Source organism: Primulina huaijiensis, chromosome 3, assembly GCF_012295235.1.
Source record: "Primulina huaijiensis isolate GDHJ02 chromosome 3, ASM1229523v2, whole genome shotgun sequence".
Taxonomy (NCBI): domain Eukaryota; kingdom Viridiplantae; phylum Streptophyta; class Magnoliopsida; order Lamiales; family Gesneriaceae; genus Primulina; species Primulina huaijiensis.
In genome coordinates this window covers 20,535,320-20,595,195 of record NC_133308.1, presented here as the reverse complement: position 1 = coordinate 20,595,195, position 59,876 = coordinate 20,535,320, and the positions used below count along the sequence as shown (strand labels likewise).

At 34.1% G+C, this 59,876-nt stretch overlaps 5 protein-coding genes and 2 pseudogenes across 5 annotated transcripts; 3 read left to right on the top strand and 4 right to left on the bottom strand.

Annotated features, from left to right (window-relative positions):
* The first annotated feature begins 2,492 nt into the window (after window positions 1–2,492).
* On the top strand, window positions 2,493–4,551 carry LOC140972548 (rRNA-processing protein utp23-like; annotated as a pseudogene).
* A 1,167-nt stretch (window positions 4,552–5,718) lies between these two features.
* Window positions 5,719–8,936, bottom strand: LOC140973646 (ras-related protein Rab7-like). Its single transcript, XM_073436620.1, has 7 exons — window positions 8,691–8,936; window positions 8,385–8,411; window positions 8,149–8,248; window positions 7,564–7,710; window positions 6,909–6,989; window positions 6,310–6,455; window positions 5,719–6,089 (listed from the first exon to the last, which is right to left on the bottom strand). The coding sequence occupies exons 1-7, from the start codon at window positions 8,741–8,743 to the stop codon at window positions 6,023–6,025; spliced, it is 621 nt and encodes a 206-aa protein (XP_073292721.1). The 5' UTR covers window positions 8,744–8,936; the 3' UTR covers window positions 5,719–6,022.
* Window positions 8,937–11,449: 2,513 nt separating this feature from the next.
* On the bottom strand, window positions 11,450–12,438 carry LOC140972547 (probable CCR4-associated factor 1 homolog 6; annotated as a pseudogene).
* On the bottom strand, window positions 12,392–16,718 carry LOC140973645 (cyclase-associated protein 1-like). Its single transcript, XM_073436619.1, has 10 exons — window positions 16,288–16,718; window positions 15,349–15,517; window positions 15,187–15,251; window positions 14,179–14,488; window positions 13,936–14,086; window positions 13,747–13,856; window positions 13,577–13,632; window positions 13,421–13,477; window positions 12,967–13,110; window positions 12,392–12,757 (listed from the first exon to the last, which is right to left on the bottom strand). The coding sequence occupies exons 1-10, from the start codon at window positions 16,561–16,563 to the stop codon at window positions 12,671–12,673; spliced, it is 1,425 nt and encodes a 474-aa protein (XP_073292720.1). The 5' UTR covers window positions 16,564–16,718; the 3' UTR covers window positions 12,392–12,670.
* A 4,177-nt stretch (window positions 16,719–20,895) lies between these two features.
* LOC140973642 (BTB/POZ domain-containing protein At1g63850-like) lies at window positions 20,896–23,072 on the top strand. Its single transcript, XM_073436617.1, has 2 exons — window positions 20,896–22,156; window positions 22,419–23,072. Exons 1-2 carry the CDS (start codon window positions 20,966–20,968, stop codon window positions 22,710–22,712), a joined length of 1,485 nt encoding a protein of 494 aa, XP_073292718.1. The 5' UTR covers window positions 20,896–20,965; the 3' UTR covers window positions 22,713–23,072.
* Window positions 23,073–23,508: 436 nt separating this feature from the next.
* LOC140973644 (uncharacterized protein At1g01500-like) lies at window positions 23,509–28,212 on the bottom strand. Its single transcript, XM_073436618.1, has 3 exons — window positions 28,143–28,212; window positions 26,122–26,970; window positions 23,509–24,088 (listed from the first exon to the last, which is right to left on the bottom strand). The coding sequence occupies exons 2-3, from the start codon at window positions 26,890–26,892 to the stop codon at window positions 23,861–23,863; spliced, it is 999 nt and encodes a 332-aa protein (XP_073292719.1). The 5' UTR covers window positions 26,893–26,970; window positions 28,143–28,212; the 3' UTR covers window positions 23,509–23,860.
* A 20,929-nt stretch (window positions 28,213–49,141) lies between these two features.
* On the top strand, window positions 49,142–53,023 carry LOC140973641 (AP-3 complex subunit sigma-like). The gene is made up of 7 exons (XM_073436616.1): window positions 49,142–49,324; window positions 49,453–49,495; window positions 49,568–49,629; window positions 49,720–49,816; window positions 50,654–50,724; window positions 52,533–52,624; window positions 52,723–53,023. Exons 1-7 carry the CDS (start codon window positions 49,256–49,258, stop codon window positions 52,784–52,786), a joined length of 498 nt encoding a protein of 165 aa, XP_073292717.1. The 5' UTR covers window positions 49,142–49,255; the 3' UTR covers window positions 52,787–53,023.
* Window positions 53,024–59,876: the final 6,853 nt, after the last annotated feature.

The following is a 59,876-nucleotide window of genomic DNA, read 5'->3' as shown; positions in this document are numbered from 1 at the left end:
TATGTATATATATAACACACACATATAAATGTATGTATATTTCGCAACAAGAATCGTGCATTAATTAATGGGAGTCAATCAATCAAATCCACAATACCAAAACAATAGTCATGCGTATGTAATAAATATATTGGTAGCACTAAGCTTTTTCATTGCTCAAATTGTCAATTGTAAAAAGCGATGGCTCACAGTCTTATAAAGTGGGGAGTTGACTATCAAAATAATTATATCCTTATTGAAAATATAGAGAAATGTGAATCAAATCTTAATTTAGGTTTTTGCCCAATATCTATATAATTAATACTAAAGTCAGAGGCTGCAAGAAGAAAAAAGTACACCAAATTTTAGGGTTCCATCAGGTTTGAAGATGGGAATGAGAGCATTTTCAGCCTTCTTCCTCCTCTCGATTCTATCGGTATAATGTTACGCTTATATATTTAATTTTATGCTTACCAGTAAGAAGATATCTATGGATATATCGGAGTGTCGAAATATTAATCCTTTCAATAGTTTTGGTATGTTTTCTTTTCTCGAATAATAGCTCGCCAAGCTGATATCTAAAATTTGATTGATTTTTTTTTTTTGAGTTTTTACTTTTTGGTTTCTAATTTATGATCAGGGCCGGCCGGGGTGGTCGATCTTGTGCGTAAAAAATTTGGTTTGAATCATAAGGGTTTCTTCTGGATGATTTCTTGAAATTTTTAGGATTTCATACACGTCCATCCTTTGAATAATAATGAAACTTAGGGAGTGTTTGAGAGAGCTTGTAGCTAGGAAGCACTTCTTGGCTTCTAGCTGGTTAGAAGTGCTTTTGGGTGTTTGTGAATATCAGTTTCTGATTCATCTTCAATTATTTTGAACCAAAAGCTGAAAGCAAGTTTGCGATATTTTTTTCTTGTTTATTTTTTTTAATAGTTTAAAGTTATAATTTGATATTTGTATCCTTTTAAAATTTATCATATCTTACAATTACTCTCAATTTTTATAAATAATTTTGAAGATTTTTTAATATGTTAAATTTTATTTATATATGAGTTTTTAATAGTTTCGAATGAAATTCATAAAATTTCAATCATATTTTATTACAAACATTACTTTTTAAAAAATATATCATGCATTTTTAAATAATTTTCATTTCTATATTTTGTTTACATATTTTGTGCAATATGTATACAAATTTTTTCATTTGTTTTTTTATTTTTATTAATTTTATATAAATTTCCACGCATTCATATTATAAAAGTAATTTTCAAAATGTAATAATAATTATATAAATATATTGTCGATTGTGTGAGTATCAAATTTAGCTAATTAAAAAGATAAATGTTGTATAGGTTAAGATATTGTTGTCATTTTAATAAAAAATTAAGTTTGGAATCAATTTTTCTCGAAACACTCAAACTTTAATTTTTATCAGCTTTAAACTTTTCTTTGCAAATACTTCCTACTTTTTTTTCTCACCCTTCAAAATAATATCTCGAAAAATCACTTTAAAATATGCAAACTCTCTCTTAATTTGGTTTAGTCACTTTCTTTCATCTTCTAGTTTTCTGGGGTGGTCATAAAATACACAACCACATTTTGTGGAATCAAATTTCTTGATTCCACAGTAGATAAATTGAACTTATTGTAAAAAATTTATTTAAGATATGATTAATTCTTCTGTTTTTTCTTTTAAATAAAAATCATCCATTGATGCTTCATATCTCAGTTTGCTATTATTGCTGATGCAAGAAAAGTTGGAGGAAACTATTGGAAAAGTAAGATGAATGATGAGCCTATGCCTAAGGCAATCCAAGACCTCTTCAATAAGAACCCTTCCTCAGAAATGAAGATGGACCGGTTTGCTCGAGATTTCAATGCCAAGCGAACTTTAATAATATATCACAGTCAGAGTGTTGATCCTGAAGAACCATAGCCTATCTACTCCTTTGAATGGTTGAAATAATTAATAATATCATTTGTTTTAATGTTTTTGTTTAAATATGTTCGACTCTGAGTTTAAGATGATTCATAATGAACTGTCGGAATGCATTTAAATTCGTGGAACTTAATTTGATGTTTAGAATTTGTACAATCAATGGATTCTTGTAAGTGTTTTGTGTAATATATGTCGATGAAATCGTGTTTCAAGTATATGTAAGTTGTGATACGAAAATATAGTCGAAACAAGAGTTTGAACTTTTTGTGTTTTTTTTTTTTAGAACACAAAAGATTCCATTAATTAATTTTCAGACTAGTATAATCCAAAAAAAATTAATTTAGTATATTACGTACAAAGTGTGGTTTTAAAATAAATTATCCAATTAGACGGAATATATTAAATTAATATTCTTCACGATTATAAAATACTAAAGTTTTAGATGTCTCATCCATAATTTCACATCGATCAAATTTGTAAAAGAGGACAAAAAATAATACTTTGATTATTATAATCCAAATAAAGGTATAATCATTATTATTAACTTATTGGAAAAACAACATTTTGGAAAATGAAATACAAACATAACTGGGTACGTAGTATACATAATAATTCGTTGATTGTTAACTGGGTTTGGAAACATTTGGCAACAGATGTGTTATTGTAGAATTGAGAAGCCTCGGTGATTCGTATCCCGATTTTGTTAATGCTGCTCGAAACCTGATGACTGCATGCGAGGTTATTCCTTTTAATTTTTAGGAATGGGTTTTGTGTGAAGTGTTACGCACTTGTAAGTATTGGTACTTTTTATGTCAGAAGGACTGTTTTTCCATTGAAATCGTGACAGCACACAATAAATTAATTATGTATTGTTGGGCATATTCACTTCATCATTATATTGAATTTTTGCATCATTCTAGACTCGGAAAATGGTTTGTGGTTGGGATATATATTTTGGTTTTGGTGGTGGAACTATGCTGCTATATGCTTTAGCTGCATTGAATGTCTCTATAATTGAGTGTCTCGAAAATTTGAGGATCAATGTGTACAAGATTGAACATTCTTCTCTGATCATGCTGTGATTTTTCATACCCGATTTCTAGATGTGACCATGAGAAGAGAATAAGTGCTGCAGCGTGCATAACAGAGATTATCGGTGAAACCAACCCCGAGCACATGATTTTTGTTGCAACACAGGATGCTGAGTTGAGGAAGAAGTTCCAAGAGGTGTGGACAACATGTTAGGTAGCATTAAATGTGGGTTGAATGAGAGAGCTTTGAATTGTCAGATTTGATATTTGACGTGGTTTTATACGCGTCTTCACATCGACGGAGAGCTATATAAATAAAGCTCACTCCTCTCATTCTGAAATCATTCATTCTTCGAGTTTTCTCTTATCTTATAACATTTGAGTGCTTAGTTTTATAATATTTGTGAGGTTCTCTTTGGAAACACAGTGAGTGGTACACCCTAAAATCTTATAGTTGAATTATTTTCATCTTACATGTGGTTTTTACACTAATAATTTTTAGGGTTTTTCACGTAAATCTCGGTGTCTAATTTATTCTTTATTTTCATTTTTATCATATCAAATTGTCGCAAGTGGGACCAACAAGAGGCTACTGCTTTTTTATGTGCAAATCAATTTTTCATGCTGTTCTACATTGTGGCATGAAAAAACCACATTTTGTTAGACATTCAGTTTTTTAAGGCTGCCATTTGCAGATAAAAGGAGTGCCACTCTTATATGCTCTCCGAAATGCTCTGTTGCTTGAGCGTCCGTCAGCAGTTCAGCATGAGTTTGCCAATACTACTGAAGAAGGGCGGTCAAGCATATGACTGAGTTGGAATACAAGATATTAAAGGTAAAGAAGAAAAGAGCATACAGAGAAGAAGCATGCGACACTTTGGATGTCAATGACAATAATGAAGATCATCAGGATCTCAGAAGAATTGATAAACCAAGTAGGATATTGATGAATGGTAAAGTTCAGTTCAAGCGAAAGAGAGCGAAGGTAAGTATCTATGTCCTGTCATCTTTTTTTTTTCTTTCGTAATATTTAAATATAAGATGGAGAAATCGTTTCTTTTCAATGTAATGGTAGCCCACAATCCAAATAATTTGCTGTTACACGGGAAACCACGTGGTTCCCCCTTATTTCATACTTTTGCAGAAATTTCGTTGCAGAATATGTGACATGATCTTGTATGAAAGCTATTGTTGCTTCTGTCCACTGTCATATAGCAAAATTATGCAACACATTCTTGTTGAATCGGGATTTTTAAATCTGTCCACTGTCATATAGCAAAATTATGCAACACATTCTTGTTGAATCGGGATTTTTAAATGATACCAAGTTATGCTTATATTGAGCGCAGGGTCCAAACCCACTGTCATGCAAGAAGAAAAAGACAAAGGTGAATGAAAATTATGTGGCTGGAAAAGGGTGTGGATTCTTGTGGTATTTCGAATAATTGTAATCTGCCCATGCTTATCATATGCCTTTATGGAAAGTTTGTTCTGGCATGATTATTGATACATTCATATATAATCAGTATTGTAAATGGCGGGAGAGCGGAGGCGGAGGCGGAGGCGGTGGCGGTGGAGGCGACGGTTGAATTTTTTTAAACAATAACATTTTCATTCCAAGCCTATTGGATTGTTTTGAAGCCCTACAATTTATTATGGAAGACTAATGACTAGTTTCTTAGTGGGCTAAGGCCCGAAAAACCCTAGAATCAAATGGTTTATTCTTGTCCTCTCTTTAAAGTTGATATCATATATCGTTTTTCTTTAAAACTCGAAACCCTAGCTCAAATGGCTTCTTCTTATCTTCTCTCTACATGCCTCGGCCGCTTCTTCTTGTCTTTTGTTTAAAGTTGATATCGTATCTCGTATATCACATGTTAATCACTCCAAGTAAACACATCCTAAATGGAATAAATCAAATAAATATATATATTTAAAATTGAGAGTAAAATAGGTTGATAAATATGCAAACAGAAGCAGAAAACGTAAGAGATCAGAGAAAAATCAATTTGTTAGTGAATCATCTGGTGGTATTTGACGTGGTTCGAGTTCTTAAGGCAGCAGAGCCTTGTTGGATGGTGGAGTTCCATTTTTTACTTGGATGTGGTGAGGTTGTTACTGATAACATCAGATTCTCACAGATAAAAGTCTCGGGGTTCTTTTGTAGCTTTGGTAACCATAGAAGGCGTGATTTGTTAATTTAACAGATTCATTTATGATATAAAAACAACTAATAGGAATCCCAGTGAAATGAAGACAGGTTGGTACTAATGTTTATCAAGTAGAAATGTTCTAGTTGAAACATGGGATGTTGTGTTATTGTCATGGAAAAGCTTATGGCATTCATGTTTTGCTCGTCTTATCAGTAAAATGTAAATGTTTGCGGATGGGAAATCAGTTGACATAAAATTAAAGTTATATATGCATTTTAAAAATGTTTTAACATATCAAAGGTAAAAATGGTACCATGTTTTTTTATCCACGGGGTGACGTTATACTATCTATCCCTCCTGGAAAAGTTGTTTCAGAAGGTAAATCCACCATAATGTGAGGGAAGATTCGACCAGGGAGATGGAATATTACCTACCTCAAAGATCCATTGCGTGTCCAAAGTCTTTGACTCTTAGTGGTCTATGTTATTTCGGAACAACTCTTTCTCGTTCTTAAAAAGAAACAGTTCGTTCGAGGAGGTTCAGTTGGCTATGCGAGAATGTAACTCTCGAGTAAAAAAATGATTTATCCAAAAGACACTCAAAACTGAACATGAGAGAATGGAAATAAACAGCTATCATTAGAATCTGGTCGATTTGTAATGCAATTCACAAAAGTGGACGAACAACTAGACAAAAAAAGTGTCGAGAAACAATAATTTTACACAAATCCTTGCAGAGAGCACTATCCAATTCTTGCCAAATTGAAAACCGAACATAAATATATATATATTCGACAAGCTAAACACATGAGATCAATTCCCTCCACAACAAAACACTGTCACACCGGAAAGACACAAGAATCACCAATTCATCTTTGAACCTGTTTCTGGAAACTTTTTTCAGAAACATAAATCCATTCAACACTCGCATCCGCTCGACCTTTGCTGACCGCTGCTTCCAACATCAATTGTGTCGGGCAAATATCTTCAGCAGCACAAACAATTTTTCAAAAAAATTAATACAATAAAAAAGAAAGCTAATGTATGTGTGTCAAACTAATGATCATTCTGTGCACCACGTGATTCAAGTACTTTTCTGTAACAGATGACCACATGCTAGAACATTGATACACATATCTCCTCAGCGAATGTCATAATTAAACGGATAATTTAACCAGAATTCACAAAAAATCTAATGTACTTACATTTCTTCTTCTTCTCCAGTCTTCAGAGCATTCTTTGCAATAACCTGGAAAGCTTCTTCAATATTGGTGCCTTCCTTGGCAGAAGTCTCAAAGTAGGGAATATTCCCTTTCGAGGCACACCAAGCCCGAGCTTTTTTCTCAGACACCTGCGGAGATTCAAATAAGACAGCACAAACCTTTTCAATCCAAAATAAACATTATAGCTTCAACAACAAAATAGTGATAAGCATCAGTACAGTACAAATATATTAGTTTATCAGCCACCGCCACACCTCCAATAAACCATGAGATCAACCACTCATCTCCAATCCTACCCATTAGCCAACAAATGAAAAATCCCAGCCATCCACATCAAAACAAAAGAATAAAAGGAAAAAGATAGATACACATATGTAAACATGAATGAGAAAAAACTCCCGTAAAACATTACAGTTAATTTAAGGATCAAGAAAACTTCTAAACTAGTGTCTAATCCTGTATAGACCCCTCTCAAAGAGTGCCCCTGCGTCATATATGTAAAAAAAGGCTAGGGGGCAGAAAGTGGAAAGAAAAAGACAAGCATCAAAGCACGGGAAGAGAGAGAGAGGAGAGAGGAGTACCACTCTACTATTTCCTCCATCCACATCGATCTTGTTACCGATCACAACAAATGGAAAATTTTCTGGGTCTGATGGACTTGCCTGCAGACAACTTTCCCAGTTTTGTTAGTATTTTCAATCTCTTACGTTAAGTGAACAAGAATAGAGATAGAATCACAATAAAAATATTTCTTTAGCAAATGTATCCTAGCTACTAATAAACAAATGAATTGCCTAATCGATTTTTTTAAAAAAAAACACACACGCTTAAAAGCCCTAGAAAAATACAAACAACGACATTGCTATAACAGTAAATACCCAAACCAGAAGAAAGACAATTCTAATATCAAATCTGAAAAATAAAATGTATTATGCTGCCGCCTGCAAATTCATATTTTACATCTGCAAGGGTTGAGCCCATGGAGGACTTGAGCTCTTTCAATTCATGGTAAATGGGGACTTGGAAAATTTAAATTATCTTATACAAATAAGGAGATATACTCGATAAATTATATCAAAACTCTAACTGAAGCGAGACAAATATAGAATTTATTCCTTGCAGAAATAAATAGGTAAATTGAAAAGCATAGCAAGATGATTGTCATGCTTAATTCAGTTTGATAGGAGAATATAATAACTAAAGACGGGTAATAAGCAATCTGAATTAGATAGATACCTGAATTAGGAATTCTTCTCTCCAGTTGTTAAGATTATCAAATGATTTCATCACATTGACATCATAGACAAGCACACAGCAATCAGCACCACGGTAGAAAGCAACCCCAAGACTTTGAAACCTCTCCTGGCCTGCTGTATCCCATATCTACTAGAACAAAAAACAATCTTAATCTTAAGGCATAAAAAGTCTACATATTGTCCAAAGTCATGAGACACAACTAAGAATAACAAGAGCATGACAAGACACAAAATATCACATGAATTTCATTTTTCTTCGCATTTCCAAAGGCTGAGTATCATTGTTGCACTGAGATAAGATTAAAGTTCCACATCAAAAAATTTAAAGTTTAAAAATAGGAATATGTCAGCATTCTACTTTCTCATAATACAATGGACCGGACATAACATTTGAAATCCTAAATCAAGTATAGAGGAAGAAGCGTGTCTTTGGATAAGACTCATCTGACCGAGGGAAAGTATGAGATAACTGTGTTTTTTCAAGTAAAGATGAGTTCTTCTGGTCAATGAACCTCCTATTTTCTCTCATACAACCGGTGACAAAACAAATATATCCCAGACCTACCTGCAAAGTGAAGAGTCTATCCTCAAATTGCACTTCCTTAGTCAGGAAATCAGCCCCAATTGTCGCCTTGTATTGGTTGCTGAACTTCTTGTTTACATATCTTTAAATAACAGATCAAGGAAACATTAAACAAATAATTGAACAAGAATTCTTTCTCACAGTAAAAAATATGTCCAGAAAAAATTCTAAGAAACGCCTGAGCAATTGTCTTAATAAATATGAACTATCGAGGATACTGATTCATCAATGAGGTCTTTCCCACCCTGCATATCACAGAAAGAAAATAATTACCATAATCGTCAATCAGAACACACGTATACAAATAGGGTGATAGAAATCTAACAACCTACACTCAAAGCAATCTAAATTGATCGCCGGAGGGAAGAAACTGAAAACCCAAAGCTTGTAAGAAAAAATAAATCCAATATCCACCACAATCAAATGAAAAACATCGAAAATGAACCCCTCAAAACGAAAAATCGAAAATTTCTCGCAGAATCAAACCGAAAAACAAATCAGACGCAATAGCAAAAATGCCTCACCCGCTGTCGCCGAGGATGATGACCTTGAGGAGCGCTCTTCTGCGAGACGGCATCTTTTGGACGTCCAGTTGGATAGAGAAGACCCGATCTGAGGTTCTGAATCGCAAAAGCGAACGGGCTTTTTCCTCCGATCTGTGATTGTCTTAGAGAGAGATTCGATTTAAGGATTTGATTGGATGATTGTTTTCGTGTCCCCCAAACTCCCTCTCTCTAGAAAACACCACAGTTGGCAACGGACTTTTCTAGCTGGCTCTTTCCGGCTTTTATTAATCACAACTATATATGTATATACATACACACTACAATACAACTCGAACCCGAACCGAAACCGAAACCGAAACCGTCTCTAAAAAACTGAAATCCGAACTATTTTTTGATTCATATATCTCACAAATTTGTGAATAGAAACCCAAATCATCTTCCAAATACTGAGATCGAAAGTAATTTTTCGGTTCTTAATTGGATTCAAGGGTATATTTGTAATTTAACAAGTAAAATGTAAGCTTTTTTAAAAAACAAATAAATAATAATAACCAGATTAAGGTCCTCTTTGAAAGACCAAGCAAGATGGTGCTTTGTTTGTTTTTTAGAAATAAAAACAGATAAACGTAATAAAATAGGATAAATAATAAATGAAAATATTCCAAAAAATATAAATTTATTTAGTATTAAAAGACAATTTTTGGCGGTATCATATGAATTCAAATTTATATTTTATTTAAATAAAATTTGTATTTGGATTTGGTTATTAATGTATTGACAAAATGAATTTATTAAAGTAAATTTGTTCATTATAAAAATTTAAACCAAGAACATATGATTCTCTTAAGCTAAGACCATGAATGCGGCTCAGAAAGATAGATATTTTTCTAAGAAGTAGGTGAATTTTTATCTGTGAGACGGGTTAATCCTACCGATATTCACAATAAAAAATAATACTCTTAGCATAAAAAGTAATATTTTTTCATTGATAACTCAAATAAGATATCCGTCTTACAAAATACGACCCGTGAGACCGCCTCACACAAATTTTTGCTTTTTCTAAGAGGGATTTACTTCTATATGGAATAAACTCTTTTGAGTAGGTCTCTTGTGAGATGGTCTCACGAATCTTTAAATGTGATATGGGTCAACCCTACCGATATTCACAATAAAAAGTAATACTCTTAGCATAAAAAGTAATATTTTTCATGGGTGCATAAAAAGTAATATTTTTTCATGGATGACCCAAATAAGAGACTCGTCTCACAAAATACGTCCCATGAAACCGTCTCACACAAGTTTTTGCAAACTCTTTTTGGTTGAATTTAATTTTATAACACATATTTATTGAGTTATTTGTATTCATCTCCCCTATATTATATACATTAGATATTTAACTCCTTCATCAACTTTATAAATTGTAACATGTTAATGAAGATGAGTGTCATATATATAAAATGTTGAGGAGATGAGTACAAATTACACTATATTTATTAAATGTAGAAATTTTGATACTACAATCATCTCAAACTCATATTTTTTAGTTTGGGGGTTATTATGATTATATTTCAAACTATATATCTCGTCATAAACTTATATCTTAGTATCAGTTAGAATATAAGTTGTAAGGGCTCGTCCTTTTAATTAATATTTAACTACCAAACAACAAAGATTAATTAGTGTAAACAGCGAAAACGAGTTTAAAATGTTCATTTGAGCTTGCAGAAATTTTGGCATGATCTCCCCGTAATTAGGACATTACAAAAATTTCTGAAAACACAACAACAATATACGCTCGAAAATAACATCAAGATCAAAATCAAACAAACCAATATCCTACAGCCACGCTGGCCAGGACTAGACACAATATAACACAAACAATCCAAAACAACATAAAAACTACAAAATACAGCTACACAGGACATCTCTGTAGCAAAAGTATCAAACTAGTATATATATCTCAACAAATCGTCAAATAGGTTTGAGCGTACCCGAGAGCTGTCATGTCAACACTAGCTCCAAGAAAAGAAAAAAGCTGGATGATCTTATACACTCTGTTTAGGAAATTTTAAAAAAGGGCTAAAATATTTAAAAGAGGTTATCCTATGAATTTGGATTCTATGGTTGAATCTATAAATAGACGTATTGTAAGCAGAGGGACTCCCCCGTGCTTTTAGGTGCTATGCCCCTGTGCTCGCGCGCAATGTATCAATAAGCATGATATCAAGTTCCATTTCGTCTAACGTATTATCAGGTATCGCTTCGAGTTACATGCTTATAGGAAAAACAAGCTACTCGGGACATTAAAAAAACATGCATAGAGGATGATTATAGTGTGTTTGAAGTTTGGTTGTAGGCACACTTGTGCTGCAAGAATGTGTTTTTCTTTCCATATAAAACACAACCTTGTGCGTAATAGTGAATATCATTTCGATAATATACATACCATCTGGTTTTCGTTGGTCCGTGTGAAGGGTAAAATAAAAGTCATTTTGCTCTGGTTTGTAGGAGTCGTTCAAGTAGAGAAAAGGAGCATAGCTGCATAGCGCAATAGAAGATCGATGCTTAGGTCGATTCTTCGACGATCAGATTTCTGAGGGAGTTTGATCGATTAAAAGTAGGACTTCTTTTATTTTGGTTCAGCAATCTCCAGGGTAGATGGAGTACAGTCCTATAAAATCCATGTCAAATAAACTATTTTACTGTGTATATCAACAATTTGGGTTTCGTGTATTTTGGTGAATGCTCAATAGTATATATAATTACATGCAACGTATTTTACTTAAATCGGCAACCATGCTGTAAATTCATGCAGGCTAGTTTCTATACATCTTCAAATGACATACTTATAGTAAGTTTACCACATCGATCTAAAAAAAATCAAATTTTTGTTTGCACAGTTTAACCCCTATTCTCAATGTTTATTCCCTCAATTATCAACACCTAACATACAAAACCCCAGCATATTTCTCCACTGAGACACCGTGTAATTTTCCTTCAATTTCTTGAATGCACTAACTGTAAAGTATCCCAGCCGACCTGGTGGATCATCCTGCCCCTCTCTCCACCTCCAACAACTTGGCCAGTTTGTTTAATCCACCGTGCAAATTACAAAACTTCATCAAATGTTTGATATCGTACAGCACTGGAAAATATGTAGCTATCAAATCGAAGAATCCTGCATGTGTATTAGGCAACTTCCCGCAATTCAAGAGCTTGAGTAAGTACCCGAAATCGTATCCACTGTGGAATGTAACCCAGTACACGCTTTGCCATTCTAAACAAACCCTGATGACATCAAGAGCTCCCCGAATCGCCTGGTACTGATACCCTTCTGGTGATCTCATGCAAAATGAACGACACTCGCAAGAAAATTTATCATGCTCCAGGTCGAATTCTTGAAAATTGAACGGCCAGGCGCAGAACTTCAGTGTCGTGGTGGGGTATATTCCCTTGGTCTTCGGAAAAAGTGAGACCCAATTGGATCAGCTTCAAAAGATCAACATTGAGTTTAAATTTTTGGTATTGGTAACCACGGGAGTCACTGATATCTGCCATGGGTTGGAGAACAATGCCTGGTAACTCTGTATCCCACGATTTCGTTTCTTATCAAAAAATGACTATAGAATATGATCCTTGCTCAGGGGCATGATTCAAAATTCGTTTAAATCCATTGAAGCACAAGGAGTTCGAGTGACATCCACAAGTAAACCAACAAATGGGCATAAAAACGTTGACATTTCATTCAAAAACCAAAGCCATACATTTTTGCCAAATTAAACAGTGAGTCCGGACCAGTTTCCGTACAAATGGACAACAGCGCAAAAATCCAAATACAACCGTACAATGAATGGAGAAAGGACAGAAGAGGTACAATCACAATAAATAAAAAAATATGATTAAAAAAAGCAATCTCAAGCCTTTCATCAAAAAGAAAAGTGTCAAAGATAGGGAAGGAAAAAGCACCAATTAAATTCCATAATATTCCGGTCAGCCAATTAGTTTCCGGAGTGGGACACAGGGGTGGTCACAAATTGGCCATCCTTGTATACGTGAATGTATTGTTGTGGTAAAGCATGCTCTCCCTGCAATAAAAGGCATCAACCTAATCCAATCGCTTGTCTGAAATTCTTAGTTTTTTTACTGTTCCAAAATTTTATAAAAAACGCGAAAGAATTTGAAGCTACTATCGGAAATTGCCGATGAAAATAAATTTTGCCAAATAAACTGCACGTGTTAAAAGGGTAGTGAGGGTTGGGGCCATAAGCATCCACATGTAGGAAAGGATACATACCCAATCACCATCTGATCCAGATGCGGGTACCAGAACGTTGATTTCACTCGACTTTGCAGTAGTTATAGAAGCCTCCAAAGAATCTTTACTCAAATATAATTGGCATCCTGATGTATTATCGACTGAAATTGTTGGAGCCGAGCCCTGAAAAGGGAAATTTACAAGGAACAGAAGGAATCTTAAAACACAATGCTGCTCTGATTAATTTTCTTAACAGTTAAAGTACGGGCATGCTAGAATTTTAATGAAGATAGCACCAGTCAGATTATTTTTAAAGGTAAAAACTTACGTTACAACAAAAGATTTCATAAAATCTGACTTTCTAATTTAAACGGGAGGCAGCTGCTACGAACGGTAGCCACGAGTCACCCACTAGGTTGAGGCATATTTTAGGGGAACAGAAGGAAAAGAAAACCCTTACACCCCTGACCCAAAATCAGAAAAGGATCATTACCTGACATTCCACCTCCACACCGTTGCAATTAACAATCTCACAAGCTGCAACAACATCCTAGTTCCCCAAGTATCAAAAAGGACATGAGTAAGTTAACCTACAGCTTGATGGCTTCTAATATACAGACGGCCAGTTAGAACAAGTTCTTAAACTGACCTTGAATACCACCCCCATCTTAGTGCACTTGTCCACTGTAATGTTGTTCACTTTACCTGTACATAGTTATACTCATATAAAGTTTTTCACAACTCCAGACGAGAGAAGCCAACACAAAATGATGGCTTATAGTTGGATTCTGATTTAGTTTACTACCAAAGAGGACATACCTTGTATCTGAAGAACGGAATTCTTGCACCCAAAGACATACACAGACTGCTTTGCGTCACAATCATCAATTACTAAATTGTTTCGTCCAATTTGATTCTCAACCACCCATCTGTACGCCATATTTACCTTGATTGACAAATGAATCAAACCTATCATTATGCTTATGAGAACAAACATTTTTTACTTACTTGCGACCCATTTGAAGCTCTAGTTTCGGAGGTCCTGACTTTGAAAATGAAGGTGAGCCAGCAGCACGGCCTTCTTTTTCAGCAACACTAACGACACCAGTTTTATCTGCACGATTCTTGGTTTTCATATCAGCAGTGACCTTCCTCAAACCTTTAAGAAAATATCAAAAAGCCAGAGATGAGAAGAACATAATAAATCCATGGAAAGTAAAAACACAAGGAAGTTATAAGAGAGTGAATTACCAGAAGTAACTGACTTTCCAGAATTAATTTCCTGGAAAACTGCAGACATGCCTTCTTTGGGAGCTGACGGTGAAGGTCGGGTCGTCTCCGAACTGAATAGTGAAGTAGGGGGAGGAAGGGGAGGAGGAGGTGCACCAGGAGCCGGAGCTTTTGTTGGGGCAGATCCGGCAGTCTTTCCTGTCGCACTCCAAACAGGGCCCAATGGGCAGTGAGACTTGACATAATCCCTTAACCCAGGTACGTAAAGCTCCTTTAAAGCCTTTGCCCACTCGACGTGATTGGCATCTTTGTTTCTGTACTCCAAAAGTATCTGTGAATTCATTGGGTACACATCAAAAGGTTAAAACTTGAAGAATCAATAACACATATATGACGGCAACAACTAGAATTTTTTTAGGCAATAATTCAGATAATCGGATGATGATGAAATTTTAAGGTCTCGACAACACAAGTATTCAGGACCCAATGCAAGCCATTTATACTCATATCGACTGGCTTTCTTCAGTAACTTAAGTATCAACATATGAATATAACTCTTCAAGTTCTGGTCATACTAAAGATATATAACGTACCACGAAATATCAACATGCTTTAAAAAATTTGAAAAAGCATAATGGCAATTAGATGGTTGATATTTGCACTCCAATATTTCACTCCCATTTTTGCAGTCCGAGATTGATACCGAGTTCCACTCCCTTATCCGTTTATGCAAGAAAATTGACTACTTGTGGAGTACAGAATCACCTTTTGAAGTGCAAAAATCAGCCCCTATTCAATAACTACATTGTTCTAGCTCACATACAATTTTCTCAATCCTTCAATAATGTGGCAAAAGTACATTCAATCATCACCACATAATCATTCAGCTCCAATAGGGATGAAGACTTCAAGGAGGAGGGGCACCAAAGTTTGCAACATTTCTTGCCATTTTTCTGCTTTCTTTTGTTTCTTTCACTGGTGGTGTGTGAATCCTTTTGGAGTTATACCGCAAATAGTCAAAAGTATTACCTTGTTACAGTAAAACTCGGCTGTTTGCCAACTCTCTTCAACATGTGCAATAGGCATGCTCATTCCTATGATGAAAAAAGTACATTAACTAGAATCGAAAAAAAAGGATGATTTGAGATAAACAAACGATCAATGGTAAATCTATTTCTAAATTCCTCTTACCGCAGTCTTTTCCAGTGTATGCAATCCATGCCAGAGCTGCCAGGCTGTCAGCACCAGTTTTTAAGTGTTGGAAAAATTCAGATCTCCTTCCCTCTGTCAACGCGTAAGCTTTTCCCATCACCTCATTCAACGGCTTTATGAATTCCACCAATCCTGCTGTGTCAGGTTTCTGGAAGTTCCATGATCAGGCTTTAGACTCACAGTAAAAAATAGAAAGAGGGTACAGAATTAAGAATAGTCAAAAGAAGATATTAAATATCCATTCACAAGTGCAAGATACAGCATCTCGCAGCTAAATATCAAAAAGTCTCTACCACGTATGTCCTATATGTTACTGCCATGAATCTACAATTTCAGTATTTCACTGAGCTAGTGAGAAAACAAGTCAAGGGACCAACAATCCTACGATTAAGTCAGAACTATTTACCACATAAACATTAGGCGATGTTAATGCAGGTTACAGAAAACCATAACAAACGTGCTGCTGCAACTATTTACCACATAAACATAAGGCAATTTTAATGCAGGTTACAGAAAACCAAAACAAAACTGCTGCTGCAACAACTAACATGGAATTGAATCATATAGATTCAAGTTTCATCAAAAGGAGAAATAAACGCATGTATTGCTTATACATACTAGTCTGGTAGTATCACATAACAAAAGACCCCAGCAGAACAATCATTATGGAACAAAATTGGCCAATGAACGCCTTACATTTTATCCATCATCACTTAAATCTTTCACCATTATCCAAACAAAAAAAATACGCCATTCTGTCCGTAGTCGTATCACTTTACAACACAACGAAGAATCAGTAGTGCCGATGATAACGCAGATCGTTTCACTTTGTTCAACATTTCATCGCATCACATACTCCGATAAGAAACAAACTAAATCCAAGATAAATCAAAATCCAGACGATTAAAATTCACTAACCTGCGTAAACTTGACTTTAACCAGAAGTTCCTTCTGCGCAGAAAATGCCTCCGCGATAACCTTCGAAACATCCAAAACCTGTCCCCCAATCTTCTCCGCAGCGCTCATAACCCTACCCACATATTGCGACTCCAGATCGCGATACGCCACGATCGACGCATCCGTCTCCGCATACCCAACCTCCTCCGTCACACCGCCCGATCTAAATCCGGTGGCGGACAGCGCCTCCAACCGCGAAACCGCGGATTCCAACCTTTTTATCAGATTTTCATCCATATTTGCCCGAATCGCAGTCTCTAAACAAATTTTATAGTCACAAGTCGAGAGATAATCGATCTGGAATCAGTGGTCGCGACGAACTGTTCGCACATTTTTGGAGAAATTTCCTTTTCGCAGAAAGGCGGAAGATACTACTGGGATTTGATGCGTGCCGAACACTGTTATTCCTTTGTTAAAAAGAAAAACCTGTAAGGTTACACGTGTCGGATGAATAGACCAATCTGTGAGTGGGACACGTGTCATGTGTTTTATAATTTTATTTCCCATTTAGATTAGTTATTATGTGCTTTTGTTTAAAACTACCTCAGTTACAAGCATAAAAACTGCCCTTTGTTTTTCAACCGCTCGAATAAAGGACTATATTTTTTCCATTCATTTCAAATATCATAAAAATTTCTGTGAAACGATTTCACAGATTAATTTTATGAGATGAATGTTCTATTTGAATTACTAATAGAAAAAATATTACTTTTTATTGTAAATATGATCAAAATTGACTCGTCTCACGAATAAAAATATGTGGACTATATCACAAAATTTATACTTTTTAAATATATGATTCCGCATATTTGTATTTTTTTATCTATTTGTTACAAATCTACCTAGTACGGTTAGAACGGGATGAGCAAACCTGCAACCCATCATTATGCGAGGCTGATCGGTTCACCATCTTAGGCTTTGCCGAGTCGAGAAATTATCAACTCGTCTCACATATTTTATGTTGCAGGCAGATTAGTCTGACGGTCTGGTTGGTTTTGACATTTGTCAATATCAAACTAGACGGTAAAAAAATTGTCGGCTCAATCCACATATTTTATGTGATGGGTGCACTTAACTTGTTTTGAGAGTTCTAAATTTTTTATGCTCCCATCAATTTTTTAAATCCGATTAAAACATTAATTTAATAATGATAAAATTGAAATTATTTTTCTAATTTATGTTTAAACNGTATAAGAATACAGAGAACACTAAAATTCGAAATATTAATTAATAATCATTATAAAAAAAATTAGTTTTTTTTATCATTAACTAAAATGAATATTTGAGTGGGATAATTTTGTATAGTTTATAACAATTTTTTTTATTGTTGCATTTTTTACATTCTTTTTACTATAAATACATCGAATGATCCAATCAAGAGAAAAAGATCACTTGGTGTGATTTCAATGCTAACACTTTTTCGAGTGAATCTGACACACATAGTTTGTCCAATACGATTTATCTGATTAGTAAACCACTGTGTCAAACATAATTTTTTCTAGTGAAAACCAAAATATAGGAAGTACAGGTTTCATCGTCGTAAAAAAAAGATGAAAATATATCATTTATATCGAAAATATATTATTTGAATATTTAAAATAAATTTCAGACTCATGTAAATCAACTCCATTCTTTTACTGTTAAAAAAGGCATTTTAACGCAAAACGAGCTATAAATATTGTTAGCGTAAGTCAATTAATATATGAGTTAACATAATTATATTGTTATGTATTTCTCCTAAACACTTTTAAGTAAGGGTGTCAATTCGGATGGGTTGGGTCGGTTTGAGCAATAGTACTATTAAAAAATTGACCAATCCGAACCCAACTCGAACCCGATAACTCTCAACCTGAACTCGAATCAACCCGATTAACCCGATTTTGAATTTTTTAAAAAATTTTTTAAAGAAAATTAAATAAAATAATAATAATAATATTTTAATTTAAACACATAATAACAAAATCTCCCTCATATATATGATTTAAATTTGATTGTAGAAAAATAAAGTATATTTATTAAATCAAATAAACATTATTTTAAAAATTAAAAAATGTTCAAAATAAATATTAAATTATGAAAATATATGATCTAAATATACAATAAATATTTTTTCAGACATACAATATATAAAAATGTAGGCAATATTTATTAATTATATTTTTTTAAAAAAATTAAATTTCAGGTGACCCGGACCCAACCCAACCCGATCATTTTTTTCAGGTCAGTTATCGGGTCCAACCCGATCTGACTAGACCTCGAAAACCCCAAACCCAAACCTGATTTGTCGAGTTAGTGGGTCGTATCTGATTTTGACACCCCTACTTTTAAGGATCTATAATATGAAGATAACAAGAATAAAAAAATATGTTAACAAATTTGAAGTTAAGACGAAAGATAATTCTTTGTCGTAAAGACGAATTTATCATGTATACGATGCTCATAGGATATGACAATCATCTCACGAGATACAACGACTTTCAACTTATAGTAGTAGTTTTATAAGTTACAAGTTCAACAACAATAAATAGAGCAAACTCTCTATGAGAATAAAGAAAAGTATTCAATGAAAATATTAATGTCAAGTGCAATTTGATATTTTATTCTTTAGTATTATTATTGTTGATCTGCATATTGTCTTGTTATTGATTCACATGGGAAGGTTATTGAGTAAAAAACTCGAGGACACCTTCAAAAGACACCATTTGAAAGCATTGTTCTATGAAAAATTGCATCATTATCCGAAATAACACAACTGACGCCGGATTGCTTGGAAATTCCAGACAGCACCCGGGTGCTAGGTCACCCCTTTTTGGGCATCCCAACGCCTCCTCTGCTGCTTTGGAATTTCTTTGGCAGCTTTTGGAGCTCGATATTTCCTTAGGTGCTTTCATTTCGAGTTTTTCTTTTTTCTTTTTTGTATAATTTCAATTCATTAATCCTAAAAATTCTAGCAATCCTCCTTCATGTCCACTTGAACTTCTTAGCGGTTTTCCTTGACAATAACATCTACACAATAATTTCCCTAATAATTCTTTTGGTTTTCGGCTTGTGTCTGTTTTGGTCATAGCACACATCTCGGTTTCATCAATTCTTGATTGAGTCAGTCCTCCGTCTTCAAAATTACATAAGTTACCTCTTGTAAATAGTATTATACCATACTCCACCTTTTTCCAAGTAAATGAATTGTCATCACTACATTGATAGAAAACAACACTCTTGGTCCTAAGAATGGGAAGAGAATGATTCCTTAGTGCTAACTCAAATTCATAATTTAATTGTCTTACTGAGCCAATATATTTGGATCTCCAATAAAAAAATGTTAGGCGTATGCTATGAGAATTTTATTTTGTAAATTTTAAGTCAATTCTTTTTGACAAGCTATACATTTTATCTTTATTCAAAGTTTTGAAAAACAGATTCGTTATGTTATCCGACAATTTCACTCCATCAAAAATGATAACACAACTAAAAATCAAGTTTAACATGATATTATGTCTTCGACGTACACGTCTAGACATTCCATCATTCATTCAATTTTATGTCGCGTAACCTTCAATTTCACTCCATAACCTTTTTCCACCCATCTGTCGGAAAATCTCAACCTAGACATTACGGTCGTAAGATACGTCCATTCAACTCTATCTAAGCCTTATCATATCCAACTTGAAAGTCATCAGACTTTCTCTGTCTCGAGATCTCTCAAGCAAAGCATGAAGACACTCAAAAGCTACAATGATATTATCAGTTATTAAACGTCCCTACACAAATGCACTTTGTTCAATTGAAATGATACTTCGAAGCTGTTTATCATTGCCTTTGAGATAATTTTAGTGATCACATCGCAAAGACTCACTGATCCGAACTCAGAAACCGATCTAGGTTGACTTGATTTTGGTATTAGCACAACGTTAGTTTAATAATAAAAATTATTATTATTTTCAGATATCACTAAATTATATACGACTCTCCACCAATTTATTTTAATTGGAGGGAGTCTGACTTTTTTTAATTTGGTAAAAGAGAATGAATTAAAGGACATGATGATCTTTACGCATGCTTGTTAAAATAAAATAAAAAAATAGCTTCACATTTTGACCAAATCCAGTTCGAGCCATGTGTTTTACACAACACAACATCTCACCACTACATTATGACATGTTTGATTGAATATTTACGTAAATAATTATATACATATTGCATTTGGGTCGAATTTGGGTCGAGTTTTTCTTATTTAGATCGAAGTTTTCATATTTGGTTAAAAATTTCACATTTGGTCGAGCATGAGTCGAATTTGTCATATTTTGGGTCGTATTTTCATATTTTGGTACAGTTTTTCACATGTGGATCGAGTTTGGGTTGAATTTTTCATATTTGAGTTGTTTTACATATTTGGGTCAATGAGTTTTACATATACGGGGTGGAGTTCGAGGTAAAGTTTTATTTCTGAGTTAAGTTAGAGGTGCAGTTTTTATCTTGATTAATTTGGGTTTTTATATTTATGAACAAAATAATAAAATTACGATGAGTACTTTTTTGTCAATTACCTCATTTTCCCTTATTTTCAGTGTAATAAAAAAAGTTTTCGTTCATCAAGTAACCATCCTCATCCAAATCCTTCCCCATTTCATTATCTTTTTTGATGTCCAGTGGTGGATGCGGCAACTGCGACGGAGCTACCTCCGACGCACCGAAGAAGAGGCAGCGCGTAGATACCAATCACTGCCTCTCCTCCGCCATCGAATCGTCTCCATATTCTCTCCACCCCGTCGCTTCCGCCTGCGGTGGCGGATTCAACGACGCAGCGACTGCTGACGTCATCCTCCGCCTTCACCCAGATCGTGGAACTCCGCTTTTTGTATCGTCAGACGCCTCCTCCGATACCAAAAAACTCCCCGCCACCACCGTCGATCGGCCCGAGATTCAGTTACACCTTCATTCTCTCGTTCTTCGCCGCTCGAAGTATTTCGCTGCATTCCTGTCGGAACGGTGGCAGCACCAGGATGATTTCTCTTCGAACAATTCAGGAAATTCGCGAAAGCAGTATCGATTCAGTCTCTCCGTTCCGGAAACTGCTGATTCCATCGACAATTACCTGAAAGTTCTCCAGCTGCTTTACTCCGATGATTTGTTGTCCTCGATTGGTAGCGTATCCACAGTGCTCAGTATACTTCCGATTGCGCTTGAATTACTCTTCGAGGATTGCATTAAGGCATGTGTTAAATTCCTGGAGGCAGTGCCGTGGAATGAAGATGAAGAAGGAAAAATATTGGATTTGATTCCTTTACTGAGTGACCAAGAATCCAAAGAGCTTCTTGCTAGGGTTTCTCCGGCGAAGAGTGATTCATCAGAGGAAATGCTTCACGGGTTAGTACGTACTGCAATCTACAATAGCCCTAGCATGGCCTCCGGGAAAGCGTTTGTTGTGAAGCTGCTGAAGGATTTTTCCTCTAAGGAGTTAGCAAGAAGGGTTTTGTATAAGGAGTTTGAGAAGAATTTGAGAATAGTGAAGCAGGCCATGGAGGAGTACTCGAGTCCCGACTTTAGAGCAAATCGTCTTGCACCGGAGGCGATTCAGAAGGTGAATTTGTACACTGCAATGAATTATGGGAAACACTTGTTGTGGTTGGTGGAGAGGATGCTTGAGCTGAAAGTTGCGGACTCGGCTGTGAAGGCTTGGAGCGAGCTGGCTTCCTTTACTGCTGACTTGCACAAGGCGTTTCATGAAGGTCCTTGGAGAAATATGCTTCCGGGACTTCCTTCTGTCGTGCTTCGGTGCACTAGCAAGCTTGCTAATGCTGTCGCAACGGGCAGTGTTTTGGCCACCAGACAGGTTTTCTCCCAAATATACTTGCCTTTATCCTTCAGATGTCGACCAATGTTTTACAAGACATCCTGAATCAATACTGATATTGTCTATTCTGTTTCTGGGAACTATTTATTGATTTGGGGAGGAGTCGCAATGCAATTATACACTGTGTTGTACTGTTTTTCCTAGTTTGGTTTCATGTTTTTATGTGCTAGAAAATCCTTCACATGCTGTTACTCAAATTTTTATAGAACCTGTCAATTTACACCTCAAGTGTGCACAACAGGTGAGAATGAATCTTGTAAGAGATTGGCTCCCGGTGTTGATAATATGCAAAGACAAAGACAGAGAAAGTGTGTCATCACCTATGGGGCCGAATCACAAAACACTCTACCTCGAGCTGGAAGAAACGTTCTTGAGAATTATATCAACTCTTCCTATGTCAGATTCTCAAGACTTGCTACAGCAGTGTCTTCGCTTTTCAACTCGTGTCGGTGATGACTGCCCTCATTTGGTTGCGGCTTTTACTACTTGGTTTCGTCGTGCAAACAGACCCCAACAGTTTGAATCATGTGAGTGACCGTGCAATGTGTATATAAAAGCTTGTGAACTCCTGCTTGAATGGTGCATAAATCTTCTGCAAAGCAAGCAGTTTGTATATTTTCTGCAGTAATGACCACCTACTTATCAACTCGAAGGCAACCATTTCATGATTATTGACTGGTTGCGGACTTGCGTGTCGTTTCTGTTCTAGAAATTTGAGTTGTAGAGTTAAGATACTTTTTTTGTTTAAATTGTGAATGTATAGTTTTATGTGCTTTTCGAACCTATGTGAGTACTGTAACACCTGTTCCATATCGGATTCCAGTGCTGTGTTTAAGTTTATGGTTCAGAGACTCTTTGCCATCTATGTGAATGCTGTGACACCCGTTCCATATCCGATTCTAGAGCTATAATTTGGATGTATGTTCCAGAGACTTTTTGCCACCTATATGAATACTACAAGACCCCATTTTTCTATTAGTAGAATGGGAGGAATAGCTTCATAAGATGGTGCGATGAATTATTGTAGCTACGTAAGATGATTGTCTACCATGCATAGACTGGCTCAACAAACTACTGCGATGCTAGCATAGACTGACTACCTCCTAGTATGGAGGGGCCAGATCTGACCATATTGATTTTGCCCATATGATCAGATTTGGCTGATGACGTTCGGCAGCATCGAGAAAACTGGCTTTACGTGGATCCATGTGAGAATACTTGGGCGACAAATATAATGTTCTCGGCAAGTCTGACCTGATTCTGTTTACTGTAATGGAACATGTATCGATTATTACAAGAACAAGCAACCAAAAGAGATGCAACGAGAAAGCTAAACCTTGTAAAGTGTCTAGATTGGTAATGTATCCAAAAGTTCCAAAATCTCATTCCACAGAACATTAACGTGGCATCAGAGGAAATATAGTTTCATCAGACTACACAAGCTTCATTAGAAAGAACGACTCAATGACAAAAACAAAAAGCTAGACAGGTTGGACTTGGGACGTCAAGTCTTCATGATATTTGGCTAACTCTCCATTGTTACAGAATTAGAGATCTTATTGTCAGCTTTCTACACCTACATTGGGTTAGCAGGATCGGTGATCCTCTTTTTGCTTTTGCTCAGCGTGAGGGCACAAGATCCTACAGTAGACCAAATCGAACTGTTTGGGACAAAGAAACAAATCACATTAGGCGCCTTGCAAAGTTTCTGGCTGTTCCTTGGTAAGTTCGAGCGAGCAATCCAACTCCTATCCCGACGCCAAGGCAAACACTGAGGCCAATGCCTACACCAACTCTTACTCCAGCATTGAACCATGATAATTCTCCATCTTCACCTTCGAAATTCTCCATTCCTGAACATGGACCGCAGTTACCTTCCTCTTCCAGTTTGTACTCGAGGCCATTCTGAGACTGCAAAATGCACGGTGCAGGAAAATAGTAAGTGGGAACTCTAGTTTTGTTATCTTTTAGTGTTTGAACAAATCATACGAGGAAAAACATTTAGAAAACAAGAATTTGAAAATTGAGAAATTGCTACTAGTTCTTTAAAACCGAACTAGTCGGTAAACTAGGTCTAGTTTTCACGATTTGTTTTGTATCTTCAAGTTTAAGTAGATGATATGAAGCAAAATTTAAGGAGGTGATAACCATGTTGAAACCAAGAACCACATCCAGGGGCGGAGCCAGGATTCAAAATTACCTGGGGCTGGCTCCGTCCCATAAAGTATTTAATAAAATAAATAATTAACTAAAAATTTAAAATAAAAAATATGTAAACATTGACTTCATGAAAACATAGAACAAGAGTATTTAATATTTAATACCTTCAAAAATATGGAGTTAAAACAATACTGAAGTTGTTCTCTTCAATTTTTCTTAATTTAACTTATTATGGTTAACTAAATCAAATCAACATTATCGGCGCTAAATAATTGTTACGTTAATCCAATAAACCTCGAACAATTATAATTATTCCAAAACAATTCCCGAAGTTAACATTTAGCAATCCTAAGGCATAATACATTTAAATATAACATTTTTACAGCAAGTTAGAAAATCTCATTTACATAATTCTGAATTTTTCAAAAATTTCTACAAAATTTCATAAATTTGCATTTATATTTTCTATAGCATCTAAATATCCAAATAATAAATAATCAACACTAAAAATCGAAAACCCCCAATATAAAATCTGAAAATTCGAAATAATGACCAAATAAATTCCGAAAAATTATCAATACCTCAAATCGGCTCAAATATAGTACATAGAATCATCAATTTAACATATATCAATTATTAGAATTCAAAAGAACCAAAATACCCAAATTTCGAAACACTAAAATCTGAAATTACCTTTAAAATTCAAAATCTAACTTTAAACAACAAGAGCGATATCTAGTAAGTCTAACATTAAGATTTTATCACGATTTCCGGTAAAAACGACGACCGATGGACAACGGCCGATTTCAAGACCAAAAAAATTTCGAAAATTTGATATTAAAAGAAAGTTTATGTCGCGGGTTTTCTGAATATACAATCGATTTTGAAAATCGACGACCGACGTTGAAGCTACGATCATTTCAAGTAATGAAAATTGTGATGGCTTCAGGGAGAAGAACGGAAATACCATAGGAGTGCAGATAGTGAATAAGAGAGAGAAAATGGATTGGGGCTAATCAACAAAAATTTTAAAATAAAACATACCTATTATTTTTTTAAAAAAATTTAGGTGGGGCTAGAGCCCAACCTAGCCCCCAACCTAGCTCCGCCCTTGACCACATCAATTCATCATGCAGCTATGGCCTCGAAAGGGGTATTTATAGATGGACACATGCATTGAGAAAGCAACCACGTGTAAAGCCAACTTCTCGATGGCCATGTATGTCATGTTATGCAAAAGCGAACACAAGCAGAGGTTGCATCGACTCAAATAATGTAAAGTACTAAAGACACCTTAAACGCGAGCAGGAATCAAAGTTCCAAACAAGGGAGGATCCTCAAGTTCTCTCGATTAAAAAACTGTAATATTTTATACGTAATTTCTCTAAAGATCCATTTCGAATTAATTGCTACTGCAAGGTGATACTTATGTTTCATATATGTGTTATCATCTGCACTAGGGGACCCTGTTGAAGTTGAAAATTGCATACCATATGACAAAGATATAAAGGCCTATAATATGATTCTTCTGCATTGAAACATGTGCCATCATCGATTTCACTATCCTGAAAATTTCAGGACATGTTTTTAAATATGTCCCAAGATTTGTGTTGTACCAAGAAGATTTTCTGCAAGAATTGTTCGTTTTTGTTCAGCAACCATGCAAAGGCCAAGACTTGCTAAACAAGAAAATCCCACATTCTAACAAGCAAATAAATCAAAAGGGTAACCAAATTCCATTGAAGCAAATAATTTTATGAATCCACTAATCCGATGACAGGTACCTGGATTCCGAAGGCAGCTGAGGAATCATCTTTCTTACTTAAAATTGCCTCATATTCTGGTATAGAATCCAGCATCCCTCTCCTCCTTTGCTTCTTCCCGTGACCAATCTGCAAAGTTTTAGTCAATATAATAGGACTACTTGAGTAGCAACCAGCCACATAAACCTCGATAGCCGGCGAAATTGAATCCAAACCCGCATGATGATTTTGATTCCCCTTAAAAAATCCATCCCCGACATGTACATCTGATTCACAATTCATACTCCAACCCTGCCAATGGTATTTCGACTCACAGATGAATCCATTGCTAGGACAGATCTCCAACGTCCCAGATAGAACCAGCACATCTTTACAAAAAACCTCAAATTTCACACTCCCTGCCATCCTGATACTATCGGTACTCACAAATGTAACCTCCTCGGACCGTTTATCTAATCTGTCCCTTTTCAAAAGGGATGACACACCATCAGCATATATGCTTGTCCTAATACCATTGATCTCTAAAAGAGTATCCCGATTCAATGGAACGTAGTTCACTGTAAGATATTCAGGAATTGAATCATCTTGAATCGCACATTTGCTGAATCTAACATAAAAAACTCTCAAATCAAGCCATGCTAGAGATGCCTTGTTTTTGATGCCTTGCTGGTGAGACGAGTGCCTAATGACAGTGTTACCATTTTCGACAACCCCGTTTTCGTGGTGTTCCTCATCAGAATCCTCCATTTCTCTCAAAGAAAACAACACTTCCACTCCTTCATGGAAATTCATTTAGCTCACTCGATGTAATGGATTGAGAGAAGTACTTACGGAAGTGGGAATTAAGATTTTTGTATCTGGAAATAAGACCTGAAAAAATGCCAGTAGAGCAATATGAAAGAGAGATAAAACAAGCGTTCCACGCATTTCAAGAAACTTAAGGAAAGACTGAATAAGCCACTTTCCAAGAAACTACGAAGAAAGACAGTTGAAAGAACAGAATTGTGGACAGGAAAGAGGTGGGAAATGAGCAAATTCCTACTACAAGAAACCAACGGAGGAGTTTAAATGGACAAAAACTTCGCAAATTTGCACGAAAGAAACAGACATGAGAAGTGAGAACCACAAGGAAAACCCTTTAAGAAAAGAGGTGATAAACGCTACTCGAAATGAAAATACGTGAAAGGATTGGAGGTTGAGTACGGAAAAAATGGCTCCCTGATGCAAGGATTTTGCTTTTATTGTTGCATCAAACAGAAAGTAAGAAAAAATCTATGACGCATAGAACAAACCAAGAATCCAGCTACTAACTTGCCTGATAAAAAGAGCCCGAAAATGAGGGTATAAAGTAGGTGTTAGTGAGAGATATATATGAAACAGTGGCAATTCTTAATAAAAGAAAACTCCAAAAAAGCACAGTGGAAAACCAACAAAATTGATTACTTAAAAGCCGAGGTGTAATTTCTCCAAATCTTTTATACTAAGTTCCTTAGAAATGTATTGAAGGAACTAGAGTAAAATGGCTTGAGCTGCATGATCAATGGAGACATTAATGACAAATGTAGAACCAAAAAAAAAAACACTTGATTTTACCACCTCCCGATACGCCACAAAATGTGATTACATAACAGAAAACATGATTGCCCGCGAAACAAACCCAAAAAAAATTAGCCAGCACTAATAAATACAGAACCAAGAATCCCAGATGCTTTATGTGCGAAGAAAAAGTTTCCCATCTTGAAAAAAATGCCAAAAATCATAATTTAAAACGACGAAAGAATGAAATAAAAGCCCATTACTGGGCCATAATTAAATGTTATAAGAAATCAGAAAACACAGACTCCAAGAAAATTGCCATCACCATATGACACCAACCTTCTCATTCAGTAACACGCTAGCAAACAAACCCACTCCCCAGCCCCCAGCAAACCCCCCCAAGGCGTGAAGTGTGTGCTTCATGCATTCTTGCTGTTGGATTCAGAATCGAATCGAATAGAACCACATTTATGCGTTCAATAGCACTAAATTTGTAGGCAGCTCACCGTCTCAAGAAATTTCTCTCGAATTGAGTTGAGACAAATGGTGGGTTCTTGAATTGCTTTAAGCACATGCATGGCGCCGCCTGGTATAAAAACCTCGGAATTTAGGCTCTGAAAATGTAAATTTAATTATAAAACATGTAAATTTATTAATTCAACAAATTTTTTTTTTGAAATTCCTAAACTAAGGGGTGTGGGACACGAACTTGAGTTGTTTGTCGAGAAAATCTGGATGAGATAAATGGAGTCAAGGATCGGTCTCGTTAGTTTAACAAATTTAAATTTATATCATAATGATGATGACGATGATAATAATAAATAATAATATATATTATGATTATTATTTTATATATTTTTATTTTTTAATAATATTTATCGAGAAAGTATTGTTTTATATTTTTATTAAAAATATTTTATTATTAAACATATTTTTATTCCATTAGTTAAAAGCATTTTTTTAAAAAAAATATTTTTCTTAGAAAATATAGTGTTTTGTTATTAAAGCTGTTTTAAAATATCGCTCAGAAAAATATTTTTTTGACACTGGAATTTGTGTTTTTTGGTTTTTATTATTAATTTTTAAAAAATTAAAATAAAAGTATTTTTTGACATTTATCCAAACGTCAAAATTGTGTCTGATTTTTTTAACAAAAACATTGAAAAAGTTGTGTGAAGACCTGAAAATTGTTATCTACATGCAAGAAAATTAAAGGACATTACACCAGTAATTATCACACATGAGTAGGTCTCTTGTGAGACGGTCTCTCGAATCTTTATCTGTGAGACAGATCAACCCTACCGATATTGTAAGGTCTAGAAATTTAATTCACGTAACCTAAATGCATGCAGTTTAGGATTTTTATTTTCAATTATGGGTTTAATTATTTTTATGAATTTTATGCATAATTCACGTATGATAGGATTTATTTCAGGAAATTTTCAGAAGTTCATGCATCAGAGTTTCTAGATGCATTTTTCGCTCGAACGAGAAACATAGACCGGAGAATTTTCAAGAAAATTATTTTAATTTCATTAATTTTATATAAGGTGTTTTTAAGGGTATTTTTTAAAAGTGAGATTTTATCGAGTATTTTTACCCTCATGATTTTATTTTTTGACGGTACGCAAATTTTATCGAATCGTGAGACCTTTTGAAAGTTCGGCTATTATTTTCAAGAACTTTCCAACACGAAATATTTTTTCGAGAGTATGTTGGGATTTAATGGGCCTACTTTTAAGCTTATTGAGTTTAAATACTTTTTTTAAACTTTTGATTAACATTTAAGCCCATTTATTTAATCTAAACCTTATATTTAGTACCTAAGTATTTCCCTAAGCTCCCACTAAACCTAATTACCTTTCAGCAGCCGCCCACCCCCTCCGTTCACAATCCCTCTTGTGAATTGCTGCTGCAAGTTGTCGGTGACTCCATTTTCCACTTCAAGCAAAAAACTTTCCCCTTCGGCCGTGGTTTCTCGATCGTTTTTCCTAGATTAATCATCAAGGCACGTTTGTATGCTCCTTCTCTCATCATGCACGCCAATAATAGGCTGTAATATATGTATTTGTATGCAAAAGTTTCGATCTGTGTGATGCATGCATATTCGAAAACATTTGACATGAAAACTTTGCTTGTTTGGCATCCAACTCACGTTTTCTGGTTGTGGTTAAGGGGCTGCTGTTCTGGAATGGTAAGGCACTGAGCGTGATGTCAAGATGTGGTTTTGAGGACTAGGAAATGGGGCTGGGGCTGTAGGCTGTTGGATCGAGAGTTTATTTCCTTGGGAGTGACTCGGTTCTTGGAGTAGCGGCGTGCAAGGACCTTCCAGCAACACGGGGACCTAGCCGAGCCTTAGACCAGGTCCTGATGGGTCTGAGACAGGGCTTGGAAGGATTCATGGCGTGCTGGAACTGTCCCAAGCGCTGGTGTTCGAGAGGGAGGAAGTGATGCTCGTTTTGTGCGTCTCGGGAGTTTGGCTTTCGGGGTGGGGCTGCGGCTTGCATGGATGGGCAGCCGTGGGTTCATGGGTTCCAGGGAAGTCCAAGGTTGGTCTAGGGGAGGCGAGCCATGTCTGGTGCCGTCGGGTATGCTAGGTGTCACGCCCCGAGACCGGGGTTAGTCGACACCGGCGTTGTTTTACAACCACACAATTGAAAACAACAAGCCTCGTAGTACAGTATAAACCAAAAACCAGTCTATTTCATCATTAACTCAAAATAATCTTGTCTTACAGCGATAAATTCCAAAACGAAATAAAATGTGCGGAAGCATTGTACAACTTGAATCAAAACTTAGGAAGAACTTAAGCGAGAAATCTTCATATCTCGAAACTTCATCACCAACCCCGAAGCATGTCTTATTCATCGCCGTCTACTTGATATTTGTTCTTATCTGGAGAGAGATGTAAGGGGTGAGTGTTTTGGGAAACACTCAGCAAGTGGGGGCCGATCGATTACCACAAGTACATATAAATATAATTTAAAACCCATATTGCAAACTGATTCTCAAAACATAGTATATCCTATCAGATCAGAATCAGAATCGAAATGCGAAACAGAGATTATCAGACATTCAGAACAGAACGAATCAGAACAAACGAAAACACTGTTATTCATCTCGTTATCCATGGTCAAATTGTCCCCAATATGTTAGTCCTCTAAGGGGTGAGGCCAAAAAACAGTTTTATACCCACTGATGGGGGTCGGAACACAGTTTTATACCCACTGATGGGGGCCACAACACAGTTTTATACCCACTGATGGGGGCCATATAATTTACAATCGTCGTTCCATATCCCACTCGAATCATAACAGTGCACAACAGAATCAGATGTATCAAACAACACTTATCGGGATTTTTGAATGAACTCAGCAGAATCAAATAACATCGGAAATAGATTGAATATATCGTACATCGATCGAGATTTTATGAAATACATAATAGCATTTTTGAAAGTGGTTTGACATACATACAAGCATGTCATGAAATACTTATACAAAGTTTAAGTTACAAAGAAATACATAGAAAAAGTCCACTTACTTGATTTCGTTTGGATTAAAACGCTAGAAGGATGTGCTAAAAGAACTCCGTTCGAACAAGGTCGCGGCAAAGCTTCAAACTCGGCTGTCGCAATGCTTCGAATTTGGCCTGCTTTCCAGCAGCTATATTTCGAAGTTCTGTAGCTACGGGGAGGGATTTTGCAGTAAGAGAGGTGAGATTACTACCACTTCGGTCATCTTTATATAGGGTTGGAAAATCAGCTACAATGGTAAGCTCTTATCACTTCAAGAATGTCGCTGATTGCTTAATCAAATAGATGATTGCACTTTTCTCTCCCGAATGAACCTGGACTCTTCTTGATTCAAGATACACACCCGAGATTCATGCTATAATAGTGAGTGATTTTGGCTCCCTTAAGTGCAAATGGAGAGTGATTTTGGCTGCATGAATCTCTTCCAAGATTGGTGCACTTCCATATTGAACAGTCTTCACATTTGATACCACTTAAATGTCATTACTCACGGTCATTAACCTCATATTTAAAATGCCTATTAATGATCATTAACTTCCTCTTAATCATCATTATTTTTCTTTTAATATAGGTAGTTTAATGGCAGATTTGTTGTGGTTTAATTTAATCTTTAACAATGGTGATAAAAGGTCAATAATGAGGGAAAAATGATTATTCAAATTTCCAATATTATGATTGCAGGAAACGCGAAAAATGTTGGGCCAAAAAGAATGAACTGAAATTTCCTATGACATATATAGGTCTTCCCGTTGCAAGATTTCGGGTCTTCACATCCCTCCCTCCTTAATAGAAGCTTCGTACTCGAAACTTGAGTTAACTTGATGTAGATATGAAATGATTGATAATTTCGGAATTTAAATCCGTGTTGAATGATCCATGGTTTGAATTCAATGGATTCAAGTAAAAATTTAAACTTGAATCCTATAATACGAATACGATAGATTTCAAACACAAGTAGATGTAAAAAGAAATATTATGGACGAGAGTGTCCTTATTCCAAAAGACTTATGAGAGCTTAACCTAATCAGCAACGTTTCCGTCTCCTAACTCCTCGTTAGCGTCTTCTCCTTGCGCATATAGTGGTTGTTGCATATGCCCGAGTGCAATTTGTTGGTTGGCGATTTCTGCACTCAAGTTTTGGTTGTTGAGTTCAAGTTGTTGCACATAGTTTTCCATTTCATGATGATAGGCATTGAACTCCTGTTCAAGTTGGTCACAAAACAATTTCTTAGCGTGATAGTGGTTGCACCAAGCTTCGGAGGTGGCAAACATTTGTTGACCATACTTTTGTGACTCTTGCAACTCTGCTTTGTAATCTTTGAGTTGTTTTTCCGCAAATTTCTTGTCGAAAGTGAGTTGTCCCACTTCTACTTGAAGGCGATCCCTTGCTTTCTTCAACTCCTCTTTGTCATGAAGTAAACTCGTAATGGTACCTCTAAGTTGCTCGATTTCGTGCTCGAGGTTGCTAAAGGTCTTGGATTGGGTCATCATTTTCGATCACAAAGTTGAGCAAATTTATTTTATTTTTTTACGAGATGGCTCGAAAATATGAGATGATTGTGAGTCTTGGTGTGAATTTCTTCATCTATGAGAATGTATTTATATAGGTATTTTAAAGAAGATATATGGTAATCTTTTTATAGTCATTAACTCAATTTTAATTGTTATAATTAGAACTTAATTGAGTGCTAAATTTTGGGTCAATGAATGTTTTTACATTTCTAAAATAAGAAGCATTTAATTTCATGACAATCATGGGATGAAATTTTCGAAATTTTAGCTAAGGAGAATTCAAAATTTCAAAAAGAAATAGATAGGTGGATGTGATGGCTAAATTCTAGTGTTTAAGGTAGCTTTCAAAATTTTATAGATTGATGACGACGTTGCAAAAATCGAAGGTAGGTAATGATGATGCTTGATTAAAAGAGGCATCATTGAATGAAGAATTTTCAAACAATATATGAAAATTCTAAAATATATTTAGGATTGTATAGAAACGAGTAGATGAATAAATAAAATTCTAGAAAAGAGACACGATATATAATACACCCAAGATATTATAAATTTAGTTCTTAATAAATAATTGCAGCTTAAAAGTGAGGACATAAAAATTGAGATATGAATTGTTCTTTTGTTCAAGAAGAATTTATATAAATTAAATTAGAGATTTATGACACAAAGATTAAACGGTCCAATCAATTGTATTAATATTTATGTAGTTATTAATTTTATCAAACACGAATTTAATAATAGTTTATGACCATTTTTTTTTCATTAAAATATAATTGGGAATGATGTTCAAATCAAGAACATATATTTTCAAGTCAAGAACATAGATTTATATGTGTACATATAATTGCTTAAAATCCTAAATATAATTTGTTAACTCTATCAAAAATTTAGTCACGGGTATCACCTTCTCACTTAACTATCAATATAAATTAAACCCGAAAAATCAGGACTTAAAACTTTCTATCGATGATTTAACATAGATATTATTCTCAAAATTAATCTAACTTAAATCCAAAAATTAAAATCTCAAATTTTCTATTGACCGTTTAATATAAATACTAGTCTCAAAATCGATTTCATATAAATCCCTTTTTTTTTTTGCCCATGTGATGTAAACACTAGTGGTCAATCATTATTATTTTTTATTTAGACAATTGAACTAATATAAAATTCTTAAAAGTCAAACTACGACCCAATACTGTTAAACTAACTTAAATTAAAAAAATTCTCCTAGAAAGTTGAAATTCGAATCGAGCGATTCAAATAAACAATAATTTCCAATTTTTTTTTTTAAAAACTAAATCCTACTTCCCCATCAAAGACTATAAGATTTATTTATTTTTAACATGCCTATGCATATGGATAAAATTTCGGTGCAGAATCAATGAAACATTAAAAAATTTCAGAATATTTTCATATGGATTAAAAATAATTCATGAGGATCAAGGAACAATTGGTAGAATTGGATTTCGAGTTTCCTAAGCGGAGTTATAAGTTTTACGAAAATTTCCAAAAATGGCAAAAAAATGAGCGTGGTTACAAAGGAAGTACGAAGCCATTTCCTGGAAAACAATGAAAAACTTACAAAATGATAAGGTCGTGAATAGACATCAAACAGTAAATATCAGAGTAATCTCAATCGAGATTTGATTTAGAAAGGGTTTTTCTGAATATTTTCACAAATATGGAAAATTCGAGAATTGACGTATGGTTTGAAGATTATACGTCGAGAGTTGTTCAGAATAATTAATGGAATCGAATTCCTGAGTTTCCTATGGAAAATCAAAATTTTCAAATCTAAGATTGGGGTGGATATGAATGACTAAGTTTGTTCAAAAATTTAACTTCGTCAAATTTTGTCTATCGAAATCCCCAGCCGGATTATGAACCTGGCGGCTCTGATACCACTTAAATGTCACGCCCCGAGACCGGGGTTAGTCGACACCGGCGTTGTTTTACAACCACACAATTGAAAACAACAAGCCTCGTAGTACAGTATAAACCACAAACCAGTATATTTCATCATTAACTCAAAATAATCTTGTCTTACAGCGATAAATTCCAAAACGAAATAAAATGTGCGGAAGCATTGTACAACTTGAATAAAAACTTAGGAAGAACTTAAGCGAGAAATCTTCATATCTCGAAACTTCATCACCAACCCCGAAGCATGTCTTATTCATCGCCGTCTACTTGATATTTGTTCTTATCTGGAGAGAGATGTAAGGGGTGAGTGTTTTGGAAAACACTCAGCAAGTGGGGGCCGATCGATTACCACAAGTGCATATAAATATAATTTAAAACCCATATTGCAAACTGATTCTCAAAACGTAGTATATCCTATCAGATCAGAATCAGAATCGAAATGCGAAACAGAGATTATCAGACATTCAGAACAGAACGAATCAGAACAAAAGAAAACACTGTTATTCATCTCGTTATTCATGGTCAAATTGTCCCCAATATGTTAGTCCTCTAAGGGGTGAGGCCAAAACACAGTTTTATACCCACTGATGGGGGCCGGAACACAGTTTTATACCCACTGATGGGGGCCACAACACAGTTTTATACCCACTGATGGGCGCCATATACTTTACAATCGTCGTTCCATATCCCACTCGAATCATAACAGTGCACCACAGAATCAGATGTATCAAACAACACTTATCGGGATTTTTGAATTAACTCAGCAGAATCAAAGAACATCGGAAATAGAAGGAATATATCGTACATCGATCGAGATTTTATGAAATACATAATAGCATTTTTGAAAGTGTCAACATACAAGAATGTCATGAAATACTTATACAAAGTTTAAGTTACAAAGAAATACATAGAAAAAGTCCACTTACTTGATTTCGTTTGGATTAAAACGCTAGAAGGATGTGCTAAAAGAACTCCGTTCGAACAAGGTCGCGGCAAAGCTTCAAACTCGGCTGTCGCAATGCTTCGAATTTGGCCTGCTTTCCAGCAGCTATATTTCGAATTTCTGTAGCTACGGGGAGGGATTTTGCAGTAAGAGAGGTGAGATTACTACCACTTCGGTCCTCTTTATATAGGGTTGGAAAATCAGCTACAATGGTAAGCTCTTATCACTCCAAGAATGTCGCTGATTGCTTAATCAAATAGATGATTGCACTTTTCTCTCCCGAATGAACCTGGACTCTTCTTGATTCAAGATACACACCCGAGATTCATGCTATAATAGTGAGTGATTTTGGCTCCCTTAAGTGCAAATGGAGAGTGATTTTGGCTGCATGAATCTCTTCCAAGATTGGTGCACTTCCATATTGAACAGTCTTCACATTTGATACCACTTAAATGTCATTACTCATGGTCATTATCCTCATATTTAAAATGCCTATTAATGATCATTAACTTCCTCTTAATTATCATTATTTTTCTTTTAATATAGGTAGTTTAATGGCTGATTTGTTGTGGTTTAATTTAATCTTTAACAATGGTGATAAAAGGTCAATAATGAGGGAAAAATGATTATTCAAATTTCCAAGATTATGATTGCAGGAAACGCGAAAAATGTTGGGCCAAAAAGAATGAACTGAATTTTCCTATGACATATATAGGTCTTCCCGTTGCAAGATTTCGGGTCTTCACACTAGGAGCGTGAGTTAGGAGAAGAAGAGGGTGATAGGGGGCCATATAGAGTAAGGCCGAAACTTTTGGCATTTTCTGAAATTATCAGCCGTTAAAATTTGGGTCTGTTGATCATGTTTAAGAGCCTTATAGTGTTTTTTAGAGATGATAAAAAGTTGGGAAAGTTTTGGATAAGTTTCGATTCGATTCGGGTAAAAACCGGGATCCCGATCCAAGTTTTAATACGAATCGGTTAAGTCGTGAATTTGCTCGAGTTTACGTCTAAGAATGCTTTTAAAAATGTTTTGGGACATTTTAAGGAGTTTGGTAAGCTTCGAGTCAATTTTAAAAGTCCATGGGTGAAACGATAATTTTCAGGTTTCCAGGGCAAAATGGTTATTTTGCACCTGGGGTGAGATTTTGGTCAAGAAATCGCCCTGAACACAAATTCATGGTATTTTAAATGTTTATGCATCATGTTTACGATTTTTACTCAATTATGATAAATACGTTGCATGCTTGGTTTAAAGAAAAAATTACGTATATGCATACTTTTATTTAAGTGATGAATATGTTGACACGTTTTGAAGGAAGTGATTTAGTTGTGACTAACACGATGACACGATGACATGTAAGGCCGGGACTCCGTGGGCGGGTAAGTCGCTGTTGATCCTCGCCGCCGGGTACCGCGATTACACGTAGATGGATCCATCGACTGACATGATGATACGAAAGTCACAGCTAATATATGAACGAAATTCAAATTAAGAAAATTAACACGTTNCTTTAGACTCACTAGGCGTGTGTGATGCAGGTGATCAGCATTTTGAGCAGGAGACATAAGTTGTTGAACGCTGAGTAGGCAGCCCTGGTGCGGTGACATAACCCGAGAACCGCACATTTTTCCGCATTTTGAGTTATGAGTTTTGAGATGAGTTAAACATTTTTTATACATTGAGGATTTTACGCTTTTTACACGTTTACGTTTACGTTGATTTTGGATGACGTTGGTTCTTTTTAAACTACGCTACTTTTATTGGCAAATAAATACATTTATGTTAAATGTTATTTTGTAATTGCGAGCAAAAAAAAAATTCTGCATTTTAAAACATGTAGACGTTACAGATATTCACAATAAAAAGTAATACTCTTAACATAAAAGTGATACTTTTTCATAGATGATCCAAATAAGATATCCGTCTCACAAAATACAACCCATGAGACCGTCTCACACAAGTTTTTGCCATCACACATTATGTGTCATTTCAAGCCATAAACTCAAAAATAAAAGGGAAAGGAAGATGTTTCATTAAGCTGAAATGCTAAGAGTTGTAACATCTAAATAAAAGAAAATTATGACATTTAATGAGGGACATAATGAGGACCTTTCAGCTTACCTTATCGGAGACACTAGAACATTGTGAACTATTGATAGAGATATATATTTTGTTATCAATTTATTTCAAGTTGTGAGCTTCTGTACCACAGTTAATGTTTTACATTCCGCTGCTGTAAAACATTATGTGATTATTTCGGAATTTTAAAGATAATGTTTTCTATTTATGGAAAAAAATAGACTAGTTTTTAAATTATGTACTTATGATGCTTGTTGTTTTGCAATTATGTGATTGTGAGGCAAAGTCTGTGTTATATGGCTCCGTCTCTGAGCGTGACAAGCTGGACTTATTTAATTACTTTTTTGAGCAATACTCACTCTTAAATTCAACTCGTTAAAGATTACAAATGTATATTTTAAGGCAAAAATTTGTGTGAGAATATCTCACACTTTCACAGGTCGTATTTTTGTGAGACGGATCTCTTATTTGGGTCATCCATGAAAAATTATTAATTTTTATGCTAAGAGTATTACTTTTTATTGTGAATATCGATAGGGTTGATCCGTTTCACAGATATAGATTCGTGAGACCGTCTCACAAGAGACCTACTCATATTTTAAAGAATTCATATATGCTTCGTCTTGTTTAAACCTAAACCTTTGTCTCGGTTGATACCTAAATTGATGAGTTTGATCCATACAACAATATTTATTTATTTATATTTTTTCATGTTTGTTGCCACGACCTTAATTTTTTATGATACATTTTTATTTTTGGCACCACATTATCAGTCAAATGAAATATTAAATTAAAAATATATAAATTAATTGACTAAAACCATAAATTAACGATAATATAAAAAATAAAATAAAATATCTGCAAATTATGTGACAAAATGTAAGGTTCTCTCTCATAAAAAATAATTGAAGAAGTTGGTGAAAGGATAACTCTCACACTTGAATACATAAATAAAAGAATCATGAAAAATTATTTAAACGGTGTATTTTAATATATTTTAGAGATAGAGTATGAATTTATTCACAGATAATTTAAATTCATTTTCTCTGCACTTAAGATATTTAACATTTTGGTATGTTATAATTTTTACAATTGATAATGAATGTGAGTATCAAATACATAAAATATTGAGAAAATGAATGCAAATAACACATTTATTTACCATTTGAATCATTCCACAATCAACAAAAAGCATACATAATTTCCCCAAGAAAATGTCTGCATTGGTGGAGCGAATAAGTGTTTGGTGGTCAGTAGTCAAGATTTCAATTCTTTAGGCTAATAATTTCTTGGACGAGCCTGACGCACAGAGCTTGTCTGACTAACATGGTTTGCATTCTATTGTGTTAGTTCGAGATTTACCTAATATATACCAATGGATAACGACTACGTCATAAAAAGTTAAATAACAATTTTATTTTACATATATTCATGAATTGTAATTTGTCTCAATGTAAAAAAATATATTAATAGTTATCTAGCGATCGTAGACTCCAAATTTCATAAATACAATATATTACGATGCATACGATCTCTGCACATTAGAAATAATAATGCACCAAATTCATCAAAAAATCCAAATTAAACATACAACAGGTGAACCTCCTAAAAGATTTTGGAAATAATAATAATACGTGAATCACATCGGAACTCAAAAATTCAAGCATATATCTGATTATCAGAACTCCAAATTATAATATACCGAATCCCATCAGAACACTCAAGTTAAATATACCCTCTTACAAGAAGTTCAAATTAATAATTGCAGTGTATGAATATTTGAAAGGCAATGAAGACTGGCAAAGTTGAGGTTAGCGTTGAATACTTATTTTTTTTTAAAAAAAAAATTTGCTGATCTTTTGGTGATTTCGAAATTTGGTAATCTACTTTCAAGATAAATAACTTCAGCTTGTGATAATAACACAATAAATCACAAGTTATACAACCAAAAATGATATAAATTCTCTTTTGTTTGAAAAGAAGAATAACTTATGAAAGGAATATTTTATTCCTAATCAATTAATATTTTATTTTGCATTTCTACACTAATTTGAATTGACTTGATCATTCAATAAGATTTGTTTTCCTAGATATAGATAATCTTATTCTTGGGAATTATTCAATAGAATTTGGGAACTTATCTATAAGATAATATACTAGCTTTGAATAGAGTTTCATTCCTATTAAACTCTTGTTTTCCTTATTTATAGGTGGGGAGTATCTATGAAAATTTAGGTCAAGAAAAGATCTATATAGAGGGATATTAAGAGAAGAATTACCGAGCTTTTGTGTGAGAGATTTGCTATAGCCGCTGAAGCTTTGCTGAACCTGCACAAATTCAGTATTGGAGATTCGCATGAAGAGTTTGTGTGATTGACTCACATAATCACCGTGTTGCTGTCTAGTGTTGACAACACTCGAATAATAACAATGACGCAGAGTGTTGATCGAATAGTGACTTTGTTTGGTTTTAAGCAATACATTTTGATTTTATGCATCTAGATTTTAGTATTGGTTTATTTTGATGCATTTTAATTTTTTTGTAGTGTCAAGGAATTTAGTTTTGTTATTTATCACTAGTATTAGTTTGTGTAAACGCTTTACATATTTGTCTAGTGAAGTTTTCGTCATGAGGCATCGCACAAGTATTCGTACTTGTGCATGATTTATATCTATTGTTTATTTATCAAAGTTTACGAGTGTGTTAAAATTAATTTTCGCTGCATGTTGTGTGCTCGTGTTTACAACACCAGATGACAACACTAACTTCTGATACATACAATATATTTATTTCATCTACTTTTATGTTAAACAGCCTTTCAACTTCAATAACAATATAAATATGAGTTTTTTTTATAATCTGAAAAGTATTTTAAAATGATGTTTGATTCTCTTGTTTCTGTTATTTGTTTGGAGGGAAATGTTGTTTCAATATATGGAGTGTCTCTTGGTCCAAAAATATGATGAAAAACATCAAAAGACACCATTTGTTTAAATTGAATGCAGAAAACTCGAAATTGGTTCACAACCATTCGTGAAACGAGGCTCTGACGTCTATGCGCCACTTTCCGAGTGCTTAAGCTCCTCCAATGTCTGTAGCTGGCGCTCAAAACAGGCGCACCAACAGTAGTTTAGTTGTTTGGAAATTCCTGGCAGCACATGGAGCAGCCCATTTTAGGCGTCCCAACGTGCCCTCTACTGCCTAGGAAATTCTTAGACATCTTTTAGGCCCGAGTTATTTCTTTCTTTTGTTTTGTTCGAGTTTTCGTTTGGTCTTATTTTCTTAATTTCAATTTTTAAGCCTAAAAATCCAACATTCTCCCACATGAATGAAATTAATGCTTGAATGCACGTGAAAAGAGAGTTTACATTGAAAATTATCACACCAGGTATATGTTGTTTTTGGCTTCGAACCTTCATTAATAGAATACTATCAAATTTACTATGCTACGAAGTAAACATGATGTCTTGAAATTCTTAGATGTTTAGGTAATACAGAACAACATTCCTATCATTTCATTTTTGTTTTCAGTTGTGTCCATTTTGTTCATGTAACATGTTTTAGCTTCATAAATATTTCATTGAGGAGACTCGTCTTCACACTTACTTAGGTGATCTCCTTTCAAGAGTATCATATCATATTCTCCCTTTTCCAAAGAAACCATTAAATTACAAAACCTATACTCACTATATTTGTAAAAAACAACATTCTTCGTCCTAGAAATGAGATGAAAATACTTCCTGAGTGTTAACTCAGGTTCTTATAATTTATTTGTCTCATTGAACCAAGATCTTGGGATCTCCAATCAACAAGATTGAGTTATCACTATAAGAACTTTATTATATAGATTTGAAGCTCATTCTTCTTGATAAGTTATACATTTGATCTCTATCCAATACTTTTGTAAGCGGATCCACCAAGTTATCATTTGATTTGACATAATCAATGAGTAATAATAATTTTATTTGAGATCAATTGTCGCATAGTATTTTGTCTTAGACCAATATATCAATACTTACCATTATACATATTATTATGTGCTCTTGTAATTGTTGATTGACTGTTACATTATATCATAATTGCATGTAGTGGTTTTGTCTAATAAGGAATCTCCTTAAAAAAATAATCAAGTTATTCTGCTTATTTTGAGGCTTTATCTTGTGCTATGAATTTAGATTCCATTGTGGATCTTGTGATACAAGTTTGTTTAAATGACCTCCAAGATGCTGCACCACCATCAATGATAAAAACATAACTATTGGTGGATTTGGGGTCTTTGGTGTCAAAAATTCAATTTACATCATTATATTCTTCTAGCACCGCATGATATTTATTATAATTCAAACCATACTCCAATGTGTCTATTAAATATTTAAGTACCCTTGTGAAAGCCTTCCAATGAATCTCATTTAGATTACTTGTGTGTCAACTCAACTTATTTACTGCACAAACAATGTCTGGTCGAGTACAATTCGTAATATACATAAAGCTTACAATAATTCTAGAGGATTTCAATTGGGATACCAGTTCTCCATTATTCTTATTCAAGTGGATGCTCGTGTCAAGTGGGGTCTATATTGGGGAACAATCATATGCATTGAATCGTTTAAGACAGTTTCAATATAATGAGATTGAGAAAAGATAATTGCCTATAAATTCCTAGTTATTTTAATCCATAGTATGACAATAATGATTCCCAATTCCTTCTTGTTAAAATGTTTTGCCAACATTTTCTTTGTTGCATTTATCATGTCTTGATTATTCTCCATTATAAATAATCATCTACATATAGACATACTATCACGTAGGAATTTCATGTGCTCATGTGCACTTAATATAAGCGTATTTGTCACACTCGTCTTGCAAAGTTTGGTTCATTTTCCAGCATATATATTTATAGAAATCTGGACAAAAAGTCTTCAAGGTTCTAGTTTTTTTTACTTCTTATAAGTTCTTGTTGTGTAGAATATTCATTTTCCATTTCTAAAGTTATTTTTCTAGAACTTTCTTTTTTCTTTTCTTTACAATGAAATATACTTTCAAAAAACATGGTATTCCTTTACTTAACTGTCACGCCTTCATTCAATTCAGAATTTATAGATGTACACTATAAATCTGTATGCACTCTTATTATGTTATGAAAAATGACCTTCCACAACCACAAGATTTCTCAAACACAATCAAGAATCGTAGAGACAAGAACTAAGCGATTAACAACCAATCATATATCAATTGCTAAAAACAAAGAACAAAAGGATTTATAATGGTTCGGCTTTAACGCCTACATCCACTTCGAACTCGGGAAGCTTTTTATTGACGATCAAAGAGAGCAGAAAATTTTTACAGGTATGAAGTAAAACGAAGAAGATGATATCCAGCTAACAGAACTATTGGGTGATTATATACAAGAATACATAATCTAATAACTAGTCCACTAATCCCTTTAGCCCAGCCCATTAGCATGTATCTAAACAGGCCCCATAACTCCTCTTCCTTGACTCACATATTGTGCTTATTCTCTCTCATTGTCTTGACATTGGAATGTACTGATCAATGCTCAACAATGTGCGTATCTAATGAATATGCAATAAACCGTCTTCGGTCTAATTCTCACTTGTTTTGGCCGTATTTAAACTTTGGTCAAGTACCTCCATACTCTGAGGTATTTGTAGGAAGTTTTATGTCATTTCTAAGTTCATATGTCGTTTTATCATCTTTTTGTGAGGAATCTTGTTTAAGATGTGATTAGCCTATAATATTGCTTCTCCCCACAAGATTTGGGATAAGCCCGAACTTATCAACATGGCATTCATCGTTTCTTTCGAAGTTCAACTTTTCCTTTCGACAATCTCATTTGATTGAGGCGAGTATGGAGCAATACTTAGATATATAATACCTAAAGATGAACAATACTCATCAAATTGTGCTTCATATTCTCCCCATAGATCATTGTGTATACTCTTTATTGTTTACCAAGTTGATTTTCAACTTTGGTTATGTAGGTTTTGAATACCTCAAGTGCTTCATATATGTAAGAGTACCTTGTACAATCATCAATAAACGTTATACAATACTTCTTATCTCATTGGTTTCAGAAATTTTTAGTCATAAATGTCCTTGTGAACTACTTCTAGAGAAATCGTACAATATCTTTCAATAGAATGGAAAAGTGTTTTGGTCATTTTTTCTCAATGCATACTTCGCATTTATGTGTTAAATCAATATTATACTTAGACAACTGTTAGGACCAATGGAATGCGGATATCTCCACACTTGTATGATATTGTCCACTTTGGGTTTTAACCCTCATGGTTTTGCTTTTGGAACCACCCAAAAGGCCTCATACCAATGGAGATATTATTCCATGTTTATTAACCCATGATCTTTCTCTAGATCTTCCAATGTGGAACTTTGGTTGCATCCCAACAATCCTCCCCTCAAACGAAGTTACACTATTATTCTCATGGTCCGAGCCTCCCCTCAAGCCTTATTCGTCCTCCAATCGAGGTTACTCCACTTCACTGCGTTGGAGCGCACGCCTTACATAAATACTGGAAGCATAAACCACCTCGAGAGTTTAATCTAAGATTTTTACCGGGAGCCCCCCACCTCTTTCGTTTAGGTATCGAGGATTCTACCCACACGGCTCGATCTAGACCATGGCTCTGATACCACTTGTTAGGACTAATGGAATCCGGATATCTCCACACTGGTATGATATTGTTCACTTTGAGTTTTAACCTTCATGGTTTTGCTTTTGGAACCACCCAAAAGGCCTCATACCAATGGAGATATCATTCCATCTTTATTAACTCATGATCTTTCTCTAGATCTTCCAATGTGGGACTTCGGTTGCATCCCAACAACAACAAATGTAAATTCATTAAATGTTGCATAGTATTAAAATTTAAATTTCCTAAACGAACATGGCATAAATCAAAATACTCAAACAAGTAAATAGAATTGTTAATTTTATTATCATCAATCTCGTGGTGAACCACTGTTAGATTCAATTTGAAGAGGCTCTCATCGATATACCCTTTTTCCAATGAAATGATCATTCTTTATCAGTATAAATTTATTAGACTCAAATACAATCATAAAACCATATTTTACAAACAATGACTCTGAACTAAATTTTTTCTTATTTCAGGAACATCGAGCACATCAACGAGAGTGACTTCCATGTCAGCTGTCATCTCCAACCTCACTTTTCTAATCTCCACAATTTTTGAAATAGCATAATTTTTCAAAATAAGCTTTCTCTCAAAAATTGCAGCATCTCTTTATCGGAGTATATATGGAGGGTATCACCCTTATCGACCCACCGTTCATTTGGGTAGTCCACGAGATTTGTTTAAAAAAACAATTGTACTTAACTCAAGTTCAGAAAAATCAAAAGGTATCGACTTTTCTTGAATTATATTTCTTGTTCCTTACTTTTCTTTGGGCATTGTAGTCTTTTGTCATGTGGTTCGGATTTCTGCAGTTGTAGCACTTTCTCTTGAATTTATTCAGATTCCTTCGTTTTTGTTGTTCACCCATAAATTTCTTTTTTTTTCCTTACTGGATTCTACAATGTTTACTTTTGTATTCTTCTTATTGGTTTTGACTTCCATATCACGAATGTCTTCCTCAATTTGTAGTCATACAATCAGATCTTCAAGTATCATTTCATTTCTCTTATGCTTCAAGTAATTTTTAAATCCTTCCACAATGGAGAGAATTTCTCTATCAGTACAACAACTTGAAATGAATTGCTTAAATTCATCTATCCGCATGAATCTCATGCAGTATTACATATATTTCTTGTATTTGACTCACCTCAAACTTTGATTCTACCATATTGAAATCCAGGTAGTGTCCTGCTATTTATTTTTAAGTAAGTCTTACAGTTTTTTTTGCGATTTTAACTTGACAATACATATTGTATAATATATTGTTAAGTCCATTCAGAATGTAGTTTTTGCATTAAAAATATATTTGATTCCATGCATCCGCTGCAACCCTCCTGCAAGGATCAACTTCATCTTCAGGTATGGTGGGAGAATCTTCTTTAAGAAAACTTTCCAGACTAAGAGTTGTAAGATGGAACAATAATTTCTGTTTTCATATTTTGAAGTTTGCACAGTTGAAATTTTCTTGTCTTTCTCCTTGTGCCAATGGAGTGTTCGTCGTCGTTGTTAATGAGAAAGCCATCTTCAAATTTCCAGAAAATCTTCTTAAGCTTGTTTTGTATGAAATTTCTGGATTATGAATATTTAAAGAAGATAATGAGGAAGGGAAAACTTGAGGCTAGTGTTGAGCACTGTTTTTTTAAGAAGATTTTTTCCCACTCTTTGTGCTTTTGGAATTCGGTAATCTTCTTCCAATATACAACAACTTCAACTTGTGATAATAACACAACAAAAGACAAATTCACAACCATAAATGATATACAATCTCTTTTGTTTAAAATGAAGAAGAAAAACTTCAATAACAATATGAGTAAGCTGAGTTTTTTGAGAATCTGAAAAATATTTTAAAATGATGTTTGATTATCCTATTTGTGTTGTTTGACTGCAAGAACATGTTGTTTCAACATATAGGTCGTCTCTTGGTTCAAAATTCTGATGAAAAACATCAAAGTACACCATTTGTTTGAATTGAATACAAAAAACTTGAAATTGGTCCTCAACCATTCGTGAAACAGGGCCTCTGGGCGCTTCCAGTGTGCTTGGGCATTTAGGGGCTCAGCGCCAGAGCTTGCTACTTTGGAAATACTCGAGCAGCTCTTACGAACATGTTCTTTCTCGTTTTTTGTTTTGCTTGAGTTTTCCTTCGACTACTTCATTTATTTTCAATTCATTAGGCACAAAAAATTCTAATAATAATACACTGGATCACATCAGAAAACCAAATTTAAGGATACAATAGGTCTAAATCCTAGTATTTTATCCCTTGACCGATCGATAATAATAAATACTATATATACGACAAAAGAATCCATGTCTGAACACAACGTAAGAGGCGTGGTCGAGGCCTTGAAATTAATTAAATGTCCATTTGTTTTTATACAGTACAATAAATATAGAAAATAAATAAAAAAGTTGACAAAAATAAATAAAAAAAATATATAAATGTTTTATTGCGGAAAATGCGATTTAAAGGAAACAACACGTGATGTTTCAAATTTGAACCCCACAAACAACAATCTTAAGAAGAATTTTTCCAATCAAATACATTGATTAATTTACTTAATTTTTATTTATTAAGCATCAAAATTTTCCAACAACACGTGAACAAGCAGGTCATTTAGGCCTCTTCATGCCATCAACAGAAGCAAGTATCGGAAGCGTGTAATGCTGACACAATACATGCAAATTTCACCATGCTATAATTAGTTATTACAATATATTCTTGTATAATTGGATACTCAATCGAGATTTCATTTTTTCTTGAAGGTCACATTACATATTAATTTAGATAGTTTTTTTATTTTAAAAAATAAGTATACTATATAACATAATGATATATTTTCAAGGTTTTGTACCAAATTTTTCTCCGTAAAAGATTTGTCATTAATATTAAAATTTAAACTTTCATCTGTAAAAGATTTGTCATTAATATTAAAATTTGTTATACAGATTTAGGTACTCAAAATCATATATATGAACCAAATCTAAAATATTTAGTTCTGAAAAATATTATATTTGTTTCAAATTTTTAATTTTTTGTATCGAATTTTATCTGAAAAATACATGTTAGCTTATAAAATGCAGAAATATTTTTTGAGTTAGTCAGAGACTACAGGAAAAAAATCGCTCTGACAGGGATTACGAACACATTTAACTATTGGGATGATGATTTATTGATCATTTGCTTTAAAAATAATTATTAGGATCAACCGCTTACCACTAAGCTAAAAGTTATAGTTGTTAGCCAATATGGTACTTTATTTCCTTATACTTGTGACAACGTAGAGTGTAACTAGTTGAGTGCCAGTGAGTCGGGCAGTTAGGCTCATGAGTTCGAGATAGTGCGTGTTTATTTGTTGGTACTGTCTTATATCCCTAGATATCAGTCCTACCATTTTCATACCGTCGACTATGTCCCCCAGCAGAGACAATATCACCCATTAAGATTTCGCGCCACTCTTTATGTTCCACCTATCCAACCAAATCAAGCGGTTCAACATTAGCATCTTGACGTACGAGAACTTCCTAGAAGGTCATCAGTTTTATTATCACTATCACTCATGTACGTTTAATCCAACAATAATTACTTTTATATTATTTTTTAAAAATAAAACTTTCAAATGATCTCGGGTTTGAAACTCCGGCCCCTTGAAATAAGCACATACGACCATAAATTTTATTTTCGAAGGGGCCGTTTTGAGACCCAACCCTTTTTAAACCTCGGCCCCTTACCCATTTATACAAAGTTGGGTAGGTCTACTTAGAATGGGCTAATAGACCTAGCTTGGGCTTTTACTTGTCACAAGGCCTCTTATTCATAATTTATATGCGAAGTCGAACCCAAATTATTTTTGTCGACATTTTCACGAATTACTTGCAAAAGTTAATATTTTATTAGTGTAATTAATAATTTGAGGCTAGCATTCTCAACATTTCATGGATCACTACTTCAAGCAATAGTTTCAAACAACTCGCAAATATGTTTACATATTTTGAACCAAGCTCTTATTCGAGTTAAAAAAAAATTTAATTATTCGAAATTGTATTTGAAACTTAAATTTTTTTTGATATTGGACATGATTCTGTATGTTTCCACACTTATGATGGATGATAAGTAAGAAAGATGAAAGAGAGAGTATCAATCAATTATCTAGCAAGCCTAGTATTAACTTGCAAATATTTTCACTAGTTTCTTATATAAAATCATCTTAGCTCAAGTTCAATCTTTTTTTAGTATTTCAATTATTATTTATAATTCATTTTCTTTATAAAAATGTTTAATTCAATTCGAAATGACGTTCATGTCATTGATGAATTTAATTTCTCTCCTTGATTTGTTCAAGTCACTAGTTTATTGAAACCAAATTAGGACCAAGGTGTTGATGCAAAGCCGCGCATAATTTCCTCCACCCTCGCAAGTAGAGATGTAAATGAACAAAATCTTTTGTGAGCTATTCGAAATTCGATCGAAACTCGATTCGATAAAAACTCGTTTGAACTCGTTTAATGAGATTCGTTAAGATAAACACGCCAAACTCAAGCTTAAAAATATTCTTCTTATTAGCTCGTGAACATATTGGTTGTTAAGTTTATGAGTCAACTCTTAGATGAAAAAATAATAGTTTTGATATTTGATTGATTGATTTTGTACTTTACTTATGAAAGATATAGAAAAATCTATTAAATTTATTTATTTTAATAAATTTACAAATTTTAATAACAATGTTATATTTTTCTCAAAATATATAATTTATTTTTTAATAAATTTAATGAAAACTTAAATGTATAATTTATATTTATTAAGTTTGTTTAAACTCTAAAACGGGCAACAGCCTAACGAGATTTTAACATCACCTTCTTGTCCAAACGCGACTTTAACATCAGCGTCGGGAAATAACAAGAACAAGAAAAGCAACGAGATTCTGAGAGGAATCGGTGAAGAAAAATGATACGAGGAGTAATAGTAATGAACGATCAGGGCAAGCCTCGCCTCGTCAAATTCTACGAATTCGAGGTTATCATATTCTTTTCACAGTAGATGGATAATTAAACTCGAATTTTCCTTCATTATTTAGTGTTCTTTTACGCCTTTTTTGTCTGATTTTTTTTTTATTAAGATTGCAATTTGAAATGTAAGATTAGCCCGTGGAGAAGCAGCAGGAGGCTATTCGGAGCATCTACAGAAGTGAGTTCAGTTTTTCATGGTTTGATAATGTCTGAATTGTCTACGGTTCGTTTATTGTGCTTCTCCTTGCAGTTTTGTGCAGTAGAGTTGAGAATGTCAGTAATTTTGTTAAAGTAGATTCTATTTTTGGAAAGGTATGCTATCTATCTAGCATTCATATAAACCAGAGGATTTGTGTTTTATATCATATGGATTTGTTTGTGATTTAAGTTCTTGACTCGCAGGACGTGCGACTTGTGTACAAAACATATGCTACGTTGTACTTTGTCTTCATTTTTGATAACTCTGAGAATGAGCTTGCTATGCTAGATCTCATGCAAGGTATCTTTAATTGATCATTTGATGATTTAAGTTTTTAGAGTTCAATCTAGAGGTTTGTGCTCTAATTTTACATGTCTTATGATAGTTGAGATCGTAACTAGGAAGAGGAATGCATAGTTTAGAAAATGGGAGAGTGACAATACGACCTTGGTTGTGAATTTCTAAATAAAATTATAAACAGGTTTTCCTGCTCGTATACATGGTTTTCCTTTGTATATGTTAAGACCTGTAGTACTACTATCTCAGAGATAATTTTCAATTTCTGATCATGGAGATTCATTTGAAAATTTTGTTTTGCTGCCAATTATGTCAAGCGGGTGAACGCATAACATTTGTTTAGAGTTGCATGCAGTCAATTGCTTCTGAACCATATTTTGGATTCAAACATTATTTATGTGTCTCTTCGTGGTAACATGTCATAGTCTTGGATGATATAATCGTCCTAGTTTTGGTACCGACCTTTATAATTCCCTGGTAATTTGGTATCAAGTTGATAAAAGGAGATTGTTGGGATATCATAAGATGGATGCTTAAATTTTACGTATTATTATATTTTTCAAGTACTCCTTTTTTCTCATTTGTTCAATATGCAGTCCCTAATTCGACTTTGTCATTTTTACTCGATGATGGAACTACTTGTAGGTTTGCACCACTACGATTGTTAACAAATTGCTCTATATTATCTTCTACTTTTTAAAACTTGTTCCTATAATGCTGGTTTTAATTGGATTTTCTCTATTCCTTTTGCCCTGGTTGCTTACCTTTTCTTGTTATGTAAACAGGTTTTGGATTCTCTATTCCTTTCGCTTTGTTTGATTACTTTATTTATTTAAATATTTTTTGTGGAGACGATGGACAGATGTTTTAGCAATGTGTGCGAGCTTGACGCGGTCTTCCATTTCAACAAGGTCAGACCTTTTTTATGCTTATCGTCGTAGAAGTGTGTGCAACACTATGGTCTTTTAAGAGCAAGTTGGTAGTTGATGTAGTAATTTTATCCTATATAATACCGAACTACTGTAATTTAGCTATGACTACTCTAATCACCCACAAGATGCACATAAGCCATAAGGGGGTGGTCCTAGTGAAACCAGAGCCTTGGAGTTTGGTGGTGCAAAATTGAGAATGATATTAGCATAAGAAGAATGTAAACAATCCATTTAATTCACAACAGTTATGTATGTAATATTATAAAACATTGAAAATAAATCAATTGTTTAAGCTGTTAAAAACATTATTTTATTAAGTAAAATTTATTTGTTTTTGATGCATGCAAAAGCCTCCGACATGTGAGCTTGGACGAATGGGTGAACCAATTGTTTGTGATTGACTGAAGATATGAATGAGAAGGCTCATTTTGATCCCCAGTGACAAAAATTAATTAGTCATTTTCACATTTAACTTTTCATCTTATCGTGCTTCAGAACAGACACCAGTATTAAATCATGGTATAATATCTATTTAATATAATAGACAATGGGTATGTCAGAACAAAATTTTCAAGAATATGTATATAAAAAGAACAACGTCAATATCATACATTTATGTTCTTTTTATAATTAATATATTGATTTTTGCTGTCTAATTATATTTATATAATTATTTGCATTCTAGTTTGTGGTGTGAAGCGGTTATTGAAGTTTAACATGATTAGTTGGTAAGAAGAATTTGATTCTCTCCTGCAAGATTCTTTCTTTTATAATTCATAATAAAAATTAAAAAACTTGCATTTTTGGTCTTATATATTTGTATCTTTGCGATTTTGTTTCTCTATGTTATCAAACTTCACTTTTAATCCGTTATCTTTGTTATTTTTTGGTAAAATCCTTTTTACAACGTGGCGCTGACGTATGTAGTGTCATATCAGTACTCTTGATGAAAAAATATTGAAATTGCCAAAATTCGGAAGATACTATGACTGAATTTGACAACATGGATGTTCAAAATCGCAAAGAGACGTACATATGAAACCAAAAATACAATTTTTACCGATAAAAACTATTCATTTATGATTTTTTGTTTAAAATTAGAGTTTGATTTTACAATTATCATGTTAGACTTATTTTGTTAAATTCTGACCTGCTTGTATCAGTTTCTTGTAATTTGTTTTTTGGGGCGTGGGGGTTGAACATGTAAAATTCACTACATGGTGAAAATTTTATGTCGCTCAAAGTTGAGGGAATTTGATTGAACCCCCATATTATAAAGTGGCTTCGTTGACTTTTGATTAGCTCATGAATGTCTCATGTCAAAAGTGAATCATATTTAGCATTGAGAAATGAAAAAACTGCTGCTTGGGTTGAGAATGCGGTTGTATTTATCCACGAGCTTGCGAACTGATTGTCATTAGGTAGGCATAGGTTGTTATAGATTGTTGTTTCTCTCTCTGATGGGCTTATTACAGAGGAATCATAATTGGTTGCTCAACTGTTGAGAAGTGGAGAGGGGAGACCCGATCTCAGTTCTATGCTAGTTGTAACCATTTTTCCAACTGGCCTGCTTCGTTATATCTGCCATGCCAAAGTGATTGGCCTTTGGCAAAGTATTCGCTTTACACCATGTCTATCATGTTGAATCTCTGTTTGCTGATCAGACCTATGTCACCTTATCTGAGGCAACCAAAAATGAACTTGATCAGCTCCCTTGATTATTATGTATTTGAGAAGTCGTGCTAGTGACCGTGGACTGATATCTTTTGTTTGATCTGTTCTTGCAGATGCATACAATTTTAGACGAAATTATTTTGGGTGGCCAAGTTCTTGAGACAAATTCTCCAGAAATTGTGAAGGCAGTGGAAGAAATTTTAAAGTCTCTTTTCTGCTCTCTCTCTCTCTCTCTCATGCGCGCACACGCACATATCGATATAAATTGTCGAAAAATTGATGTTGACAACATATGTTAAGCAGGTTGCAGAGAAATTCTAATTCAATCACGTTAGGATCATCAACTTCTGGTTGGCAGGGTCGGTAGCAGCAGTTTAGCCTGCGCGACTTCTTTCATCTCAACATATTCATGCTGGGTTTGAGGATTTTCCTCCGTCTTTACCATACATTAAAGCGTTGGCTCGTGAGAAGCATATATCTTCATTTTGTTACCCGATTTACAATTCTTCTTGATCTGCAGCAGTGACTTGAAATGCTCAGTTTTCCATCGCTAGAGTGCAATATATAACCGGCGACAATCGATATATATATATGTTGTACGATTTAAAATATATGAGTTACATCGTTACTATTAATTATAGTTTTTAGTAAAACGACAAACACTGAGTCCTACATAGTATAATATAAAATACAAAATATCTTAAAATTAAATATTATTATTAATATGTTTATGTTATTTTATATTTTATGATATACCTCTAGTGATTAACAGAATAATTTATGTAGTATAAAAATATTATTTGAACTCCATTTTTATGTAGATAAGGATCAAGTATTAAAATTGATTCGTGAGATCGTTTCACATTAATTTTATAGTGTGCTTAAATATCTATACTTAACTGGTAGATAATTAATTCTATAGTGTGCTTAAATAGCTATACGTACTTTTATAATTTATACTGATAAAATTTAACGTGACTTTATGACATCATTTGATTTTTACGAAATAGTAGGTTTTTGTAATACAATCTCACATATCTTTATTTGTGAGATGATCAACTCTGTCTATATTTACAAAAAACAATAATATTTTTATCGAATGATCTGAATAAAATATATATATATATCACAAAATTGACTCGTGAGATCGTCTCGTATTAATTTTTGTTTTTACAAAAATGTCCTTATCAACAAATTCAAATAATTACATATTATCTCTTACAAATTAAATATTTAATATAGTCGTATCATTGTCATCAAAATAATAATAAAACTAGTGTTCTTCTGCACACGATTCTTATACAATTGAAATATTTATCTAAATAAGATTTTTTTTTCTTATTTTTAAATTAATAAATTTTTCATGTTTTTTATTGGGAATAACGGATTATAAAAAAAAATTAGATATAGATAAATATATGATTGAATTTGAAAATATCTAAATTAGATATAGATAAATATATGATTGAATTTGAAAATATAGATATAAAGATAAAATTCAAGATTTAAAAATAAATATTATTTTAGGATAATAAGATTTGTTGGGATTGAATTATAGTTAACAAGAGCTGAATAAACTATTTTAAATTTTTAATTCAAACTTGATCTACAATAATTCGTTTTTGAAATGTTAAAAAATGAATCAAGCACTGAGAAATTAAATTAAGTTTGGTTTTTTAGCTAAGTGAAAGACACTCAAAATAATCACTCTAAAACTGATTAAACATCTTGTAAAATATTTAAAATATATGTGAAACGTCTACTCGTTTTAAAATGCGGATTTTTTTTTAAAAGCTCTTAATTTAAAAATAACATTTAAATAAATCGCATGCATGCAACCCTACTTAAAAACATCATTTAAAAATTATCACGAGTAATTACCAATAAAATAAGACGGAGTAAAGACGAGTAAAATCATGGTATCAACTGTAAAATAAAACAGTGTGTAAAATCATTGTATCCTCTCCAAAACCAAAAATCATAATGTGCGGAAAACTCATAGGTCCTCGGTTCGTGTCGCCCACCAGGTCCGCTGACTCAGAGTCCAGCACCTCTAGGCTCCTCGACATCGAACTCACCTGCATCACACACGCCTAGTGAGTCTAAAGACTCAACACACCTGTACCAGTAATAACAAGTACATATACGTAGCACACAATAGTGAAAAATATCATAATCAACATAACTTTCATGAACTTAAAAAGCTTAATGCCCACATACCTTTCATGAACTTTAAAACATGAACATAAACATGTCGTATAAAATCATGTCATCTCATATCATCATATACGTGTCAAAACAGCTCATCGTGTCATCAAAAACTTAAACATTTTCTTTTAATTGAATTCAGTTCATTAGTTGTGACTTTCGTATCAGTTCTATCGTATCAGCTCTATCGATGGATCCATCTATAAAAACCGTGGTCCCCGGCGGCGGGGGACATCAGCGACAGCATTACCCGCCCACTGAGCCCGGGCCTCAGCTCATCATATCTCATGTCATCGTATACATATACATCGTCAGTCACAACCAAATCACATCCTTCAAAAATATCATAACTTCATCACTTAATAAAAACGTGCATATGCGTAACTTTTCTTTAAACCAAACATACAACGTATTTATCATAATTGCGTAAAATCGTAAAAATGATGCATAAACATTTAAAATATCATAATTTTGTGCTCAGGACGCTGCCAGTAGCTAAAGTTACGTGTTAACCTCCCCTCCACCACAATCAGCCCTCAACCAATCGTACTCTAGGCTCCCCTGGCCCAAAGAATCCACGCTTACACTTCCATGCTTCACCCCTTTCCCTCATGATCGCTCCACACCAACATGAGCCACCCACGGCTCATGCTCCTTCACGCGACCGAACTATACCAGGGGTGCTACCAGCAGCCTTCAGACCTTTCCACAGCCACGGCTCAGATCCCATATAGTTTGGTTCAGACCTCGGATCGGCCTTCAAGCCATCGACTCCACCCCTGCCTCCCGATATGCACTAACCGAGCCCCCCTCCCAGAAATCCCTCGACTCGGCCTCTCCCTAGCAGCGTTCAACCACTCAACTAAACCCCAAGCCAAACATCTCGACACACCAGTAACCCTTAACCACACAAGGATCGCAGCCCCTTGCACCAAATTCATAAAAACGTGAGTTACAATGAAAGAAAAAAAACATATGAACCACCGAAAAATCTTTCATATTCATCGAGGGATCGAGAGTTTACTACAGGTTAGTCACACAACAACATGTATATGGTGTATGGGATGCAAAAACGATAGTACAATGCGTGCCTTAACAATTGAAGAACAAGAACGACGCAATGGAGACCCGGTTGAAGCTTCCTTTGCAAGAACAAGAAGAGAGTCGATGCTTTCAGCTACCAAATTCTGAAACCGAGGGAAATCTGAAGGGAAGAGGGATGTTTATCGGCTGTGGGAGATGTTACGGGAGGGTAAAGGTTTCCTATATAATAATTATCTATTTAATCAAATAATTATGAGCTTTATTATGATAATTAAGGATTTGAAAAGGGTTTTAAGCCCAACAAAGCTTAAAAGTAGGCTCAATAAATCCAAACGCACTCCCGAAAAATATTTCGTGTTGGAATGATTTTGAAAATATTAACCGAACCATTAAAAAGCTTCCGATTTGATAAAATTTACATACCATAAAAATAAAATCTTGCGGATGAAAATACTCAAAAATTTTCATTTTTGAAAAATACAATTAAAAACACCTTATACTAATTTATAAAAATAAATCGTGAAATAAAATAATTTTTCTGAAAATTCACCGGTCTCCATTCCTCGATCGAACGTGAAATGCACCTAGAAACCCTAATGCATGAACTTTTAAAATTTCATGAACTAAATCCTATCATGCATGAATTATGCATAAAAAAATTAAACACATAATTTAAAATAAAATCCTAGATTGCATGAACTTTAAATAAGTCGCGAATTAAAACACAAATTAATGAAATAAAAATGTATTTAAATCTTTAAAACAATTTACTAAAATCCCAAAGAATTTAATAACTTGTATGCATGTGGTTCACGTGGACTTTCAAATTTTCGGAACGTTACAACATGCAAGTTGAAAAATAAAAAAACGTTTGGTCGAAGTATTTTATCAAACACTTTGTACGCAATATTTTAGTATTTGAAAGATAAATAAATTGCTTCAACGGTACATCTAAAAACAATAATAAGAATAATAAGTAAATGCGATAAATAAATATGCATGAATTTGTTTATGGATGTCCGGAGATACCAACTACTATATCACCATTATTTTCCTGGAAAAGTATCAATAGAAGACTTTGATTTATACAACTCTATGTATAAATTCATTTTGACTTAGGATATAACTCTTGCATAATCAAAACTCCTAGTACAATCTTGATTGTAGGCCGCAACCTCATTATCCACATATTATCTAGTGTCTCTTATGTCATGACCACAAACACAATTTTTTACATCTTTATGTTAAGATCATCACTCAACTATTCTTTGAAGTTCAAATCTCAAGTATATGTGTGAGTGATTGTGTATAAAGATTAATATATCATAGTGTATGCTTCTCAAACGTATCCTCACGCACCGGGAAAAAACTCTAATCAAACTAATATATCTATTAGGACTCTCCTTCTTGGATGTGCTCTCATTCTAGCTTATTTTTCTTGCATAGGATTCTTATGCTTTGAATCTCCTCCAAAAGATTGTTGTTTTATCTTTGAAGTGTTGTATTTACGACCTCCAAGATTGACATATATGTCATATACAAGAATATGACTATTTAGAAATCCAGTATAATGTTTCTGACATTGAACAAACATATTTGACTTGCTGACTACTTTTTAATATCGAGCTGACGGCTGGACTTCTGGAGTAGTCTAGTCTGATTTTAGCAGTTGGAATTCTGGAGCGGTCAGGTCAGATTTTGAGCACCTAGAGTTTGATCCAAGTCTAGCTGGTATATTATCTTGGTTATGACTCTTGATTCATTGATTTCTGACAAAGTGTGAAATTACAAGTTGTGGTCATTTCTCTTAGCTTTTCATAGAATCAAGGATAACTCAATTCCAAGTTCTTATGAGAGAAATATCCTCTAAATATTAGAACTGCTCATGTCTAACCGACAGCTGTATTTGTGTTATAGAACTAGTAAATTAATCGCGGTTTATCAGCTTTGTAAGTTACGATTCAGACTTTGACTTTGAAGATAATTTGTATATCATTGTCTTAGCTCTGTAATGCATGCTGAACGGTTCCATTAAGATAATCGAGCTGAGAGATATGACCAAAATACTAGAGCTACTCTAGTCTAGCCATTTGTCGTATATGTGTTCTCCAGCTCGATCTTGCAGCGTCTTGTTAGCATATATAACATCTGAACTAACTTGACCAACCTGAACTATGACTTGTAGAGAATTGAGTTGGATTTCCAATTATTTTGCCCGATTGTCTTTTGGATCACTTGTTTGTGAGATATGAACAAAATACCAGAACTGGTCAGGTATAGCCGTTTGCAATATCCGTCACTTCTAGCTGGACATTGAGGCATCCGGTTAGCATAGATAAATTCTGAACTAACTTGACAGCCTGAAATATGAATTATAGAGAATTGAGTTGATTTTCCAACCATTTTGCCCGATTGTCATTTGAATAATTGGTTTTTGAGATATCAACAAAATATTAGAACTAGTCAAGTATAGCGGACACCTGTATCTGTGTCATCCAGGTTGATATTTCAACCATTATTTCGTCTAGATAACATCCGAACTAATCGAGCCGACCCAAAGCATGACTTGTAGAAAATTGAATTTTCTGTTTAACTATTTTGCCCGCTGGTCATATATAGATCACTGTGCTATGAGATATCATTGAAATACATCACCTCGGAAAATTTCTAGGTTGACTAAATTCGAGTTATAGCATCTCAAATCTTTCAACTTGACATCTAGCACCTAAACACTTAAGTAAATATATTATAAACATAACAATAAGTTTTATTAATATCAAAATCAAGGTTGCTAGCGTTTCCGCAATCCAGCAAAGGTGAAATTACTTATAATCATATTTTTTTTGTACAATGAAATAATGTGCATTACCATAATTTCATTATGGGATTAACCAAATTAATTAATAATAAGCTTTTAAAGGGAGTAAATTTTTAATTAAATAGTAATATAAAATAAAAAATCACAAATCATGTTAAAAAAAATAATTGTACAAAAACACAATACGTGCACAAAACACTAGTGCATAATCATATACGGTATACGGTCAAATAATGTTATCATTGATTAAAGTTGATTTTCTGGGTTTGCTTTATTTGGGTTTTAAATGTATCCGATGATAGTATGCATATTTTAATGTGTAGAGACATGATGGTATTTTCTAATCAAACATTATGAGTTCTAATAAATTTTCGAGGGCTTGTCTAAATTTCTTGATGATTTTGTCAGCCACATTTATTGCATTTTTGGGCAAATAATTCAATGAGAATAGTATAAGCGGCAACATAATTTGACGACGAAAAAAAAATGTGGGTTGGCATATTTGACGAGAAATGTTCAGACGGAAATAACCCGTTTTTGACACGTATTCACACAGACAAAGGGCTCTATAAATAGAGCTCCCCCTTCATTCTAAAAATCATCCCTTCTTCGAGTTTTCTCTCATCCTATAGAATTTGATTGCTTAGTTCTATAATATTTGTGAGGTATTTTGTTCTCCTGTATTAAGAGAGTGTGTGTTCTCTTTGGAAACACAGTGAATGAGCTGTACACCACAAAATATTATAGTGGAATTCTTTTCATCTTGCCCGTGGTTTTTACCATAATAATTTTTAGGTGTTTTCCACGTAAATCTAGATGTCCAGTTTATTCTTTATTTTCATATTTATTATCTCAAATTACCGCACGTGGGACCAACAAGTGGTATCAGAGCCTTGGTTTAAAATTTCTTAAAATTCTGAGTATGCTCTGTGGTTGCAGCCTAGACTGATCTTCCACATCAGAAAAGATTTTTTGAGATTTTTTTTATTAAGGCAAGATTATTTTGTCCAATCTACTAAATTATTGTAGAAATAATGGCGGGCATGTACGAGTTAACAAAGTTCAACGGAAGCAATTTTATTCTTTGGAAAATAAAGATACAAGCAGTTTTAAGAAAAGAGAATTGCTTGATGGCTATTGGAGATAGACCAGTGGAAATTACGGATGATGGAAAGTGGAATGAAATGAATGATATTGATATTACCAATTTACACTTGGCTATAGCAGACGAAGTATTGTCAAGTATCTCTGAGATAAACACAACAAAAGGTATCTGGGATACTCTGACAAAAATGTACGAGGTCAAGTCGCTACACAACATGATTTTCTTAAAGAGAAGTCTTTATACTCTTCGGATGGCGGAATCCTCATCGATAACCGCCCATAT

Coding starts and splice junctions, on each gene's coding strand:
- LOC140973645 (XM_073436619.1), bottom strand. CDS start 16,563: ATGGATGAAAATCTGATAAAAAGGTTGGAATCCGCGGTTTCGCGGTTG. Junction 15,252..15,348: donor ATACACTGGAAAAGACTGCG/GTAAGAGGAATT, acceptor TTTTCATCATAG/GAATGAGCATGCCTATTGCA. Junction 13,111..13,420: donor GTGTGGAGGTGGAATGTCAG/GTAATGATCCTT, acceptor TTCCCTTTTCAG/GGCTCGGCTCCAACAATTTC.
- LOC140973642 (XM_073436617.1), top strand. CDS start 20,966: ATGTCCAGTGGTGGATGCGGCAACTGCGACGGAGCTACCTCCGACGCA. Junction 22,157..22,418: donor GTGTTTTGGCCACCAGACAG/GTTTTCTCCCAA, acceptor TGTGCACAACAG/GTGAGAATGAATCTTGTAAG.
- LOC140973641 (XM_073436616.1), top strand. CDS start 49,256: ATGATACGAGGAGTAATAGTAATGAACGATCAGGGCAAGCCTCGCCTC. Junction 49,496..49,567: donor TATTCGGAGCATCTACAGAA/GTGAGTTCAGTT, acceptor TTCTCCTTGCAG/TTTTGTGCAGTAGAGTTGAG. Junction 50,725..52,532: donor CGGTCTTCCATTTCAACAAG/GTCAGACCTTTT, acceptor CTGTTCTTGCAG/ATGCATACAATTTTAGACGA.
- LOC140973646 (XM_073436620.1), bottom strand. CDS start 8,743: ATGCCGTCTCGCAGAAGAGCGCTCCTCAAGGTCATCATCCTCGGCGAC. Junction 8,412..8,690: donor ATCATCCTCGGCGACAGCGG/GTGAGGCATTTT, acceptor TGTGATATGCAG/GGTGGGAAAGACCTCATTGA. Junction 7,711..8,148: donor ATAGACTCTTCACTTTGCAG/GTAGGTCTGGGA, acceptor TTGTTCTAGTAG/ATATGGGATACAGCAGGCCA.
- LOC140973644 (XM_073436618.1), bottom strand. CDS start 26,892: ATGAATTTCCATGAAGGAGTGGAAGTGTTGTTTTCTTTGAGAGAAATG. Junction 24,089..26,121: donor CAGCTGCCTTCGGAATCCAG/GTACCTGTCATC, acceptor TGCATTTTGCAG/TCTCAGAATGGCCTCGAGTA.